The sequence below is a fragment of the Prosopis cineraria genome, unplaced genomic scaffold (genome assembly GCF_029017545.1).
Source record: "Prosopis cineraria cultivar Desert tree isolate PC_DT_omini unplaced genomic scaffold, ASM2901754v1 PC6, whole genome shotgun sequence".
Classification (NCBI taxonomy): domain Eukaryota; kingdom Viridiplantae; phylum Streptophyta; class Magnoliopsida; order Fabales; family Fabaceae; genus Prosopis; species Prosopis cineraria.
The window spans coordinates 41,065,761-41,120,137 of NW_026555337.1; the positions used below are offsets into that span (position 1 = coordinate 41,065,761).

General features: G+C 32.9%; 3 protein-coding genes, 1 non-coding gene and 1 pseudogene across 9 annotated transcripts; 2 read left to right on the forward strand and 3 right to left on the reverse strand.

The window, feature by feature from the left end:
• Positions 1–12,648: 12,648 nt before the first annotated feature.
• Positions 12,649–14,137, forward strand: LOC129314182 (aspartic proteinase CDR1-like). Its single transcript, XM_054957547.1, has 3 exons — positions 12,649–13,211; positions 13,242–13,556; positions 13,704–14,137. Exons 1-3 carry the CDS (start codon positions 12,782–12,784, stop codon positions 14,135–14,137), a joined length of 1,179 nt encoding a protein of 392 aa, XP_054813522.1. The 5' UTR covers positions 12,649–12,781.
• Positions 14,138–21,674: 7,537 nt separating this feature from the next.
• On the reverse strand, positions 21,675–25,286 carry LOC129314183 (aspartic proteinase CDR1-like; annotated as a pseudogene).
• TRNAR-CCG (transfer RNA arginine (anticodon CCG)) lies at positions 25,228–25,300 on the reverse strand. Its single transcript has one exon. It is a non-coding gene; the product is annotated as a tRNA-Arg (tRNA).
• A 1,130-nt stretch (positions 25,301–26,430) lies between these two features.
• LOC129313404 (transcription factor bHLH52-like) lies at positions 26,431–28,360 on the forward strand. The gene is made up of 2 exons (XM_054956461.1): positions 26,431–27,090; positions 28,154–28,360. Exons 1-2 carry the CDS (start codon positions 26,473–26,475, stop codon positions 28,358–28,360), a joined length of 825 nt encoding a protein of 274 aa, XP_054812436.1. The 5' UTR covers positions 26,431–26,472.
• Positions 28,185–35,864, reverse strand: LOC129313403 (thiosulfate/3-mercaptopyruvate sulfurtransferase 1, mitochondrial-like). 6 transcript variants are annotated; one of them, XR_008593932.1, is made up of 14 exons: positions 35,680–35,851; positions 34,967–35,125; positions 34,406–34,465; positions 34,207–34,269; positions 33,584–33,708; positions 33,293–33,455; positions 32,668–32,727; positions 31,715–31,773; positions 30,535–30,616; positions 30,030–30,093; positions 29,878–29,945; positions 28,971–29,084; positions 28,374–28,449; positions 28,185–28,269 (listed from the first exon to the last, which is right to left on the reverse strand). XR_008593932.1 is itself a non-coding variant. In XM_054956455.1 (13 exons), exons 2-13 carry the CDS (start codon positions 35,054–35,056, stop codon positions 28,344–28,346), a joined length of 1,050 nt encoding a protein of 349 aa, XP_054812430.1. In that variant the 5' UTR covers positions 35,057–35,125; positions 35,680–35,864; the 3' UTR covers positions 28,185–28,343. The 6 variants fall into 6 exon arrangements, 5 of the variants coding, with proteins under 5 accessions (XP_054812430.1, XP_054812432.1, XP_054812431.1 ...); XM_054956455.1 differs by having other exon boundaries at positions 28,185–28,449; positions 29,882–29,945; positions 35,680–35,864; XM_054956457.1 differs by having other exon boundaries at positions 28,185–28,449.
• Between the last annotated feature and the right edge of the window lie 18,513 nt (positions 35,865–54,377).

Here is a 54,377-nt window from a genome sequence, read left to right on the forward strand (position 1 = left end):
AATATCACTTTTAACATTGGCTATGACTTAAAAGCCTTTTAAAAAAAATCATCTGTTTCTTTTTATGCCCCCAATTTTTACAAATGAAAATATTATATACATTTATTGCTAACCAACTAGTTCAAGTATATATAAATAATCCAAAATTCAATACTGAATTTTATAAAAGTTGCATAAAACTCAAATAGTTTATACAATTTTTTAGAAAACTATCTAAACCTCACATACGATCCGTAAAAAATTGTGCCCAGCAAATGAGGATGTCGTCAACTTCTTCCTTAAATAATGGATTTGCAATGTCAAACATCCAAACTAAAGTTTAAATTGCAATTAAAACATTCAATTTTTTTAAAAAAATTAAACACTTTCAACATAGGGTGGCTAGGCACCCGATGTTGAAAGTTGCTTGAATTTTTTTTTTTTTAATGCCTTCAACATTGGGTTATAGGCCACCTAATGTTAAAAGTGTTTTTTACATCAAGTGAGGTGGCACCCAATGTTAAAAATCCAATAGCTTGGCAAATATTATAAAAATATCACTGTCTTAACTTTTTACATCATTTGCCTTTCAATCAATGTAAACCTCTATAGAAGTCAAATTCTATGTGATCCTTTTGATGCACACAAAATGTTCCACCTCAAGTGTACAGATTAATACTTAATATGTAATATATTAATGCATCAAGATCGATCTTATAAGGAATCAAACACAATAGCTATTGGGCAATAAAGTTCCCATTTTGGTTTATGTCAAGCAAAACCAATTAGAATAGATTGATTAACCAAGATTAAAAATTTAAAATGAATGAAATGCAATGAGAATCTCAATTCAACAACCACATAAGTCCAAGGCAACCTAGAGTCACTAATTTCTTGCTAGCTTTATACATCTTGCTTTTACCCAATTAATTAATTTTAAAGCCAATTTTGTTAATTTAGAGTATTGATAGTTATAAGGGCCTTTTGAACCTCAAATAACCCTCTCCCAAATTAATTATGTTATTTCTAAAAAAATTATCTAAGAGGTAAATGCAATTCCAACTCAATTTAATTTGATTATATTGGGTACTTAGACATATTTCTATCCTAATTACAAATTAGATAATAATATAATATCATATTACTCAATCTACGGGTCCAAATGAGATTTCCCTTTATCAAGGAAAAACCCCAATACCCTAATTCATATTAATGATGGCCAAATATCAAATGGACAATTAAATGCAAGATTGAGCAATCAAAATCAACATCAAGCATAACCAATGGGTAAAAATAAGCTCTAATCCACTAACAGATTCATAGTTACTCTAGGTCAAGTAAAATCAGCCACTAGCAACCATGAAAATATCAAAACTCAACAGAATATATATCCAAATGAAGAGAAAAGGGAGAAGAAATCTTAGGAAGGATGATTTATATCATAAATTGTAATGCTCAAGTGTTTACTAAGCTTCTCCAGCTTTTTCTCCACCTTAAAATGTTTCTTGGACATATAGCTACTGGTTGAAGATGATCTGGAACAAAAAATGCTCTTCAAAAACCTTAAAACTGAAATTAAGTGAAGTTGTGTGTTTTGTTGAAAATGGGTTTGATGCTTCAACATTTAAAATTGGTGCTGTAGAATCACCGAGCAAATTTAATTTGTTGTAGGCTTCAAAGTTGTCAGCTTTGGGCCCATGGATTGCGCCACCCTATATGAATAAAACCTAGATGTAATGCCATAATTGATCTGATAACTTCTACAATTATCTTAAAACTTATCCACTCCCATTCTCACAAATATTCATCTATTAAATCATATATTTGCTAATTAATTCTACAAAATGACTTTCAATTTCATTAAAAACTCCATTAAGTTCATTAAAATATTGGAATTCATCACCCTTAGAAACATGCAAAAATACTTAATATGTAATAAATCATAGGCCAAACATTTGTTAATTAAGTGTTGTAGATCCCATGTGCTGTGTCAGGTGTAAATGAGTCAAGGGCAAAAATGTCAATAAAGTATTATGGAAGAAGCTACTAACACCCTAAACTGCACTATGGTACAATTTTGCTCATCGACACTAGAAAATAGTGTAAAATTCCAAATTCATAATAGAGGTACCAGTAAGCAAACATTAAACGTGAATGTTACAAAGATTGAAATATTATTTGACCTACAGTGTAAAATGTGAAAATATATATGTTCAATTATCCTAACTGGCACAAACGCTATTTTATTTGTCACACATGCATCACAACGATATAAACATAGTTTGATGCAGAACCCATTTAGATCGAAGTTGTACCGACTACTCCCAACTCTCTCTCTTGCTACCAGGTTAGTTCGAACCCCTCCCCCTCCCCCCAACTCTCTCTGTGTCTCTCTAGTCGCCAAGCTCGCCACCTCCCTCTAACTCTCTTCTCTGATGGGTTGAACCCCTCAAAAGGGTCACAGAAGGAAAGGGTGAGGCAATCAAGAGTCAGTGTAGGGTGTAGCTTTCAAATACGTTATATACCGAATTGTGTTTTTGTGGCCATGAAATGTAACAAAAATAAAATGCTGTGCCTAGGGTTTCTACCAATTAGGATAAATTTAAACATATGTATTTTCACATCTGCACTTCATGACAAATAAAATGATCCAATAATTCTTACATTCACAGTCAATATTTGCCAACATGCGCCTCTGTTATGGGTTCAAGATTTTTCACATATTCACCCTACAAGAAGTTCTTGTTCCAACGTGTTAACAGATGTTTTCAGTGAGAAACTTAGAAAATGCATTTTTTTTTAGTTATTTGCAATGGCTGTGTAGGTTTTTTTGGTGAGAATTATGCAAAATAACTATTGACTTTCTTAACATTCTGACGAAAAAAAAATTCAAGAAAATACTGCAAATTTTTTGCCTTGCACATCTCATTTTGCTCCCAACAACTATTTAAATAGTTAACTAATTTAAACAGTCCAAAAATTCAATCAGCCCATTAATTCTATAGAGTAATATCACCAAAACATCTAATTTAAACAACTAATCAACAAACAATATTGTTTCAAGGGATCGTGAAATCAATTAGAAAATTTAAGTAATGTCATCTAATTAAATATATATATATATATATATATCTTTATTCAATGAAAAAATTAAGGATTAAATCATAATTTAGATCCTAAACTATAAGCACAGGACAATTTGAACCCTAAACTCATATTGATATATTTTGAAACTTAAACAATTTAATTTGGGATAATTTGATCCCTAACATTAATTTTAAGGAAACATTAATTTGCTAACCTCTCTCTCCCTCTCCTCTTGCTCTGCTCCTTCTTCGTCAGCTCCCTCAACTGATGGCTCCATAAGATTCGCCTGCCTCGCTGCCACCACTCCTCTTTCCCTCCTATGCGACTGTGGCTTCCCCTTCGCTGGCAACATGTGGTCGTGCCTTTGAATCTCTCCTGATTAGCAAATCGGCCTGACCTCCCTAATTCCAACCACAAATAAACCAAAGAACCTCTTCGAACATGGCTTCGTCGTAGAGAATCGCCAGGAGGCCGTGATTAAAGAACCCGTACTATTCCTTGGCTAGAACCAGAAGCTTCTTGAAGACGGGATGGTTCAAGTAGGAAGCACGCACCACAAATCGCCTGGAGTTGTTGTGAGAGGAGAGCAAAGAGGTTCCAAATTTGGCCCTATTGGTAGATCCATTTTTGTATAGCTGGAGTTCTATAACATTGTGCCGGTAGAACTTAAAACTTCTGACAAACTGTTCACATCCTTCATATATGGATTCGAAAGTGTCTTTATATTTTGAGGATGCTTAGATGTTTTTTACCTTGTCTTTGAGTCTATGAAACTATAAAAGGTTTACTGATATGCGCTGCTCTGAAGTGGTTCTGAAAATAATATGAAATAGCAACCCTCTCGCATCCCTAAAAATATTTTCCTGAATGAAGAGGGAGGAAAAATTTATATTATCTTTCCCAGAATTGAGAGGAATCAGTTGTTAAGCTGCGTCAAGATGGAATTGCTAGGAGCAAAGCGAGAGGAATGCGAAACGAAGAGGAGAGAGGGAAAGTGATAGGAGACGCGAAAGCAGAATCGTGCTAGTTTAGGGACAAAACCCTGAAATAACAAAAACACAAGAACAAAAGGAAAGGGACAAAATTTATGACGGAAATAAAGAAAGGTATGAAGTAAACAATAGGACAATGATCAAGGCGAAGATCCTCTAGAGCACCTGCCTCTAGTAACCTCAACCTTCGAAGACACCACAAGAGTTGATCACGCTCTTGATCACGTTTCTTTCTCACACGGGATGCCACCACAAAGCACTAAGGCTCACACAAGAGTTATAAACTCTAAAATGAATAATTTCATTCAACTTCTATGTCTTTTACAAGAGAGAGCATGCCTAATTTATATAGGCTCATAGAAAAGAATATTTCTAAAATTAAAACCCTAATTTCTTAATACTAAAAGGAAAAATAATATAAAATAATGATAGAATATTCAGCCACATAATTTAGAAGATGTGATCCTAAAATTATGGGATTACAAAATTTAGAAATTAATACTATAATTAATTCTAACCTTTGACTAGACTTAAAATAGAAAATTAAATCAAAAGACCATTAAAGTTAGAAAAAATTTAGGAGACAATCAAGGGATCATAAAAGATTTAAAATCACTCAACCCTTGACTTCTTTACTAGGGTTTCATGCCTCCTTACTTGCAAGAGGCTCAACTTGTAGTCTTCCTTGCATTGGGCTAAGGTCTGCATCTCTTGGACTTGACTCTTCATGAGTTTGGATCTTAAATACATTATACACATATCGATGCTCTCCTTTGGGCTTGAGAGGAGTGCCCCAATGCTTTCCAAGCTCTTGAACTTCTTGCACAAGACTGAATAAGGCTTGCTTCATGGCTTTAGTTCGGGCTCTTGTCATTGGACCTTCAATATGTTGTAATGGGTCTTTAGGTACGTTGGATTGGAAGTATTGGCTCCTTCTATGTCACCATGCTCATGATTACCATTCTCAAGCTTCGTTGCCATTAATGCTATGTCACCCGTGCCATGGGGTCCATCAGAAAGAGAAAATTCCTGGTTAACGGGGGTTTGCTTAAAATTAATGATAAGTCAAATTGTTTTAAGTTTAATTGTTCAAGATTCAAAATGTATCAAATATAAATTTAGAGTTTAAATGGCCTTTGGACCTTATAGCTTAGGATTCCTATTGCAATTTAACCCAAAAATTAAATACAAATATTTAAGAACACATTAAAACATTCGGAGACACATTTTCATTATAATTTTCCTTATCTTTCAACTTTTTTATTAGTCCTGAGTCAACACAAAATTTTGAAAGAGAAGGCATCCCTAAATTGGAATTTACACTCAGGCCATCCAACAAATGGAGTTCCGGGACCAGTAATGTGTGGAAATTTAATAAGCTTAATTTGGAACGACTCGCAATGGTGAAGATTCATCTTGCATGCAGACAAGTATGAAATAATTTGAAATGTAAAATATCATAACAAAGGATCCATTTTTATAGGATTGGTCGGGTTCATTATGATATTTAAGACTCGTTTGGTATCGCTAAGATTTTTTTTTTAAAAAAAAAAGGAGTCTAGTAGTTTGTGAAGCAAAGAAATTAAATTTTTGAAAGTTTCATATATAATCAATAAAACAAATATGTCTGTATTTAAAACACCAATTTATAAATACTTCTTAATCACGGCAATTAATAATTTTGAGTGAAGTTAGTTTCATCTTAAAAATAGCCATAAAAGTGTTAAATCAAGAGTGACAAGTGACAACTTTCATGCAACCTCATACATTCCCTCTAATCCTATTTATAAATCATGTTCAATTGTTTAACTATAATAAAAAAAATCTTAAAATATAATAACTCTATCAAAAAATTTAATAAATTTTCAAATTTTTCTTTTATTAAATATGCATATTTTAATAAATTACTTTATCTCACTAATATTTAATGAGAAGTAAATGAGAAAACTTATAATAAAAATTTAATGAAATGATTTATAAATAGAATAGAAAATCTATTTTATAACTAAGACAGAAAAGAGCATATTAATCACATTTATGAGAGAAGTAATTTGGATCACTAGTTCGCTACAGATTGCTGTAGTGCTGTCTCAGATAGTTACAGGTCAAGAAATTAATCAACTGATGCGCTTCTTTTGTGAATATTTAGGGAGGATATCAAAGTAACTCTCTCTGTAGGTGTTCTAGTAATTACAAATATATTAATCACTATTCACTAATCGGAGGATGAAATAACCTATTCATGTAGCTATGTCTTAATAACCGATTATTTTAATCCTTTATTTCGTCACCTAAAAACATAATTACATTATGGAGTCAAATACTCAAATGGATTCAATTAATATATAACGATAGAATTTGAGTGAAACAAATGTTTAGCTCCTAATCAAAGCTGTTCCATTAAACCTCGTGAAAAAAAATAAAATAAAATCATGTTAAGCCTATTTAAGCCCAATAATTGCATAAATTTAAACTGATAATATTGTAAATCAGGTAGTTGTAGCGGAAAATTTGAAAATGTTATTTTCTTGTGGCCGGTTTTTTTTTTTAGAAATTATTTTCTTCATTTGATATTTGTTAAGGTGTATTATCCTCAAAAGAAAGATGTTTTTCTCCCCAACAAGAAAACAAAATGGTTTTTAATGGATGCTGGATGCACACCATTCATGTATCTATCATATCTATCTCTAAGAACCAAATTAAAGAACAGATTTTAAATGAATTGATTCTATCTTATTCATCTTGTGAATCTATACAAGGCTGTATATAATACAAGGCAGAACCATACAATTTGTTATATAACTAACTAGAGCTGACACATGTATACACATGGTTACAACTGAATAACTTATCTAACTGAATACTTATCCTAACATGCCCCCTCAAATTGAATGTTGTCTAGGAACAACATTGAGTTTGTCTCGAAACTGATGAAACAAATTTGCACCCAAAGGTTTTGTAAAAACATCGGCAACTTGGTCACGTGCAAGAACATGAGCAACATAAATTTATTTGCATTGAGCCTTCTCTCTAACGAAGTGAATGTCGAGCTTGACATGCTTAGTTCAAGCATGAAGAATAGGATTAGCTGTGAGATGTACGACACTTTGGTTGTCACAAAGAACCAATAGAGGACGAACAATAAGGACCCTTAATTCACATAGAAGAGATTGAACCCAAGCAAGTTTAGCAACAACATGCGCCAGACTATGGTATTCTACTTCAGTGGTCGAATAAGAGACAACATGTTGTTTCTTGGAAAACCAAGTAATAGGATTGCTACCAAGAGAAATACAACTACCAGAAGTAGAAAGAAGGTCATCAGGATCACACCCTTAGTTAGCATCACTATATGTTGTTAAAGAAAGAGTAGAATCTCTAGTAAGATATAAACCATAATCCACAATACCTCAAAGATAATGAAGAATTCTTTTGACAGCAACCCAATGCAATAATAACGATCGAGCCATAAATGGCAAGCTTTATTTACAATATAGGATAAGTTAGGGTGAGTAATAGTCAAATATTGAAGAGCACCCATAGTAAAGCGATAGAGATGAGGATCTTTAAATAGATCAGCGCCTTGTTTAGAAAGCTTAAGACTAGTTGCCATTGGAGTTTTCATAGCCTTAGCTTTATGCATGTCAGCTTTACAAAGAAGATCATAAGAATATTTAGTTTGAGCGAGATGAATAACATTTGCAGAGGGTTGAGTCACTTGAATACCAAGAAAATAATTCATTGGCCAAGATCCTTAAGAGCAAATTCTTTATTAAGACCAAAAATGAGAGAAGTAATAGATAAGCTATTACTACATGTAATTAAGATATCATCAACATACACAAGGACCCAAGTAGTCTTACTAAAAGAAGTTTGAATAAATAAAGAAGAGTCACATCGAGCAGACTTGAAACCAAAATGATGAAGAGTTGTAGTGAGTTTCTCAAACCAGGCACTTGGCACCTATTTAAGACCATAGAGTGCCTTACATAGTTGATAGACAAGTGAGTAATCAGTATTCTCAAAGCTAGGTGGCTGAGACATGTAAACCTCCTCATGAAGTTGACCATTTAAAAATGTATTATTCACATCGAGTTAATGAATAGGCCATCCTTGGGTTAAAGCATAAGTAAGTACAACTCAAATTGTTACAGGTTTTACAACTAGATTGAAAGTCTTAGTATAATCACACCCTTCACATTACTGGAATCCTTTCGTGACAAGATGTGCTTTGCATTTAGCCAAACAACTATCAGAATTATATTTATTATGGAAGACCCACATATAACCAATAGGAAGATGACTAGTGGGTAAAGGGATAAGCTCCCAAGTACCTTTACCAATCAAAGCATCATACTCATTATGCATGGCTTGCTTCCAGTGACGATCCATAAGAGTAACTCAAACTATTCAAGGTTCGTGAGAAGCAACAAGAGCTTTAGGTTTAAAAATACCCACCTTAGCCTTAGTAACCATAGGATGTCCAGATGGTTGTGATGGTGTAGCCATAGGAGATGAAGAATTAAAACATAATGATGTGTTAGATGTATCAGTAGGCAATGATGAGTCAATAGCAGCAGTAGTAGAGGAGTTGCCAGGAGACGGGTATGTGACAAGTCGAAAAGTGGGAGGAGGTGGACAAAAAGAATAAACAATAGGAATTAAAGGTGGAGGAGAAGTAGATGGTGGAGATAGAAAGGAATAAATAAAAGAGGGAGCAAAATGTGAGCTATAAGGAAAAAGAGACTCATTAAAAATAACATGACGGGAGATAAAAATTTTGCTAGAGGAAGAAAGACAGCAATACCCTTTATGAGATGGGCTATAACCAAGATATAGACAAAGAGAAGACTAAAGCTCAAGCTTGTTAGTGTTATAAGGGCATATATGAGGAAAATATGCACAACCAAATGGCTGAAGAAAGAGGTAGTCAGGTTTGCTAAGAAAAGGAACCTCCAATGGGACTTTCTACTAAGAGATGGTGTCAGTGGCCGATTGATAGTATAGCAGGAAATCATAAATGCCTCATCCCAATAAGTCATAGGCATTTGAGCATGAGCATGAGTTAATAAGGTAAGACCCATTTCAGTGAGATGATGATGCTTATATTTAGTGGTACCATTTTTTTCATGGGTGTATAGATAACTGTATTGATGAATTATCCCATTTTGGTAAAGGTAAGGATCAAGAGCCTTATATTCAAGCCCACCATTAGTTTGTAGAGCTTTGAGTTTAGTGCCAAGTTGAAGTTCAACCAATGCTTTAAATTCATAGAAAACAAAGACAGCTTGACCCTTGGTTTGTAAAGGATATAACCATGTATATTGAGAAAAAGCATCAATAAAATGTATGAAGTAATGAAAGCCATTAGAGGAGAGATTAGGAGATGGATCCCAAATATAAAAAAAACAAGTTGTAAGGGTTCAGTATAGGAAGAGGTAGGATCAGGGAAAGGAAGTTTATGAGATTTGCCAAGACAGCAAGAGGTGCAAGAAGAAAGGGATTGAGAAGTATTATTATTATTGAAATGAAAATTACAATCATTGAGTACTTTGCATACAATTGGAAATGAAGCATGGCCTAATCTATGATACCATAAAATAACATTGGCAAGAGAAATAGAGGACGAAACAAAAGTAGACAAAGCTTAAAGGTGAATAAGATGAGAAGTTGGCTGTTCAAAGGTCAATGGCTTGAAACGATACATGCCTGCTCTAGGCTTTCCTTATAAAAGAACAGAATTGGATGTTTCATCTTTAACAACACATCAATCAACATGAAACTCAAAATAATCATCATTATCATTGGCAAAATGATAAATGCTAATAAGATTTTTAGTAACATGAGGCACATGTAAAGTATTCTTGAGAGCAAGATGTTTGGAAGATGATGACAGAAAATAGGAGTGACCCGTACGATAAATAGGCAAACTTTTACCATTAGCTATTTCTAGTTGATCAGGACCATCATATTTATACTTGGTAGTGAGATTATCACCATTTGTAGTAACATGATTTATTACACTCGAATCAGTATACCAGCCATCATCCTATTGAAACTCAAGAACTGAACCATATATTGCCTTAGGGGCTTGGGCTTTAGGATGCTATGATTGAGAAGACTATATACTGAAAGGATTAACAAAATCCTTATTGAAATGATTATAGCATTCCTAAGCCATGTGATCATATTTACAATAAACTTGGCATTGAAGTCAATCACTAGAAGTACAACCACGACCCTACTGTCCTTGACCACGTGACACAGGGCCTCCTCGAGAATTTTGATTCTAAGAAGAATTATTGTGTCATGGGCAGCGATCACAAGAAGATGATACCTGAGCAACATGAGCTTGAGGAGGAAGAGCCTTATAAAGCTTCTTGTGACACTTAATACAATTAGACTGAGCCATAAGTAGAGCTTCTATCTCAAAGATAATGTAGGGATCAATCCAAGATGAAAGACTGGCAATAAACAAATCATATTCAAAGTCTATTAGAAATAGCATCAATATGTTGTTCAATTGTGAGAGGATCACTAACAGTAGCTAGTGAATCAACAATCTTCTTGACTTGAAGAAGATAGTCAAAGATTGATGTATCTCCTTTCTTGAGATTCTTGAGTTGAGTACGGAGTTGCTTAGCTTTAGCACGTGTCTGAGACGTAAAGAATTGAGTAAGATTCTCCCAAATTTGAAAGCTATATTCATAGCCAACCATTCTAGCTTACATACCTTCTCATAAATGACAAGAACCAGGCCATGATCAACTGGTCCTGTTGTTCCCAATTGAGAAACTCTTCATTGAGATTACTAGAAGCCTCGTCTGCTTCGGTGAAAACATCAACGAAATTGCATACTTACTAATGAGAAACTTTTGCAGTATGTAACCTTTGATCGTGGAAAGAGCTTGTTGCTTCCAAATCAAAAGAGAAAGTTTGTGCAGTATATTTGATAGAATTCATAGAGAAACCATTTGCAGTAATGCTAGAAGCCTCTATTAGATCAATATGCTCTAATACCATCTAAGAATCAAAAAATAGATTTTGAGTAAATTGATTCTATCTTATTCATCTTGTGAATCTATACAAGGCTTTATATAATACAAGGCAGAACCATACAATCTATTACATAATTAAGTAGAGCTGACACGTGTATACACATGGTAACAACTGAATAACTAATCTAACTAAATACTTATCCTAACACTATCCCTTTCTTTTTCATACTTCATGTTTCATTCTTTCTTCCATTGATTATGCAACTGATGTTCTTTTTTTTTAAAAAAAAAAAGACTTTCTCCCTATATCAAATCTCCTATTGGATATAACTTCTCTACTGTTCCTGAAAGGAGCCAATTGTGTTACTTTCTTTAACTCTATGATCAGTTGAAGGGGTAGGGGTTTGGAAAATTTTAATGAATTTTCTTTCCCTTTATTTGATTGGAAAAATGGAGGAGATATATCATTATTTTAAGAATTAGACTAGATGGATGGATTGTCAACCTAACTTGCTAACAACTCAGTTTAGACTAAAAAATTGTGTTCATGATAAAGTCAGGTGGGACAAAAGTTGAGTTGTCAAAGATTGTTTTCACAATAGAGTCAAGTTGGACAAGAGTTGGGTTGTCATATGCATCGGGCAAAACTTAGAGAAGAGTTGTACACCAAAATGGTTTTTGTGGTTATATTATGTTATTTTATTAACAACTAGACGTGTTGCTAATTGATTTTATATATATATATATATATATATTATAATATTATTTTTTAAAATTATTATGTCACCAATCTAATCAATTAGACTGTAAAAATTGTGACCCACTAACTTTTCTAGTTTAATGTCGTCCAGTCCAACTTTTGAAACATTCAAAGGTACCTCCCTTCCCTTCTTCGGTTAAAACAAAATGGAGGGAAGGGGAGGAAATTCCTCTAAATTGGTGGAATTTGTAGGGATTATGAAAATCCCTCCATCCCATCTCCCCTCAATCGCTCCCTTCCCCTACCCCTCCATTGAACCAAAGAGACGGTAGAGGTCACACATAATCTAATTAGATAAGTCGAATTTCATTTTTTGTTAATTATTTGTAATAGTAATTATGATTTTTTTAATTAGATATAGTTTAAACTATAATATATATTTTTCACCCAAAAAAAACTATAATATATACCTTATTACTATATTTTAAGGAGATATTTAAAATTTATTTAAAAAATACAAAAAAAGAATAATAACAATAATAATAATAATAATAATAATAAAGTGTAGGATGATCATACTTCTCTGCCAATAGAAACACCTCCCTATATGGTCCATATTCCTCACTTATCCATTCATATTTCTATTTCTATTTCGATGATGTGGCCTTCACAGAATCTATAACCATAATTATTCTGGAGAACGTGGCTCTGAACTTTATGAAAAAAGAAAATATTGCAAAATATGAGTACGTGCAACACGTTGAGTATAGTATACTTGTAACCCAAAAGCCGCGAAGACCTCTGTATAAATAGACCCATCTCAAGCTCCTTCACTCATCTATTCCTACTTTTCCTTTGTGTTTTCCTACAATTCTTCAATCATGCAAGCTCTTTCACTCTTCTTGCCTCTCCTTTTCCTTTTTTCAACTTCTTCCATCAGTTCTGCCACTAATAAACACCCAAAAGGTTTCAGCATTGACCTCATTCATCGTAACTCACCATTATCACCCTTCTATAACTCCTCCATGACCCACTCGGAGCGCGTCCAAAACGCTGCGTTAAGCTCCATTTCTCGAGCTAATCGCTTTCGCCAGTCTCATGTGGCTGAAACAAGTGAGTTAGTAGAAACTGATATGATCCCAATCCTCGATGGAGCCTACCTCATGAAGATCTTCATTGGTACTCCGCCTGTAGAGAGATGGGCTATTGCAGACACAGGAAGCGACCTTATTTGGTACCAATGCTTACCTTGTGCTCGGTGCTATCGTCAAAACACACCGTTGTTTGATCCTAAAAATTCATCCAGTTATATGCCTCTGTCATGTGGCTCTGACCTTTGTAAAGCTCTACCCAAATATCTTGTGCAAGTTCAAGTGTATCCTAGATGTGGAACGTCGAATGAGTGTACGTATTTTTATGCGTATTTGGGTCGCTCATACGCTATGGGAGAACTGGGCATGGAATGAATTAGTTTTGGAAAGAGCAGTGATGGTGGCCAAGCTGTTTCGTTTCCTAAGACGGTGTTTGGATGTGGACACAACAACCAATTGCAAGGAACTTCTAGCGTGTCCATCGCAGGGCTTGTCGGGCTTGCTCAAGGGGGTTTGTCATTAGTTTCTCAAATGGGTAGCATAGGTCGCAAATTCTCGTACTGTCTGCCTCCTTTCAGTGAAAATACCATAACTAAACAAAGATTTGGGGAAGAAACCACCATATCAGGAAATGGGGTTGTCTATTCGTCCACTCCTTTGATAACCAAACCTGGTACCTTGTCGTCGTCTTACTTCCTCAACCTTGAAGGTATTTTGTTTTACGTTGAGATGTTGTTCGTTTATTTTCATTTCAAGTTTTAACTTTTGAGTTCGAATGGTGGAAAATTAGTAGTTAAATTTTGCACGACTCTTTGTTTCATGGTCTAAATTATCTATGTGAAATGGTCGTTGATAGGTATCACCGTCGGACAACAAAAAGTGTCGTTGACAAGTCAAAGCGATGGAAACATATTCATTGATTCTGGAACGACATTGACAATGCTCCCACCAAGCTTTTATGACCAGGTTGAAGCTTTGGTGAAGCAAGCCATCGGAGCCGACCAATTCATAGTACAAAACAATCAGTTCAAATTGTGTTACACAAATGCTAACTCCATCCAGAATTACCCAAATTTTGAGGTTCATTTTACGGGAGCCAACCTTTCCTTAAAAACACAGAACTTCTTCCTTTTCATAAACGACGATGTTATGTGCTTTGCGATGCTTCCCACTGATTCAAATGGAATATCCATTTATGGAAACGTGGCTCAGATATATTTTGAAGTCGAGCATAATCTTGATCAGAAAAAAATTTCTTTTGCGCCTGTCGACTGTGCTAATAAACAGTAAAGATCAGCTGAAGAGTACTAGAAATGCAGTTATGTATGTTTTATGAATAACGTACTTTGGCTGGTGTAGCTCAAGTACTTGTAAACCCTACAGTTTTACACTGCCTCACACACATGCACATGCACACCGTTATGTATGTTTTTGGCTTTTGGAATTATCAGAACATATTTATGAATGAGCTTTTTTAAATAGAAATTAATACTTCAGAAAAAATAATGCTATGTTAAATGCATGACAACTAGTAGAATAGCTGATATCTCGTGCTTCTTATGTTTTAATTAATGCCAATTAGTTGTGAAGTTAATTACATGTTGGCATTAGAGATATTTTATCTCATCGGTTATCTTTTTTAACTGCATGAATCTTCATACTAAAGTTATCATGATTTTCGTTTTTAAATCATATTAAAGTTAAAACAAGAAATAAAATTACATGTAACTTATAAACAGAATTTTTGCGGATAATTTTTTTTTTCATAAAATGCATAATTGATAGACTCTCTAAATTTTATAAATTTTGGATGGTTTTATTAGAAATTTATATATAGTCATCGCTTACATTTTTTTTTTTCTCTTTTGGTTTTTCCACGTCTTGTAAATATTTTGTTTTCTTTTAACATTTACAATTTGTTAGCACTTTGAGTCTTAATTAGAGGGTTACTTTAATTACGGGGAAGCCCTGGCACAAGGATAAAATGATTTGAAAGGGAAAAAAGGTAAAGACTATAAGAGAAAAATAAAGCAACATTTTAAAGTACCCGTCGTGACGTTTGTTAAAAAAAAAAAATTAAAGCAACATTTTAAAGTACCCGTTTTGACACCTGCCATGGCAGGAGCGTGCTGTAAGACCGGTATAAAAGATAGAAAACGTAATTCATAATTTCATTTTCTGATATGCATTGGACGTGTGGGAGGCTAGGTTTTGAGGGAGTTTGGCATTTTCACTCTTCTCTGAGGTCCAAAGGGCGATTTTAAACAGCTAGTAAGAATTTGGAGACTACATTAAAGATTGAAGAGTCATCAGAAGCTTCTTTAGAAGCTTTTCCAACTCTTCTTCCTCTTCCATGTGCTTGTTGCTGAACTTTTCCATAAATTTAGAATCATGTCTAGCTAGACTTGCGTAAATTATTATCATGGGATAGACTTTTCATATCGATTCTAGAGCATTTTTACCTCGGATTATAGAGGGATGCAGAAAGAAGCATAGTAAAAAGTCTATTTTTTATGTCTTTCGTAAAAACCTAATAGAAAATAAACTTTCCAATCAAAACTATACATCTCTTTGTTTAAAGAACAAATTATAACTAACAAAATAAAAATAAAGTATTTAATATATAATGTATTCAATAAAGAATTGGTGAAAAGATTTTTAATCTAATCTTCCATACATTACATTATGTTAAAAAAAAGATTATCTAAAACAAAAAAAAATTGCCTAATACAATCATGTCAACCTGAAAAAGATAACAAATATCTTCTATCACATAAAAAAAAAAAGTTAGAAACAACAAAAAATAATATAAAAAAGTAGTATATAAAAAACATACCCACAGCAAATTAAATAGGGAAAATTGGTAATAAAGACATGTTTAAAACTTAAATTGTGCCAAGGGACGAATTGGACTTGAAAGACTAAAGTTAATATTTTATTCATTAAACAATTTAAACAAATAACTGAAATGTCCTTCTGTATTTAAAAATTAAAAAAGAAGGCACAAAATTGGAGCTCCAATTGGACCTCCAACAGGTGACAGTGCACCTACCAAAGCTCCAACTGATCAATGAAAGGTCATAGGAAAAAGTCAATATCTCTTGATTACATGTAATTATTAAAGATTACATGCAAACTCAAGAACTAGAGGATGCAACAACTTTGGCATGGAATACAAGGGTTATAACTTAAATGCAGAGAGTCTCACTTAGAGTGTAAGAGTTTTGACTTGGGTACTATCACACCTTAAAAACTTAAAGGTGTGATCGACATAAGATATGCATAAAAATCCACATCCTTAAAGCTAAATATAGGAAACATCTGATTTTAATCATGAACCTATTTATGATACAAAATAGAATTCTTTGAACACATGTATTTCAAATGAAGTGGACTTACATAAAAATTTTGGTTAAAACCCCTATAAAAATAAGACTTTCTGAAAATTCTACAACAATTTTTTTTTTAATATAACACAAGATAACAATTGGGATCTTTGATGCTCACCAACCAATATATGATCTTACAAAAAAGACGAGTATCCTGTTATCACAAAGAAAAAGAAAAAAGAAAAAAAAAGATGAGGATTCTACTTACGACATACGTGGAACATCTAGAACCAAACCAAGAAATTATTACAAAGCTCAAACTTACATCAAATTAGATTTTCCTGAAATAACTCTTCCACTACTCCATTTTAGCAACAAATTACCTCAATAAACACCTTGAGATATAGGTTCGGCTATACCATCTAAAGCCAAAAATATCTTTTTTTAGTGACTAATGTCTCAAATTTAAAATTATGAGAAATAAAAAAAGAAATATAAATGATGTAAATATGAATTTCACTAAAACAGTCATTCAGAATAGCACAAATGCATAACTCAAATTATAAAATTTTAATCTAAACAATTGATCCAATAACATCATTATCATATGATAATGCAACAATCAAATTCCATTTTCTAATTACTAAGCTCATATCAAATAGGTAAGAGATGTGTCACTCATTATAAAGAAATTCATACATAAAAATCAATTTGTTTAATAAGATTATATTAAAAATATAAAGTTTTATATATTCTTTAGCCAAATTTTATTAGAATGGATAACAAGCGTAAACATAGTGTATAAGGGTAAATAACTGATCAAGTATGGTCAAAAGCCACAAAACAAGTGTCAACACATAATCCATGAGAGTAAATAACTAACAAGAATGAATACACAATCCATGAGGGTAAGAAACTAACAAGCATAACATAAACTCATGAAATGATCTAGCAAGGTTGAAGCCATGAAACAGGCATAGGCGCAAAATCTACAAATGACAAGCTTGAATACTAAGCTCACGAATAACAAGTGTGAGTACAAAACTCACGAATATCCAACTAGTTAGGATTTAACCATGACGTCCCAAAGGTTAACAGGACTATCATTAACAACGAACATTCTAATTCAGTCCACGATTTAAATCAAGCATGTATAGGTTTGTAAAATCAACATTTTTATCTCTTCTCGATATAAAAAAATGTCATCTATATTCTCCAACACATGAATTATAATGATAAATCATTTATCAACACGTAAATCAAAAGTTATCAATATGTTAAATATTTAAAAAATACTCATTCAAAGAATAGTTCTATCTTTCTTCAAAGACGTAGCATTAACATGTATTTTCATTAATAATAATAATAATAATCAACACAGGGATCAAAATTATAACAATATAATTATTGAATATACTTAATAATAATTTGTAAATAAGAACTTGCTAATATTTCCTTTGGCACATATCTACTTACTTGAGACATTTTCAAATATATAATTTACTCCTAATTAATCACTTTTGAAATATTGTCCTCACCTTACTTCCTAATACCAAAAGGAACATTGTTGTTATTTCTTTCATACACTTTATAAATGCAAAATATTCAATCCAAGATAATTTAAAGGAAAAGAAAAGAAAATCTCACCTTTAACCAATCACAATAAAATCACTTGGGGAGTTTAATCAAATCTCTAAAATTCCTATATAAACAATACTCAAAGTTTCCAAATCATCTAATAGAAAATAGACAACTTTTACTATAACTTATTCAACACTATCAATCATCTGTATAAAGTTCTATGCTTCCCAATTCATTTCTTCAACAAAAATAACAAGTTTGTATATAGAATATATGCAATCTACACAGAGGCAATTAAAAGCATTACACAAATAAATAGCAACAACACATATAAGACATTAATAAGGTTACACCAAGACACAAGAAATAACTCCTACAAATATTCCACAGCAAGAAGTGTTGGAAGAACGTTGCAACATAATCGTTTTCACCCAACTCAACTAAGAAGTTTCAGGAGATACCTTTTATTGTCCTTGTTTTACACCCCTCCAATGCAACTAAGTTTTTCTTCCCAACCCATATATATCATGGTGATTGAAAGACTTGAAGCACAGCAGTATCCGTAACATCTTCAAGGCCAATTTTTTTTTTTTTTGTGGTATAAGTAATTGATGATCGATGACAATGCTGAAGTATTAAAAGGGAAAAAATCACAAATAAACAACATCTAAATTCCATTATATTTTTCATAACACTCAATAGAAACTAATATAAGAATTAATAGGAGAAAGTCCCCAATTTTCCTTTGCCTCTTTAAACACCCAGCTGCACAAAGGAAACCTTCAATCTCACACTCCGAAACTTGACATTGAACAAAATGGGGGAAAAATCCAAGGCCCCTTAGCGAAATTCAAACAAACATAGCAGAAGAGAGGGGAGAGATTCTGAGCTTACATAATCCACATGCCAGAGCAGAAAAGGAAGAATGACCTTTCACACCACCCTTGCAGAGCAGCGACAAGATTGAGAAAAAAAAAAAAGAAAAACCAGAAACATCCAAAGCAACGGTGCAAACAAAGGAGGAAGAAGAAAGAAGAACAACTCTGCCACACCAGCACTAGGATGACACGAACAGGAAGGGAAAGATTCTAGTGACGCTGAAACAGAGGAGAAGAAGATTCTAGTGATGGCCACGGCGACCACATGAACGGAGGAGACGATTCGGTGACCTCCAGCGGCATCCAGTGACCTGTAGCGGCAACGACCCAAAAACCACTCACTCTCGCCGGCGACGGAGGGGAAGGGAAGCAGGGAAGGGTTTTGCACAAAGCCCTCTTCTCTCGATTTACACACACGGTCAAATGAAAATGGGGAGTGGAGGGTGATAACAGGGGAAACTAACAACTAAGGCCCTCTATCAATATTAACCTCAATTAAAAATTATAAAATTATAAAATTTTAATTAAAAATCATGAAATAAAAAAAATATAATTTATCTTAAATGTTCTTCAAAAAAAATTAATTATATTTTCATAATATATGTTAGTAATTTTTTCACGTCGAGTTAATGAATTCTCAAGTGACGTTAGTGAATCCTACCTCACATTAGTGGATCTCAATTTACACAAATCACTTTTTATTAAACAATTAATTTTTAAATGGGTTTCATTTTTTCATAATATACATTAAAAAAATTTCAAATTTGATTAGTGAATTTTCAAGTTATACTTTTTATTAAATAATCGATTTTCAGGTAGAGTTTCATATTTTCACAATACACGTTAAAAATTTTTATAAATTAGGTTAGTGAATTTTCAAATGACACTTTTGGTTAAACAATCAATCTCCAAGTAGAGTTTTATATTTTCACAATATATGATAACAATTTTTTCAAGTTGGATTAGTGAATCTCACCTCACGTTAGTGAATCTCAGGGGCATTTAAGACAAATTATATTATTTTATCTCAATTAAGGACCATGGTCCTTAACTTTAATTTCAAAATTTTACAGTTTTTAATTGAGATTAATGTTCTTGAGAGTCCTTAATTGTCATTTTCCCTAAATCTAATGGTTTTTTTAAAGGCACTTTCATAATTTCACAAGACTAAATAAAAATAAAAATATCTCTCGATACTCACAGGATCTAAACTGGTGACCAAACAAATAAGGACCAAGGGAATTTCCATTAAGCTACAATATTTCTTATCTCTCCCCACAAATTAATAAAGTGCCTTATCATCATTTTTAACTTAACTTAAATTTCTTAATCATTGCAAGTACAAGAGATCTGACTGAAATGCAGGGGATCTAGCTTATAATACAAAGGGTCTAGCTTAAAGTACAAGGATTCTAGCTTGAGTGTAAAGGACCTGATTTTGGTGTAAGGATCCAACTTGGGTATAAGGTATTTAGCTCATGTGCAAGGTTTGGTTTAGAGTGCAAAGTGCAAGGGTTCTAACATAGGTTTAAGGGGTCTAGCCTAAGGTGCAAGGTGTAAGGATTATGGCTTGAGTATAAAGGATCTAGTTTAGGGTGCAAAGATTCTAGTTTGGATGAAAGGGATCTAGCTTAGGGTGTAAGAGGTCTAACTTGGGTGCAAGATGCGGAACATGTGTTATACCAACATAAATTACATGTAATCTGTTAGATATTATATGCAATTTTTCCTCAAGCATGTTCACAAATCTCTTCATATATTGAATTAGATGTAATTCATAATCAATTACATATAATTCAGAAGCACTAATAATGACATGCTCTCTGTCTATTTTTTTTCAACATATAATCCATTAAATATTACATGTAAATTATCCTCAAGCATGCTCGTGAATCTCTTCATATATTGAACTACATGTAATCCATAATCATTTATATGTAATTTAGGAGCACTAACAGCAACATGCTCAAAAGGGCACTCACAATAGAGGTCTCTCTCTCTCTCTCTCTCTCTCTCTTTCTCTCTCTCTCTCTCTCTCTCTCTCTCTCTCTCTTGTGTGTGTGTGTTTTTTTTTTTCCCTTACATGTAATCCATTAAATATTATATGTAAATTTTCATACATGCCCTTTGTATGTTCAAATTATATGTAATTGTTTATAATTATTATGAAATCTTGTTTGTTAAAATTACATGTAATTGTTTATAATTATCATTGTTTGCATTATCACAAAAGATTGGAAACACTCACGTAGGTTCCCTTTTGTTTCAGTACTATATATTGTATAATAAGCCATATTAATCTATAAAATGATACGAATTCAACAATGTAATATAGAAGACAATTGAATTGTCCTTGAAAAAACAAGTAAATATGAAGAGGGAGAATGAACAATAATTTCAATGAAAAAGAATATTATTAGCTTTGGTTTATCTTTTTGTCAAGTATAATCAAAATGATAAATAAAGATCATTGGGCACCTTATATTAAAAAATAAATCATAAGAGGTTTAAGAACAATATCATAACCATGTTAAACTACATCCTACCTTATATAAAAAAATATACCAAACATTGTTGAAGTCAACTACAATATTTGATAAAAAAAAAATGAAGGAACAATTTATAAGTCCACAGAAGTTGACAACTTTAATTCGATTATGACCAAGCCAGAGCTCCATTAGATTTTCAAGGTCTACAAATTCTCCATTATCTAAATTAGAAGTGTAAATAAATTAGAATCCATGCCATGCTACAATGTGTGAACATGAAAGCGGGTGTTCCTGGTTTAATGATCAAGAAAAATGAAAGATTCAGCTTGTGTAATTGATAGATGAAAAGACGGATGTAAATTTCAGCAACAATATGAAAATATTTATGACAACGTAAAACATTAATGACAACCTAAGATTCAATAGGTTAATTTTAAGCTTGTAACATACTTAAAGCTTACATATGCCTATTTGGCAAGGCTAAAATACCCATACCTTAATTTTAAGCGTGTAACAGGCTAATTTTTTTTTTTTTCTTTTGGTCGAAGATCTCATGTGATTGATTACATTAGGATAAAACAGAAGATAATAATTCTAGAGCTTTTGCACAATCAGAAGGAGCAAAGGAAACAAATTTAGCTGGGAGATCAAACTCCACCTGAAAATTAACCCGAGCCACATTTCCAAGCTCAGCTAATGGTCCATGTATGGGAACTATGGCAAAGCAAAACAAATTGGGAATGTGAAAGAGCACATTCTGAACGAACAAGTTTTGATCGGGCCTCAGGGAAAGATCAGCACCTTTGAAATGAACCACAAAACTAGGGAAGCTTTTCCTGATATATGAGCCAAACTCATGATGAGCATAACATAATCTGTACGGCTCAGGAGGATTTCTCACATGTTTCATTCCCATGGCTTCCTTCACCTCAGCTTCTACCTCCGTGTAAAAAGCTTTTGGAAGATATGTCAATGTGGAACCTGAGTCTATCACTATCTTTCGTTCACTCACCATTACAGTCTTTTCTCCAATGCTAATGCCTATTTCACATCAAAGCATATCATATAAATAACCATAATATTGAATACCAAATCAAACTAGCTAGTTGAACATAAGTAAATTATTGAACCAATGTCTTGACCAAATTTGATGAAATGTTTTATTCATTATTAATTAACCATAATTCAACTACGGTTTTAATCATTAACTCTTAAACTAGTGACTTGACTAGTTTAATAACCAGTTTGGTTTTTAGTATTTTGTGAATAATTATTAGCTATAAATGAACCTAGACTTAATAATTTAATACTCCCTATATCTCAAATTATAAGACACTTTTAGACAAAATCTCACATATCAATAAACTTTATTAAATACACTTAACAACCTTATCTTTTCAAAATAAAAATATAAACTTTCAATAATATTCATAATTTAATATATTGAGTAGAGATGGAAATTAATTGTAAACAGAGAAAGGGTAATTTTAGAATTAACACATTTAATGAAACCTTAATCTACTCAAAATATTTTATATTTTGAGATAATTCTTTTAAAAGTTTCTTATAATTTGGGACAGAGGTAGTATATTTTTTCAACTTCCAAGCACAGTAAATAGGCACGTGTCAAAGTAAAGCATGTTAACTATTTATAATAAAATAAGTTTTAAAATGTAATAAAATTATTTATCTCTTTAACACATATTTACTTATGTATTCTAATTGTATGAGCCATCATTAAGATAATGTCTAATGATGGTTAAAATAATAGTTACTGGAATATGTCTTGACTTTTATACTAAAGTTAATATAATATACAATATCTATAAAAATAAAACACACTATTTATATTTTATAGCATGTTTGGAATCGATGTTGCATAACCATGTTTCAGTATCCCCTCCAAGCACACCATAGAAATGATGAATAATTAATAAACTGAAGTTATTAAATCAATCAAAACACTAGTTCAAATGTTAATTGTTAATATTATAGTTGAACTGTTATCAAACCAATCATGAGTATAACATTTAATTGAACGAGTTGAAACACTCATTTAATGATGACCGGTTTACAACACTAAATGAGTAATGCAATTTTTGGTGAAAAAAACGAAGAAATATGACTCATCGTTTCTTATACTCCATATATATTGTGTAGAACCTACACCGTATCATCTAAATAGTTGATAGAAACATTAGGAAATATATAGGGAAAATGGACAGAAGGTAATACCTTCAAGATTCAGAACATAACCAGATGACCCTTCAGGTGCAGCAACCAATGGACTGGTCACGGCCGCATATGATCCTGAAATATTTGCTTCTTCACCCAGTGTCAGCTTCCCAGTGGAATTTGAGATATAAGGTACCAGACAGTATGAGAATCTGTGACATATTTGGGGGCCCAACTATGAAACTAAAGACAAAGGCCCATTTCCAAGCCCAACAAGCCCAGTACCTTCGCTTGAGAATTCTCCCCCAGTCTTGTGTGCACATCCAAACACTGCCTTATGCTCGTGAAACCAAGCACTCCCGCCTCCAAAGCCAATGAAATCTTCTGCTAATTCCCCAGAGCTTCCCGAATCGTCCGCATACACGTAAACATACAAGCACGACAGCGTTTTGTCGGTGGAAGACCTTTTGGGATCAAAAAACGGTGCGTTTTGAGGGTAACATGTTTAACAGGGCAAGCATTGGAGCCATACGAGGTCGCTTCCCGTGTCGGCACTAACCCACGTCTCGATCGGAGGAGTGCCGACGGAGATTCGTACGAGGTAGTCGCCGCCGGTGCTGTTGGAGATGATGTTGGATGATGGGAAGTGATGACGATGGAAGCGTTTTGATCTGGATATGGATCGCGACGCAGCGTTTTGAAGTTGTGATGGAGTGTTGGAAGAGTTGTAGAGTGGTGACAGTGGCGAATCGCGATGAATAAGGTGGACGGTGAAAGAATTTGTTAGAGTCGGAAGAGAAAAAAATAGTAATGATAATGGTGAGAAAAAGAGTAGCAGAGAGTGCACGTTTTGATGAGGATCAGAAGAGATACATGGTACATATGCTGATGTGCATATATATATATATATATATATATTGATAATTGCATTTTTTTTAACTTTTTCTTGGATATTATGTTTTGAAAAATACAGAATATGGCTTCAAGCCCTATACGTGCGGAAGATCGTCAATTGCCACATATTTTATGTCATGATCTGCGTTTTGGTCTTCAAGAAAATAATTTAAGTATCATTGAAGCCACGCTGGCTACCACTTATTAATTGAAGTCTGATGAATCATTTTTCTGTTAATGATTTAACGGAGTTATCAACAGAAGGTGGTTTTATGTTCAAAAATAAAAGGCTTAGGGAAGTTATACGTATGATAGCCAAAACTTTTTATATATTCACATGCATGCACTTAATTTACTTTTTATAAACTCGAGATTTCATGATTAACCTGTTGGTTTTCAAGGTAACTTTTATCATGTATGGTTTGTTTTTTTTTTTTTTGTTTTATGACATAATTTACTTTTATATACATTTTCAAAGTCCATACCAAGTTATTGTGAGTTTTAATTGACGTACAAGTATTCATACTTTTAATATGTGTGTGTGTATAAATGCTATATCAAAAAACGTGTAATAAATACGTCAAAATTGTGTGAGATTAGGGTGAAAACTTAGCGGCTAATTAAAATTATTATTAACAAAAGTATACCAAATATAATTATACAAAAATATTAATTAAAGCTCTAATACGTCAATTTAAATAACCAACTTGCTTGCTCCAATTTATATCTTGCCTTTTCCCTTGTGACCTCTCCAAAGTTTCATGGATTTGGTCTCATAATATGAATACTTGTGATGATTTTCTTTTGCTAGTTTTATATCGTAAAAGTTTTTCTGGTAAAAAAATATCGTAACAGAAAAGTTAGATTTGTGACTAAGGTTTTCAATGGGGAAAAAATCTCTAAATACTCTAGTGCTTTTGTGTGTGATTTTATTTATTTCTCTCCTCTCTGCTGTGGGCTTGCAGCGAGTAAAAAGATGGCTACTTTTTAATTTGAAATTTGAAATTTGAAATTTGATCACTCTGCTTGGAGAACGATCGCGATGGGACTCGAACCCACAATCTCCCGCTCCGGAGGCGAGCGCCTTATCCATTAGGCCACGCGATCACTTACCGTCGCTTGTGACTTAATTAATTTCATCAATGTTAGCTAAATTATTTTTTAAAACATCTCCTTGTTTCTTTGCTTTGGCATATCAAATTTACAAATAGCCCCAAACGGTTTGTTTTTTGGGCTAACCTTCAATAGTTGAAAATTTTAACTTGGAAATTAGCAGTATTAGGAATAAGAAAAACTAACATAACTATGTTATGCTATATATTATATATGCTTATAATACGTTTGATTTTTAAAATTCTATTTATGCTTGTTATTACAACAATTATCAAATTCAAGAATTTCAGTTACACTAGACTACTCATTTTACAAATGACATATTTTTGGGATGGTCATAAAAATCTCAAGTAAGTTAATTCACATCTTACAGTCATGAGTCTAAATACGGTTTCGGGGGGGGGGGGTTTGATATGGGAGGGAGGGGGGGAACAATATTTAAAAATATAATGTATCCATCACAAGATCGTGGAATAGAAAATAATTTAAATATTTTGGATTGAAACAAAAAAGAAAAAAAGAAGAATAATATTTTTTTTGTTGAAATTAAGTAATAAGTAATTAAATGAAAGTTACGAAATTGCCCAGTCCCACATCGTCCGTAACTGCCTCCAACCTCCCCTGAATTATCTCGACCCACAAAGGAACAGGAGGCTCTAAGAGCAAAGTCGGTTTATATAGTTTTTTCCCCGTAATTAAATTAATTCATTAGCTCCAATATTAACTATGTCTCACTCTAGTCTCCTTCAGTCTTTCTCTTCACTCTCAAAATTAACACATCCTCTCTCTCACTCAGCTTCTTCTTGCACGCCAATAATCTCTCAGTATCTTTACCTAAGATTCTTCTTCTGTACATTTCCTGGGTGAGTATCCCTTTTCTTACACATACGTACACTACTTCTTTAAGCTTCACTGACTTCTCTTTAGAATCTGCTTCATATATATATATATATGTGTGTTCTATTTCTTCATACTGACAGTTTTTAGTTCTGTGTTATGTCTAACAGACATCAGATACGACATTTTGAAGTAGAGGTGATTGAATCATAGGTTTCTGCTAAAACTATATATATGTCGTTTCTTTGCAGGTTTGTTTCGTTTCGAGCAAATTAATTAAGATGGCTCTGACTTCTTACTTCAACTGGGATAGTAGTTTTCAAGCTGACATGAACCTAGAAGCGAGTATCTTCCATGAAGCAACACCAGAAGAAGAACAAGTACCTGTCGCACCAGATTATAACTACAATAACCACCATCTTCTCCTTCCTTCTCATTATTGTCACTCACTCAAACCATACAGTAACTTTGTTTACCCTCATGAACTTCTTCCCTATGATCCCTTCATGTACGAGAATAACGATCGGTATGAAAGCCTGCTTCCATGTCCAAAACGACAGAAGTACTTGTCGTATGATCAGAGTTTGATGATGATGGACTTGATTGCACCAACAACGGATCATGGTTTCATGGATGGGAACAATATTGTTGTGCCGAGTGTTCCAGAGTTCTATTATGATGAGGTTGCGGTGGTGGGTAATAATGCAGAGAGTTTGGCGGTGGCGGAAGGAGGAGGGAGGAAGAAGAATGAGAAGATGACGGTGTCTGCGCAGAGCGTGGCGGCGAGGGAGAGGAGGAGAAGGATAACGGAGAAGACACAAGAGCTAGGAAGGCTGGTCCCTGGTGGCTCCAAGATGAACACAGCTGAGATGCTTCAGGCTGCTGCTAAGTATGTCAATTACTTGAATGCTCAAGTTGGGATGCTTCAACTCATCAACACACTTCAGGTATATTCATGATTCATCATCTAACACTCATAAATCACTTGACAGAATAATGGTACAAAGTTTTTATATAACATTGTCGGGTCTAAAGGTTAGGTTTTGGTGCTTGATAAGCTTTGGAGTAGTTACGCGCGATCTCTCTCTTATGTATGTAAATTGCTTGTTCAGTTAACTTCAACAAGAATTCTTTAGCATAATATAATATTCAGTTGATGATTGAATTTGATTAACTATAATGTACTGCATGCATGATACTTCAAAACTGTTTCTTGTAATATTCTTAATTAATCACTGGTGGTTATTGGCATGCTTCAATTTTCAATTTGACTATTGATATTGTTCTATTGTTGTAATTATTTTTTCATGCTATTACTATGATGTTAATTTTCTGTGTTGTTACCGGAATTAGGTTAACTAAGAATGAATAATGCAGAGTCATTGTTTGTTTGAGCTTGTTTTAGTTATTAAAATCCGGTTTTAAGGTTGTCTTGCTACCATTTAAGAATATATGATCTGATCATATTTCGTCCATAGCTCGCCTCAGCAAATATTTAAAGCCAAAAAATTGTTATTGAAAAGAATAAAATTATAACTGAATGTTTTTATGTTTCAAGATTCTATGTTATATTTTCGGGGATAACATGTTTCAATTGCTTGCTGCTCACAAATAAAAACTGACGATAATAAGTTTTACAAAAAAAAAATTAAAAATAAAATATTACTAGCAATTGAATCAGGGAGGATATTGAAAGAGTAATTCGAGGAAACAGTTAAATGGGATGTGAGAACAAGACCAACAATATCTGATTAAGTTAATCCGAGACTTTAGGAACAAGAGTGTAATTATTTTAATTTTTTTTAAAAAGGATATATGCATAAATCACTCCAACTGTATTTCTTCGGTAGGGAATATTCTCTTTATCTTCGGCAGGTAATAGATATTTTTGTTTCAGGAAACAAAAAATTGACTTGTTACTATTGTTAACTGATTTACATTTTATATGAACTTGTTATTATTTTTTTTTTTTTTGGACTTGTTAAATTTAAGATTGGTATAATTTTGTAGGAAGACAAGGTATTCAGTGGGAGTGAAGAAATGCGGAAGCTGATTGGCTCTACAGTAGTAGAAGAGAAGATGTACATGGAAGAGAAGTGCTTTGTTCCAAAAGAGTTCATCATGGCCTTGAAAAATCATAAAGACATTCAATCAACACCTTCTATCCTTAACGATCTTAATCAATTCATTCCGACAGGCATTAAGAAAGAACAGTGACTATAGGACCTACCTCTTTCTGTTTCATCTGTCCCATGTTTCTCTTGCTGTTGTTGTTCATCTTATTTTCCCCTCTTTTTTCATGTATTCTGTAGAATACATGGTAGTTCTTTTTGGTTAGGAATGAAAATGAACGTCCCTTTTCTTGCTTGAACATGGAAAATAATCATTCATTCTTGTTCAACATGTTAGATTTGACCACAACCATATTTGAATATTAAACATTTCGTACAGGAAAATATGATTGGAAGAATAACAGTTAAATTCTATAATAACTAATTAATAGGAAAATAATAGTTAAATCCCAAAATAACTAATTAATGACAGTTTAATTCTTGATAAACTTTCTTGAAAAATAAATTGCAAATGTCAATTTAAATAATTACTAATTCAAAAATTCCAATCGTGAATAAGGCATTTAAGCTATAAACAGTTTGCATATAAGACACCAACTTATTTATTAAAAACATAACTGTCATTCATTCAATTTTTTGGCGCTTTACAATTATTTTTGTTTTTTTTTTAATAGTATAAGGAGCAGACTCCATCAATAGCAAAAATTATCTCCTCGAAAGTACAAAAAAAAAATAAAAGGTAAACTTCTCCTAACTGAATTGTGATATTGCAATCATGAAGTTTCTTTGACTGTGTCAGATTGTAATGCCCATTCAGTCCAAGATCCATCATAGACTGCAATGTCAGATTTCCCAAGACGATGGAGGCCCTGCAAATAACAGATTGCAGGGAAAAGTGAAATGAACAAGTTAATTCTGTGAGAGTAGAAAAAATAATATAAACTGTTAAACAACGATTACAACAATAAAACAGACATTACAAAATATTGAAGAAAATCTCATTTTTTGCTTAATCCATTCATGGGGCCTGAGCATTGTCTGGTAGTTGGAACAGTAAATAAAAGGAAGAAAATCAATGGAAAATTCATGTTTAGACAATGATGAAGGTTGACGTAAAGAGATTGACTAGATATATTACACACCCGACCTTTTGTTGAAGTGATTAATCATAAGGAGCCGGTTTCTTGATGTTAAAACTTATGAAGACAATAGCATTTAACAGTACAATAACAACAACATATAACCCGATCCCACTAAATGAGGTTGGTTATATGAATTAAACGATGCTATTGTGCTCTATCAACAACTAAATCCTTGGATATATTATTAATCAAAAAATATCTTTCAATAATTTTATTAAATGGTTTTCCCCCTCTATCCCTCTTCACATGATTCAAAATTGTCTATTACACCCTCACCAGCACCACTAATAGCATTTAATAGTAAATTATTTACCAGTTTCTCCAAGAAGATTCAGAAATCAGTAAAATTTAAGAACATATAGATTAGAGTGTCCAGCCTGCAAAAACTACCCTCTTCAAATTCATGACATACAATACAAGAAGCCACAAAGGAGGCAACTTTCGCCGTCCTTTTACCCTTTCATTTCCCACAGCAAACAATTTCATTTCACTCGACAAATTTAGAGAGAGAGGGAGATACCAACACAAGAATGCAAGCAGTTACGCCAGTGCCGCATGAAGTCATGATGGGGCCGTCCAATGAGATGCCTGCATTTCAGTAAGGATGTAAGGTAACTAGAATTAACACCAAAATATATCAGCAGGTATATGCATGTCACAGGAGTTTCATACCTTCTTCATCAAGTCGCTTCTTAATTTCATCTGCGGGTAACAATGACTGTGAAGCATCCAACAGCTGCATGTAGAACAACCAGCATGGGCACGCACGAAATGCACATTGTTGTCAGATACAACAAAACGTACTAATGATCGGAGGAAGCAGGAAGAAGATTCAAGTCCCTTTGGCTTAAGCCAATCTAGTAACAAGACCTTAATAATAGTAGGTATCATGAAAAATAGACTTTAATAATTCCAAGCATGAATGTCCCCTCAAGTTTCTCTATTCTAGAGCGCCATACTCAGACCGAAACTCAAAATGTGATGCCGGCTAGGATGTTCATTTGCTACCTCTTCATTTATTAAAGTAAAATGAATGATAAAGTGACAAATGTATGACTCTCAACAATATTCTCTCATAACATTGAATTTAAGAGGTCCAGAGAGAAGTGTTTTGAGGCTGCGTAAACCTGGAAGTAGCTAGCAAGAGACAGTGACTAATATGCTGTAGTACAAAGACCTGGAAAAAAGGAATGCACTTGCTTCCGGGTACATGACCGCTTTGGATCCCCTTTCGGGGTTCTGGAGCCACCCCATCAAACCTGCCATAGGATAAAATCTCCACAATAAATATGAGTGTCGTCACCACAACTATTTGCAGTAGTGAAGGAATTAAACACGATCATTTGTATTAGAGAATAAGAGAAAGGACCAGACAACAAAAATCGATTTGCAAAGCCCTCCAATCTCTTTGGATAGCCATAAGTAAGATTTTCCAATCAAGTTCTTGCATCAAACAACCGACTAAAGCTAAAAGGACAATTCCTATATCACAGTATCGGTGGAACTAAAACATAACTCAGTGCGCTTATCAAATGCTTCCTCGATAACTTGCATTCCTAAAGGGGAATGATCAGCAACCAAAGACAAACTGAAGAAATGCATACCCCTCAGAAAAACTTCATGTCAAGTAATTTCTCAAATTGAGCCACAAGAATAATCGTCAAGCCCTTTTACTCCATTTATTCAAAATTAACTAATACCAATTTCAAGAGACAATATAAATGTTTTTGGTCCATGATATACTGAAAAATCATGCTCAAGTACCATTTATGTATTACTTTTTGAGAACAGACAAAAGGCACAAGAATCCATGTCTCCCATTGACATTGCGCAATCAATTGGTAGGTTTTAAACCAAGAGCAAGAGTGAAGGAATAGTGCATATTTGATCAGATATCGAGTATAGATTTGAGTGAATGAGAAGGAAACCAATTAGCTAAAATCTAGGAAAAGGTAAAATCACATAAAGAGTAGCGTATAGAGCAGTGACTGGGCATTGACGAAATGGAGGATTTTGAACAAGACAATACCATCCAAGAGAAAACAAAATTCAAAGTAGTCATCTACAATTCAATACAAAATGTGCTAGGCCTGGCTTTTGATCATAATAAATAACTGTCTCCAGTCTGATCCTAATAAATAAGAGTGAAATCAGACTTCAGACCCATACACCATGGGCATGCAAGAGACAAAGCTTGGCTTGGTCAGGTTGGCTCCTTTTCTAAAGAACCCAACCCACTGTCAAGTAACCAGCAGCTAAAATATCAAACAGATTAACGAAAACAGAAGGGCCCTTGTCACCATATAGAGGGACATTGTGTTCAAATGTTCAAGCAACCTAAAGAGAATGTAAAATACCTAGGCTTTGATCTTGCATCTATGTGCTGGTAGCTTTTTTCCTCAATGTTTCTCTTGACCTAAAAAGAGGGGAAATCCAATAAATATGGAAATATCTGGCATGTAAAATATGAATAGTATACAAGTTACATAAGGTACTCCTTGATATTCATGGGCCAGAATTTTCAAGAGACTACTATAGTGCCCAATGATACCACGAAGCATTTTTAAAACTCAAAAGTTGGTTCAACTTTTCAAAAAAGACTACCACTTGACTCATGGATGTCTCTAGCATATTAATACTTCATAATTTCAAATTCTCAATCAAATTATTATCATTATACTCGTGTTACACAACAATGCCAAACTAATAAACACAGCACAATCATTTTGAGCACAAAGCCTAATAAAGGTATTCCCAATGAGCTTATAAGGACACTGGTTATATTCAGCACCTGAACTCTCGTATGATTTCTCAAATGCATCATGGATCAGGGGAGACGGATAAGTTTGTGATTATTTTCTCTTTATTGATTGCTAAGCTTCTAGACATATTTATGCTTTAGACACGAGCATAAGGATGTAACAATACATCAATAGTTACTAATAATGCTTCTTAGACTCTTAGATGGTACCAAATAGCACAAAAGCAGGGGAAAAGTTCTTGATTTAACAATTGTATTCAGAGAACCAAATTACAATTTCCTAATACTACAAAACCAGTCTTCATTATATTTAACAAATTTGGCCTCCACTATGAGCAGCCTGTTGATGTTAAATAACCACTGATCACTATATACAATATTTAATATCACTATACACTATATCAGTGCTTGAAGGCACGTAACAGCATCAACACCCCATATAAAGAATGGAACCCTTTCTTATGTACCTTTCCTTGAAAATTCTTGAGCAAGCAGCATTTTGAGCATTTAATTTGAAAGAGAACACATCATTTAAAGAATGCAACCCACCTGTTCCAGGGACCAAACAAGATGTGGCTGAAATTTAGTTTGAAATGTGATTGGGCCAACCTGAACAGAAATGTAACTTAGACGAGCAATGCATTAAACTTTTGTTCTCAAATTATGAAGGGCATATATTTCTTCATCAAAACCTGTGGATGCTGACTGCATTTAGTATTCAACATTCAGGATTTATAAATCAATTTCCCATTGCTTTTCACTTACTGTTTGACAATTCAAAAGTGCAGAACAAAATTAATTCAGAAAGTTCAGTTTTAGCACTGAATTTGGGCATTTAATGAAGCCCTTAGGCAGAAAAAATAGTTCTGGGTCAGATAAGTCTGAACCTCCGAATCAGACTGGCAGATTTGTAACTCAAGGTTCAAATAGTACCTTCTATCATTTCTCATCTTAATTAATACACTCAATAGGTAACAATTAACCAAGAAATGAGAAAGGAAAGCACTTAGAGAAAGTCAATGCCCATGAAAAGAGAGAAAGTCAGAAACCATCAATAATCTTGCAAGAAACCAAAACAATTCAATAAGTACAAGCCTCCAAGGTGGTTTGCATCCAAAACATGGGGCAAAAAAGAGATAGCATATCAAACTAGGTTGACTAATTGAGAACTTACAGACTGTCCCTGATATACTTTCTCTACTGCCAGGGTAGCAGTACTGGATTTTAATATAGCATCACAAGGAGCAGTAGTTTCAATGTCATATCCTAAAGCACGCCATCTTGGCAGCCCACCATCTAATACCCAAACTTTGTCATGCCCAAACACTTGGAACATCCTTTTAATCATCAGCAGAGGAGAGTGATATTAATTGTAGGTTTATAGGCATAGCAACAAAGAAAAGCCTTGTTCCACATTTGGGGCAAGCCAATAGAAAAAGGACCTTCTTGAAACATTATGGCTTACCACCAGACTCGAGCTGCACTAAATATTCCTTTGCCATCATAAACAACCACTCTGTCTTTGTTTTCTATGTTAAGAGCAGATGCAGCAGCAGCAAAAGCTTCCTCTGATGGCAACATATGCGGTAACTAATACATGTAAAAATTCTTTTATCAGCTACAATTGCAACAAAGATTAATCAGATGACAGAAGAAAAAACTAATTTCTGTAAACATGAAAGTACAATGTAGCCAATGCCACCTAGTAAGATACAACTTCTTGCTATTTTTATAAACATGAAAGTACTTCCTACCATGGATTTTCAATAATTACATAACCCTCTGTTGCAGAAAAGGTATACTTAAAATAAAATTTAACTGGAGGAGAGGTTGATAACAAAAACATCCCTACTAACCTGTTGAAATAATATTTATTTATCATACACAGAGCTCAAGTTTTGATGAAGAAAGCCTTTACTTATAATTTCTCAACAATATAAAGGCATAGACAAATCGTAAGATGGAAGTATTCACTTTTAGTTTACAGTTCCTTTCTTTGTTTCCCTTACTTACAATTCTAGTAGGCAGGAACAATTTTGTTTTATAATACCAAAATTATACTTCATAAGAAGAGAAAGACTAACTCACATCTGTAGTTTGATCTGCTATTCTGTCTATGTCAAATAAAAGGGCCCCAGGAATGTGAGCAGCCTGTTGCAATTGGTAGTGCACAATAAAAATAGTAATAAGGTAGATAGGTGAAATAATTGCAAAACAGTAACAAGAAAGTATACCCAATTTACACTATACACCATCATTTGTTGAGAATTTTAAATCACGTACAGACCTGATATTCTTGAATGGGGTTCCTCTGCTCATCTGGCATGTACCAGGATGCATCCAGCACCTAAGCAGGATAGACAAGCATTAGCACGGATAAAGACCATATGAACTAGTGCCATTTCTATGATTCTATCATAAATATAGTATTAATAGTTCAAAGAAGGATTGTAAAAAGATCATCGCGTAATATGACAATAATAACATTTTAGTATTCTCCTATAATTTTATCATAAAGATAGTCACTTATTTACGTACAGATTGCTTTGTAACTTGTTGTATGGGAGTTTATTAATAGTTCAATGCATTATAAATAAAGGAAATGTAAAGAGGGTTGGAGTGCATTCTTCTCCTGTTCTTCAGCCATAAGTTCTGTTCTGCCAACAACTAAAATTCAACAATTTTGAATATCTCTTGATATAGAGTTTGCTATAAACACAAATCCGAGAGATTGTATTGAAGCAGCAAAAATTCAAAAAATGGCAGAAGCAGCAAAAACCACCACCACAACAAAAAAGTAGATTATTAAAAGTAAGGGCTCGAATAGGTTATCAATAAATGCAAGTACCTTCAAATTAGGGTCCTTAAGGTTAGCATAAAGCCAATCCACAGTAACAACCGGCTCATCCGTAGAAACAGACTGTATTGAAGAAGCCATAGAACACAAGGAGCTCAACCAATTCTCCCTGTTAATTGTTTAGTGCTGCATATACAAAAATGATCTTTTCTGCAGGTAAAAGGAAAATTATAAAGTACAAATTTAGCCCCCAGCACAAACCAATACCACAGAACAGCTATAGCCTCCAGGTGAATAAGAAAGTGCTAAAAGAAAATAATGAGTCATGTTCAATGCCTTTAATCAAAAGGGGAAAACGAAACGCATAAAATGAGTTGCTGACCTTGCTGATCTCACTTCAGAGAAGAAGTTGAAATGTTCAGATCAGGCAATGATAAACTATAAGGGTAAGTCATGCAAGTTCATATTCATCACTCGATTGATAAGAATAATCTAGAAGATATGTAACCGCCCGAAGATAAAATATCCAGGAGACAAAAGGAACTCAGGAACACCACTTCACATTTCACACCCTCATATGATAGTTGAGGAATGAAGAGTTAACAGTAGATTACATAATCCAGATATGAGGGACTAGAAGATGAAAGACCCACAGAACGAAACAACCCGAAGATGCACAAAAGCAGACATGCAGAGAGAAAGAATATATACTGAACATGAAAAAGAAAATCTAGATGAAGTTTAACGAAGTAGAGGAGACTCACATTGAAGAAAAAGGTTAAATTTTGAGGCTTGCGAGCAAGGAACGACGACGATTGAAGTAGTCGATGAAATTAGCGACCCAGCCTGTCAAATGTAAGCAATGAGGTCTGTGGCTACCATTTTCCTTGTCTCAGATAGTGTTTGGGAGTTGTTGATTAAAAAATAATAATGGTTAGGAGTTTCTCTGGATCAAAGAAATGTAATGGGGCGGGATGACTTGACATATTATCCTTTTTTATTTTTCGTTTTTTGCCTAAATATTATATCATTATCTAAAAGAATTTTTTTAAAGAGGATGGAATGGTTTAGGTGATCTTAGCCATTTTAAATTTATTTTTTTTCCAGCCTTAAATTTGGGAGTTGAAATAGAATGATATGATATTAACAAGATTATTATAAAATCACTCCTATCTTTCACTATTTCATTTCACCTCATCCTAAAACTAAAAAACATAATTATATATAAATTAAATTTATCAATTTTATAAGTACTCTTAAATAATCATTGAATAAAATTATTTATTCCTTTAATAAAACTCTAAAATCATATAATATTTCATTTCATTTTATTCTGTTATATCTTATCCACTCTATTTTATTGATGATCATTTCATTACATCCCATCCTATCCCATTTTATTTCACTAATCACTTTTTCTTTTCATTTCATCCTATACTCTCAAGCATACCTGAACAAAACTCAAAACCAGTCTTCTGGTTAGTGACACAAGATAACAAATGACGGCGATCCTCTACGTGTCTATGGTAGTCAATTCTTGCTGGACCAAAAATACATTTTTTTAAGGGAATTAGTGGTTTATTTTCTCTTTTATTAATTTCTTTGTATTATGATTCATTTGCAGTTCAAAATCCAGAAGATAAAAGAGTTTATTTTTAAGAGTAAACATAAAATATATTTTTTACCAATATCTTCCAATTAGAGTGAATCATATACCTTCCTTGATTGAGGTTTTATATTTTTATACTATATACCAACGGCCGAAAAAAAAAATATGAGGTTTCATGCCATCTTCTTAAAATACACACCCTTTCCATTTAAAAATATGAGATATTTTTAATTGAATTTTTATGATAAGTTAGTTAATAGTTTTAAAACTAACACCATTTTTTATATTTCTTATTTAATAGAATATTTCACTTAAAAATAAATATAAAATAATTTATTTATTAAGGATATTTAAAAAAAAACATATTATTTATAGCTTGAGATGCAAGCCTTACGTTTTTAAATATCTAACATTTTAAAAAATACATTACATTTCTTAACAAAGGAGTATTTGGTCTAAAATCTAATTTTGGCCCTAAGCGCAACTATTTAGGTTTAAAAAAAAAAGTCATTTTGGCCAAAGCCAACCTAAAGCTTCTAAAAAAAAAAAAAAGTGGTTGAGGAGGAGATCTCATCAAGCAATGCAACATTTCAAGAAAGCAACAGTAGAGGAAGTCAAGGAGAAAACTAAAGCTGGTGTCCTAAAAATGAAGTATGGAGTCATGGGATAAATTGTCACTTTATGCCTATAAAAGGATAAGCCATGAAACGCACAAGGCCTCTTCAACCCTACACACATATCTTCAAATAGTCTTTTTGAACAACACAAAATCTACTTGTCTAGTGCAAAAACAGTGACCATGTATCATCCTTTACTTCATTCAACACAACTCACTTTATTCTTCAAATAATTCAACACAGAGCCCTTAGCGTGCCACACATCTAATAGCGAGTGTCAAAGTTCTTGAGCAATTAATAGAGTGCTAATTCCTAGTAAAACAATAGTAACAACATGCCAACTTTTTTCCTTTCAGTTTTCCATTTTTTATTTTGCTATAATTTCCTTTTTATTAGTATTATCAATGTTTTGTTAACTCTTATTATGCAATTCTTGTATGTTTCTCTATTTTTAATTCCTCCATTCCCTTCACTTTCAAGAACTTGTATTTTGAGGAAATTATGGTAAAAGACCTTGGAAACTCACTATTTGATTTAAAAGTTAGGACCATCTCACCTTTTAAGGACATACTCCTCTGGCATGCCCAAGGACCAAAAACAACATATATAAGTTTTAGCATGCACTCATGTGTAACATCCTAAAAACCTTATTAAGTACTAACATGTGCATAACATGATCATTGGTGGGAGTTTCACCTAAGAAGAGGAGTAGATTAGTAAATCCATGTGGTAGAGGAAGCTTATCGTTGGAATCAGAAACTTGCCTTTGCACCAACCATTGGAATCGAGAGGTAGTTTTTGTCTCATAGATGATTAAGGACTGTCTTGCTTGTTCTTTGAAGGATTCAAACCTATCTAGTTTCATCTAGTTTATGAGGAGGCTAGATTAATGGTAAGATACCCCATGGTTGTTAGTATGGGAGAAACTATGAATCATGAGTGAATGGGTTTGCCTTAGCTCGGCAGCTCTTTACGAGTGAAAAGCTAGGTTAGTCTAGGTTATAGACGTAACTATTCAATAACCACTGGTTTCATGTTAGAGGTATCAAGAGGATATAGGATTGGTATTAATCATGCATTCTATTTCCAGCCACATGGTTGTTATTATTGTTGTCTGGCATATTTTCATTAGGGGCATATGATTGTTATTATTGCAACCTCAAGATGTGTATTTTTAAATTAAATGTAATAATATACATTAGTTCCTAGTCACATGGTTAGTAGTTGTGTGGCCAAGGCCATAATTGTGATTTATGAATGTGATGCATGTGAAGTTATTTATTTGTTTTTTGCATTTATAATTGATTGATATGCAATTATATATGCTAGAATGACTTTAGTTACTAAGTAGTTGTACTCACATCTTATTCTTCAATATTATAGGGCCTAGTTCATTAGATTAGGATTGGAAAAAATGACCAGAGGCCTAGAACTGTGTGTAAATCCTATCAGTATGCCTTTAAATTTTTCTTCTATGTGTATTTTTATGGTTAATTTGCCAATTAGGTTAGCATAATCTATTTTTGACTACGTGTACTCATATTTGATGTTTTGAATGTATTTTATGCCCTAAGTTGTTTTTGTTAGAATTGTAAAGCTTAATAGGGATGAAATACTAATGCAAGTAGGATATTGTATAATTAGTTGGCATGGTTGAATGTTGGATTTATGAGGAACCTCATGTTTTTGTTAATTAAGGAGTTGAGAATTGAAATTGTGATATATATGTGAATGATTGGTTGTGGTGTGTTGTATGAGTCTATATTGGTCCATTGAGTGTGCTTTAAGGATTGGTGTAAGTTTTTGGCACTTGTGTTATGGTTTGGGCACCATAGTTGTGTGGTATGGTGAACAAATAGTAAGATTTGTAATGGGTATCTAAATTTTGATAGCAAAATAATTTGATTATGAAATATGTGCCATTAGCTAGAGCTAACAGAAAGCTATCTGTAAACACCTAAATCACCTCAATCGGACGTCGAACGAAGATTTAGGATGCATCAAAAGTTCATCCTGGATGTTGTCATTTAACAACAAAATGCTATTAAATTCGTGTAGTGCGCCACAACACATAGCACAGAAACAGCACACTATGGCACATGTGTTGTTTTTGCCAAAAATAATGTTTTCTCTCATATTTTGCAAATGCTACATGGTATTTGGATTCCCATTTTGCACATGGTTTAAACTCTGATTTGTAAATGTTGACAGTGTATAGAAGTATTTTATAATGTGAAAACTTAAGATCTCCTTTATGTAGTTTTTACAAACTTGACAATCTCATTGGATTAGCTTTGTATTAACTTGATTATGGGAGTTCAAGGTAGATTAGTAATGGTGACCTTACTTATCAACTCATAGTTTTATAATGGTTTATGATATTTAAAACTTCCCTTTCTGTTTTGATATTAAGGGATTGAACACTGAAAATGTGATAGATGTGCATGTTTATGTGTTGGGGTGCATTATACAAGTTTGTTATAATTTATTGTGTAACATCCCAATTCTTAATTCCTTAATTTAATAAGATTAATAAGGATAATTAAGTAAGTTGATGTGGTATGTGGTCAGAGGAGAGTAATAAGTGTTTTTAATTGGAATTGCAGGTATAAATTAGGTCCAAAGTGAAATTAGGTCACTTAGGGACCAAAAAGTAGAGAAAAACAAGCTAAAAAGCCTCTGTGCCACATGCTACAGTGCACGGGACCATCATACAAGAATTTCCTTCTCTGTACCACATGTCGTAGTGCGTGGGGACAGGCGCCGAAGCCCACGGTGTGAATTTTGAAAAATTTAGACGCGAATTGATGTGAAAAACAGAAAGGAAAGGAAAGGGAAACGGAGGAGCTCACATTTGCTCTGTTAGGGCACGACTTAAATGAGAATTTGAGAAGGGTTGAAGCTCTAAATCATTCAAGGTAAGATTCCTAAACTCTTTTTCTCCTGTCCTCTTCCATTTTCTCAAGGATTTTAGTTAGGGTTTAGATGATGATAGTGATTTCGATCCATAAGGGCATGGGTCCAAACTTATTGACTCAAATAGAGTTAAAAAGAGTTATTTAGAATATTTAAACCTAGTATAAATAATTTTGGTGGTTGTTGGATGATGGGCTCCATTAATGTCTGAAAATGGACCTTAAATTTGGCATTATTGTGGTTATTGAGGTATTAATGGCAATATGGCTGTTCAATGATGTTATAGATAGATAATGAACCCAATAAATAGGCTCCAATTCATATAGAGTGAACATTGGGCAATTTAAAAGTAAAGGACTAAGGGTGTAAATGCTTGAAATGGTAATGTTGATGAAATTCAACTTGGTTGATTGTAGTTTTGGCTCTTGGTCACCTATTAGATTGAAAAAATCAAGCTTGGAAGCTAATAGATTGAGGGATAAACATTTGACCTCTCAAAAGTTTAAAGTAATCGGGGGAAATTCTACTTTGGGTAGTTATATAATAATTGATTATAAATTGATTTCTATTGTGAGTGTGACATATATGGGTTAATTTTTAATATTAAAAGCATATACTAATTTCGATGAGCATATGAAAAATTGAATGTGCATAAAGTTATTTTAAATTAAAATGCAAATGCCTAAATTAAGATATTTTTGAATATGAACATGCACATGTCTTTTGAAAAATGAATGTGATGATTATATGAGATAGATGTGTGTTAATGAAAAGTGAATTTTGAGAAAATGATGAGAATACACACTTGGGTAATGCATGGTCATAAGCCCAACGTGATTGTTGTGATGATGAGTAAACGAAAATAAAAATGTTAAAATAAGTCAGTATTGATTATGGTATGATCAATGATAGGAGTTCGCCTAGGGATTGGCAATAGAGAAAATTCATATGGTATTTAGGCTGCCCTTCGATGCACGGGGATATAGCCTTGTTTCACAGTTTGTCAAGGGACTGTTTCATAGTTTGTCAAGGGACTGGAACCTAGTTATCTCCACCGGTTCAATAAGGAGAATAGCTTAAGGTATAAGACACCTCAGGGATTTGAGAATAGGAGAAGCCGTGGTCTAAAAGTGAGTCCTGTAATCTTTAGCCAGGTCACACCTCACGATCGGTGAGCTTAAGTAGTCCAATCACATGGATGGAACCCTAATCAGTGTTATAGCCCACGGTTTTGGTTTGAGAAAATAAGGAGGATATAATGTTAGTTGATCATTGTCTAAGTAAATATACGATGTGTCACACACGGTAAGTGGTGGTGGCAAGTCATGTGAATAATAAGTCATGTCACATGTTTGAGAATATGATGATAATGCACCTAGCTTATAAGAGATTAAGAAGTTATCTATTGATAAATGACAAGTTATGATATATGTGAGCTTGATGGTTCCTTATGCATGTACTTGGTTTATAATTAATATATATAACTGCATAGGGTAGGTTTAACCTTAGTTACTGAGTGGCTAGACTCACCTCTCTTATTTAATACTTTTCAGGCTCTAGCTCTGTGGCAGAGAGGGAGAAGATTCAAGAGGCTAGGAATTAGCATATTCCCACTATAAGCCTCTGGCTTAGATTTATTTTGTGTAATAGTATATATTTGCCAATTCTAGATTGTATGTTATCACACTTATACTATTTTGTTGTTGTAAATGTCTGATTTGTATTTCAGACCTTGAGTATTTGTGTATGTTAAGATATATATATTTATAGAGCTAAAATACTAGTGCAAGTGTAAAAATGAAGATTTAAACATGTTTTAAATGATTTGAGCGACATGCAATGATAATTTACCTCCTCCTCTGTTTTTGGCAAAATGGATTTGAGGAGTGAATTTTTATTATAGTGTTGTTTTAGTACTTGTGACATGTTGTACTAGTTGTTCTAGGTCCAATGGACATGGTTCAGGTGATAGGAAAGGTTTTTGGCATATGTTGAGTGTTTTGGACACCCATCTTGTGTGAAAATTGTGAAAAGTAGCTAAAATGTGCTTGGGTATCCAACTTCTTGGTGTGACTTGTTTTAAAAGTGAAACCTATGCCATTAGCTAATTCATGTAAAGAGCTTTTCGTAGACACCTAGATCACGTCATTCGGATGTTGGACAAAAAATTGAGGCGCATTGGAAGTTTCTCGATTTTGCTGTCAAATGACAGTAGAATCAATTGAATTTTCATGCAACACACTATGGCGCATAGCACCTGAGCGCAAAGTGTGGCACAGAGAGCAACACGTTGTGGCGTAGCGTGCACGAGCCGCAGCGCACTGCTCTATCACATATTAAGAGAGTTGTTTTTCACTTATTTTTAACTTCTTTCATTCCTCTAAGGTATCCCATACTTTCGTAACTTATTTTTACTCTAATATAAAGGATTTTAATTCATTTAAACTCATTTTTATTTAGAAAACTTGGGATCCCTTACTTTTATATTAAACCTTGGTAATCCTCCTTTCGAGATAAGTCTCTGATTACCAGGTGTTCTATTAGTTAATTGTATTTAGTAGAGTAAGAATATTTCATATTGGGTATGGTCTAAGGTGAAAATGAAACTTTTACACTTAGATTGAAATTGGCACACTCGGTTTGTGTTTTGATTAAAAAAGGAGTGAATTAAGAAATAAGTGTTTAATTAGCTAGAGTTGGGAAAAAGCACTCTATAAACACCTAGATTGTCTCAATCAGACATTAGATAAAAAAATGAAGCACGCTTGAAGTTCGCTCTAAGAGCTGTCATTTGATAGCTCTGTTACTATAAAAAATGCACAATGCGCCGTGGCGTATGGTGCCTACACCGTGGCACATAGTACAAAAGGGAACATGCCGTGGTGTATAGTACATTTTAACATGATAAATTGTTTTTTCAACTAAATTGCAAATGCTTTGTTACAAAATTATAGCCCATGCTTCTATAAACTTGTCTTAATCTGATTACTGATTTATAGACATGTATTAAAATGTTTAGAAAGTTTGAAACCTTAGGATCCTATTTGAGTAAATTCTACTGATAGTCTATTAGGTTAATCTCTTGATTACCTTAATACTTAGAGTTAAATGGAGAATAGTAAGGGAGACCTTATACATATATGTGTACCAATGGCACCAACATGAGTCGAATACTTTGAATATGATGATGACTTCTTCGAACTTGATGACTTAAAAGATTGTCCTAAGTGCTAGGCTCTCTAAGTGCTAGTGGTCTAGGAACCAAAACACCTAAAGATCCACTCACAGATCACCACTTATGGAGATCTCGTAATCAATACTCTAGTAGAGTCATGGATTGAAAAGCCCTCAAAATTAAAGTACTGGGCTCCTTAAGAGTCAGCAATCTAGGAACTAGAGTACCTAGAGAACCACTCACAGATCACGACCTATGGAGATCCAGTGATCGGTGCTCTAATAGAGTCATGGATTGTGTAATATCCGAGAAAATTTAATCCTAATTTATTAACCTAATAAGGGTGATTAGTGAGGCAATGAGGTGTGTGACCAGAGGAGCTTAACTTAGCGTAATTGTTGTGATTTCAGCCTAAAAAGTGGGCCTGGATCGATGGCGGGCCACCTAGGCAAGGAAAGAGGAAGAAAAAGTAAACAATTGTCCTCTACACCACATGCCGTGGCGCGTGGTTAGTCCGTCATAACGCACAAAGATAAATTTGAAAGTAATGAGCTCCTCTGTGTAATGCGCCATGGTGGAGGGCAGCATGTGCTGCAACGTACGGCCAAAAATCAAATATATCTGGTTCGTATCTGCGCGAGGAAATAAAAGAACGGAAAGGAAGAAAACAAAGAGTTCGACCTTTGCTCTGCTAGGGCATGTTGTAAGATCACATAGAGGCTAGATTGAAGCTCCCTAACCTAAGGTAAGTTTATAGTGCCTCTTTCTTCCTTTCTATCCCTCATTTATGATGTGTTATGGTAGGGTTTGAGTCAGAAGATGGATTTTCAGTCCATAGGATTATGGGTCCGATTCCATTAGTTAAAATGAGTATAATAGGAGTTTTTTAAGGTATTGGAACACCACATTGATGATTTTAAAAGTGGTTGGTCCATGGAAGTATTTAATATCCAAAAATTGATATTTGTGAGGTAGTTAGGAGAGGTTTATGTGCATTAATAATGGTTTGAGGTGTTGTTAATGATAACGTGTATTAATGAAACTTAATGAGCCCATTGAATATAAATGGGTAGTGACTATGAGTTGATAAAATAGAGTGTGTAGAGTTATATGTCAATAAATTTTCAAGATTTAAAAAATAATGATATTCTTGTGGTATGGATATAGTGAGGTTCGTTTTTGGCACCATTCAAACTTGGGAAGTTGGTATAGTGAGGGGTAAACCTTTGACCGCTCAAAGGTTTAAGATAATTAGGGGAAACTTAATCTTTATAGTTGAATGTTAATTTTGTTTGTGAAAGGTGAATTATGATTTAAATTAATGATGCATATTAGTAAAGTGTTTGATTTGCGAAGTGGTTTTTGGAAAGAAAATCTTTTATACCACCCTTTGTATTTTACAAAATTAATTGTGATTTGTTATTATGGGTGGAGAATTGTGATGTATTATGTGAATTATGTAGAGAAATTAAATATGGTTGTCACACCCGAAAATGTGACATAGACGGCGCGAGAGTGGACGTTCTGGCCTTCGTAGCGAAGATCGAAGAAATGGGAGTTACCACCAAAATTTTGAGAAAAATCTTGAAAAACCGTTTAAAGGATGATAAGAATGGTCTGCAAAATCAGAAAATTGGTTTGTGAGTCGGTTGAATGTGGGGAAGGTGTTAGGCACCCACAATACCTGTTCGTGAGAACGGTTACCTAAAGTTTATTGTGCCATATTAATATGGTTTTAAAATTATTTTAATTATTCCTTTTATATTCATGTGTTTAAAAAATAATAAGAATTAAGTGAGAAATATTTATTTATTTACGAGGAAGGACTTAACTCAAAATCTGACTCTAAAGCCTACGTATCCTGTGATAAGAATCAAAGTCCACGTAGTTCGGGCTTGAAAATTGTTGGTGAAAATATTTTTTTTGAAGAGAAATTAATTAAAAATAATTCACCATTTTGTAAATAAAATAATTTTTAAAATTTTAATATGTGCATTTTAAATTGCAAAAAGTGATTTAATTTTAACTATTTTCTCAATTTTTTAAAATTTTTGGAATAAAAAAAAGAAAAGAGTTCAGAAATTATTTTTATTTTTATTTTTATATTTTATGATGAGAATTTAATTGTAATACCTACAGAACCTTATTGGCTCATACGGTAATACAATTATTCTTTATATCTGTGGAGAATTCAAACTCTCACATGATAAAAGAGTTTAATAACTTAGATTATTTACTTAAATTTTTAAATATTAATAATATCATTTTTTTAGTGCATTCATACATATATAATTTTTTTTAAAAGACTCGTAATCATCATACCTGCAAAGTCTTATTGACTTTTATGGTAATATGATTATCCTAAATATCTGCAGAGTTTCTAAGTCTCTCACGATAAAAGGATTAGATAATATTCGCTTTAAATATATTTTAATGCATAATTATATAACGCATATTTTTAAATATAGAAATCTTAATTGTTATACATGTGAAGCCTTATTGACTCTCACGATAGTATGATTATCCTAAAGGTCTACAGAGTTTCAAAAATCTCATATGACCAAAGGATCTAATTAGACAATATGATTATAATTTAAATTTATTAATTTAATTAATTAATAGTATAAGAAATGTTTTTTTTACAAAAATTTGTTTATTTATTTACCATATAAATTGCAAATCATGATATCTGCGAGGATTTATTATCCTACACGATAAAGCAATTAATTTAATTCTCTATGAAGATTCTTAAAATCTCACATGAGGTTTAAATATTTTATTAATTTAAATTATAAAAAGATAGTTAATTTTAATGATGAGTTTTTGGAACCCATATTATTATATACAAAATTGATCTCATATCTACAAAATCTTATTAATCTTCATGATATAGAATCATTTTAATTGTTTACGCAAATTCTTAAAATCTCACACGATAAATAAATCAAATGCCAGAGATTTAAACATGCATTAATCACTGAGTCAAAAAAAACATTCATTCAATATATGCCCATATAAAATTAAACCAAATTTCACCCAACCCTTCTGCAATATATATGTACATAAAATTTGTCACAACCATAATCACTCTAATCCAAAATACTTGGTGACCTTCACTGTTGGCTATGATCAGGAAAAGAATATTAAAGCACCAGTGAAAAAAGCTTCATAGAACTTCACTCTCAAAAAAATGCATTGAACTTGCAATAACACAGGTTTGGATAAAATATTTTTCTTAAAAATTTGCTAGTATGATTATGGTTGTGACAAATTTTATGTGCATATATGTTGTAGAAGGGTTGGGTGAAATTTGGTTTAATTTTATATGGGCATATATTGAATGAATGTTTGTTTTAACTTGGTGATTAATGCATGTTTAAATCTCTGGCCTTTGATTTATTTGTTGTGTGAGATTTTAAGAATCTATGTAGACAATTGAAATGATTCTATATCATAAAGATCAATAAAATTTTGCAGATATGAGGATCAATTTTGTATATAATAATATGAGTTTCAAAGACTCATTATTAAAATTAACTCTCTTTTTATAATTTAAATCAATAAAATATTTAAGCCTCACGTAAAATTTTAGGAATCTTCATAGAGAATTAAATTAATTACCTTATCGTGTAGGATAATAAATCATTACAGATATCGTGATTCACAATTTATATGGTAAATAAATAAACAATTTTTTGTAAAAAATAATAAAAATTTCTTATACTATTAATTAATTAAATTAATAAATTTAAATTATAATCATATTGTCTAATTAGATCCTTTGGTGATATGAAATTTTTAAAATTCCATAGACCTTTAGTATAATCGTACTATCGTGAGAGTCAATAAAATTTCACAGGTATAATGATTAAGATTTTCATATTTAAAAATATACATTATATAATTACTTATTAAAATATATTTAAAATAAATATTATTTAATCTTTTTATTGTGAGAGATTTATAAATTCTGCAGATATTTAGGATAATCGTATTACCGTAAAAGTTAATAAGGCTTTGCAGGTATGATGATTAAAAATCTTTTAAAAAAAGTATATATGTATGAATGCACTAAAAAAATAATGATATTATTAATATTTAAAAATTTAAGTAAATAAACTAAGTTATTAAACTCTTTTATCATGTGAGAGTTTGAATTCTTTACAGATATAAAGAATAATTATATTACCGTATGAGCCAATAAGACTCTATAGGTATTACAATTAAATTCTCATCATAAAAAATAAAAATAAAATAAAAATAATTTTTGAACTCTTTTATTTTTTTTATTCCAAAAATTTAAAAAAATTTGAGAAAATAGTTAAAATTAAATCACTTTTTACAATTTAAAATGCATATATCAAAATTTTAGAAATTATTTTATTTACAAAATGGTAAATTATTTCTAATTAATTTCTCTTCAAAAAAAATATTTTTACCAACAATTTTCAAGCCTGAACTACGTGGACTTTGATCCCCATCACAGGGTATGTAGGCCTCAGAATTAGATTCTGAGTCAAGTGCTCCCTCGTAAATAAATAAATATTTCTCACTTAATTCTTATCATTTTTTAAACACATGAATATAAAAGAGATAATTAAAATAATTTTAAAACCATATTAATATAACATAACAAACTTAAAGTAACCATTCTTATAAACAGGTGTTGTGGGGTGCCTAACACCTTCCCCACACTCAACTGACTCCTAAACCTATTTTTTAATTTTGTAGACCATCCTTATCCTCCTTTAAACGGTTTCTTAAAATTTTTCTCAAAATTTTGGTGGCGACTCCCATTTCTTCGATCTTCTTTTCGAAGGTCGGAACCTCTGCTCTCGCGCTGTCTGTGTCGCATTTTTCGGGTGCAACAATGGTTATATGAGATTAATTGCCATGAATTAATTATTGAAATACATAGTATGTGATAAATGTGTATAACATGATCATTAGTAGGAGTTCACCTGGAGAGAAGAGTAGATTGATTTAAATTCATGTAATAGTGGCAATGACCGTTGAAATTGGGAACTAACCTTGGCATCAATCGTTGAAATTGAGAGGTAGCCTTGATCATATTATTGATTCAAGACTGTCCCACTTGTTCTGTGAGAGACTCAAACTTAACTAGTCTCCACCGATTTATGAGGAGGCTAGATTAGGGTATGACACCCCATGGTTGTTAGTATTGAAGGAAACTGAATTACATAAGTGAATGAGTTAACCTTAACCTGGTAGCTCCTCGCAAGTGGAAGGTTGGGTTAGTCTATGAAGGACGTAGCCATATGATAGCCACCAATTTTATGTCAGAGATAACAAGAGGATATAAGGTTGACATATGATCATGCATATAAGTTTGGCTGCACGGTTGTTAGTTTTGTGGTTTGGTATGTGTTGAGGGTGCATGGTTGTTATTTTTACGACCTATGTTATGTTTTGTGAACTAACATGATAAAGTGTATTGTGATAAGCTCGGTCATATGGTTGTTAGTTTTTGTGAATTGTGTCTGAGTATTATGTGTTATCTATGCTTATTTTCTTAATTTCATCTATTTACAATTAATATGCAACTGTACAAGTTAAGTGAAACTTGGTTATTGAGTGGTTGTACTCACCCCTCAATTCTCAATATTTTCAGGACCTAGCCCAGTGAATTTGAGTCAGGGAAAACATACAGAGGCCTAAGATTGTGGAGTAATCCTTTATATGCCTCTCTTTTGTTACTTTCATGTGTATTTATTAATGTAATTGCTAATTAGGATTATTTGACATGATTTATGCACTACTTGCATGATTTTGTATATAACTAACGTATTTTGTGCCCTAGGTTAAAGAGTTTTGGTTGTAAACCAATGAATAGAGCCAAAATACTTATACAAGTAGAAACATATATATTTTGAAGGATTTGGGATGAAACTGATGATTTTGGGTAACATTTTCTTCCTCTTTATGTTTTGTGAAAATTGAGGTTGCGTGGTGATTTTATGACATTAGTGTTTTTGATTGAGCATAGTGCATTGCATGAGTCTGTTAGTGTTTATTAGTTGATGTGAGCTATTGACACAAGTGGTTGAGTTGGGACACTCATTTGTGAAATTTTGTGAAAAAGTGATCAAAATATATTTTGGTGTCCAACTTTTTACAGAAAATGAGTTTGAGTTTGAAATTGGTGCCATTAGCTAGAGTTAGGAGAAAACTCCATGTAAATACCAAAACCACCTTAATCGAACGTCAAATGAAAATTTGGGATGCGTTAGAAATTCGCTTCATGTGCTATTAAATGACAACACTGATGCTGTCAAATTCATGCAATGTGCCGCGGTTCATGACACCTCACATCATCTCGTATGGCACAAAGAAAACAAGCTACATTGCACATGTCGTAAGCCGCAACTCACGTGTCATTTTTTGCACACCAAATTTGTTTTTGAGTTTTAAAACTCATTATTTTAGGTCCTAATTGATTTTTCAGCTTTCACTTTACTTTTAAAACTTTGATATGGACTTATTAAATAATGTTTGAGATTTAAATTGTTGAAATTGGGATTTCTTTGAAAGAATTTGAGAAATTCCCTTTATAAAACTTTACAATTTAGTAATCTTTTGAGGGTTAAACCTTATATTACCATAATTTGAAGTTAAACGTGGTTCAGTAAGGGAGACCTTATAGTTTGGTCTTTGGGTCTTTATAGATTGACTCACCCCCAAAATAAAAGTACTGAGCTCTCCAAAAACTAGCGATTTGGGAACTAAAATACCCAAAGATCCACTCAATGATTACCACCCATAGAGAGCCAAAGATCCATGCTCCAGTAAAGTTATAGGTCAACACCCCTTAAGAGCTAGTGATCTAAGAACTAAAGTACCTAAAGATCTACTCATAGATCACCACCTGTAGAGAGCCAAAGATCCGTACTCTAGAAGATTCATGGATCCAACTAGAATGAAAGCACATCCTCATGGAATCGACATGTCACACCTCGATACTAAGGATATGACCGGTACGGAATATGAGATAACCTCACATTCCATAAGCCTTAATTAGTTAGAAATTAAGCTATATTATTGATATATAGTTTTTATATATATTTATAAATTTTGTAAAGTCTTAAATATTTTGTAAAAATTTTGATAAAATCCCCCCTATAATTTAGACCTCCCCAAATTCCTACAATAGTGAAACTAGCCAATCACAAAGGAGACTGGTTTCACACTAGCGGATTACATATCAGCAAAATAAAACTAGGACCTAACTACGGTATACGTGAAGCACTAAGTTACAAATTTATAATATAAAATATATTTACATTAAAAGTAACTACCACATATTTCCACGGTTCCAAAAAAACAATTGTGTCCCCCAGTGATCAATAGGAGGTGCAAGGTCAATTTTAAAATCTAAGACCAAAGAAAATTTTTCGAAGAGTAGTGTCCCAATTGATAGTTGAAAGAAATAATGGAAAGCAATCAATGAGCCAATTATAAACTTACTAAAATAATCAATTGAAAATAATATGAACCAAAAGTACGTAAATACAAATGAAATTATTAAAGTTTTAAATTCCAAATTATTAAATTTCTACACATGTTTAAACGTCTTGGGATATATATATATATATATATATAAGGTATCCTCCAGATAATTCGAATCGAACCAATTAGATGTTCGACTCGGGCCTATATGACATGACCGATCAATAAAAATACTCTAACACTCCACCTTTGTCATATATTCCATACATCACACTAGATAGATATCATATTCATGGAATACGATTTACTTTCAAGAATATATATATATATATATAATAGTTAAAAAATAGCAGTTCGCATCCTGAGATCACATTTAAAGAAAATAGTTTCAAAATTTCATCTTTAGCGAGACTTGATTAGAACAATTAACAGGCATGGACACACAGTCCATGAGGGTAAGTAATATATCCGGTGTGGCAAGAAGCCACGAGAAAAAGCACAAGTATAAAACTCACGAATAACAGGTGTGGATTATATCCACGAAACTATATCCTCCATTCTGTGTGTGTTAGTTGGAACATAGGGCTAGCACTTCCAATGCATCCTACTAGTTAGGTGTACCATGGTATGTTAAGGGCTAACAGAACTGCCGTTAGCATCCAGCGTTCTGAACTCAGTCTCCCTAATTAAATCAAGTGTGCATGGGGTTGAAACATTCATTGAAAACCATTCTTTTCAAAATATAATATTCAACCATCAAATTTTCTTTTCATTATTTTCCATGCACGAATCACCATATTAACAACTATTATATAAATTATAAAATTTAAACAAAAGAAATGTTTAAAATAAATAACCAGTCAATAATGTACTGAATCCAAATATTCCTTAATAATAAAATAATTCTAAATGAAAAAAAGCAAATTATGTAATGAACCAGTTAATATAAAAGTGACATAAGGAAGAAGAATGATACAAATCATAAAAATAGAATTAATAAGAATATTTACACAACTTATGAAGGAATAATATAAAATTTTAAATAAAAATTTTTTTATAAACACTTTGCAGGAAATTATTTGGGACACTACTGACTCACCTAAAAGTTTCTAAGGAATTCTAAAGCTTGCTCCTTTTTAACTTTTCACTTTTATTCTAATAATGCCGTTAATTTCCTGGCAAATAAATTATAATTCTAGAATCATTTATTAAGTGATTTTCTAAACACTTAATGGGCATTTAAATTCAATTCAAATAATATTAAAAATAATACTCTAACCAATTATGTTCCAAATATGCAAACCTCAATTTATTCTCATACTTTTTTGTGGCTCATTCTCAATTATAAATCATAATAAATTCTATCAACATTTTTTAAGCTTCCTCTAAATTAAAAAATATAATACAAGCATCCTATATAATTCTTTCTCCCGCTTTGTATTTTAAAAATTTTAATTAATAACTTGGGCCAAAACTTACATATATTTCTCCAAACTATAATATAAAACTTAATAACATTTCATCTATAAAATTCTTCTTTCATACAACTTTACAAATACCTTGAGTGCACTTATCATTGACAAAATTATGAGATGAGCAACCCAACAATTTCAATAACTTTCAATCTTTTACTTTCATTAACCAAATTTTGTTCAACAATATAGTGGAACAACATCCAACATGAACCAAAACTATACCTCCAATTCACTTTAAAACTTCATGACAGCAACAATAAGGATTAGAATGTCATAATTCAGCAAGAGGAGGGAAAAGATTATTTGGTGTTGCTATAAAAACCAAAGAGGAAGGAAAAACAACAAATCACCTCAACAAACTCAGTGGCAGTAGCTACAAATCAGTACGTAGCTTGTGTTGAAGAAGGAGAAGAGAAGAGCTTTCAGTCTTACAACTCTTCGGTCACGAAACAGAGCAGCAACAGGGAAGGAAATTCAACCTCTCAGCCATGCAAGAATGGACGAGCAACAGAAGGACAAGGAAAGAATGGGTTTCTAGTGGTGTGGAAACAACCACACACCTGGCGAGACTGAAACCAATGCGATAGAGAGGAGGAAAGACAAAGAACGCACGCCTCCCTCTCTCACTCACTCTGTTCTGTGTTGTCACCGACATGAAAGAAGGAGAAATATAGGACACATAAGTCGGTGGGAACATTACAAGAAAAAACCCCATCAGATTTTTTTATTATTATTATCTTTTTATAATATGAGGCTATGGTACTTTAGTACCTCTCCGTACAAAATAAACTAACCTTTGACTTAAATAAAATTTAAACTTTGAGTCTTCACATAAATAACTAATATAAATTTTATTAGACCAATAGTCCTCATGTGTTGTAATTAAAATAATTAAATAAAATCTCAATAAGAAAAGAAAATAATTTGATTTAAATTTTTGGGTCATTACACGGCATGGAAGCCTACCTTTGAATTAGAGATATAATGGTAAAAATTATCACAAATTTCAAGATTTGGAATGTAATACTATAGGTGTAATACACCAGTCAATTCCATTACAATCCAGGAACGAGTATGGCGAGTAGAACTATAAGGTACAAGCTAACTTTCTAAGTACACATTGTAACATCCTAAATTCAATCCAAGAAACTAGTTGCTAATTAAGGATAGATTAGTAATTAGTAGATTGAGTATGGTATTGGATGAGGATTAATGTGTAATGCTGGTTGGTTGGTGTGATTACATGATGGGATGGTAGAATGATGATTTGGGACATAACGTATAAGCAACAAGAAGAATTGTATCACAATGTCACGTGCTACGGCATGTGCTACATACATCATGGCACATGACACAAAATTTGAATAAATTAGGTCATACCAGCTTATGAAATTATAAGAAGAAAGGGAAAGAAGCATGCATGAAAGGCAAAGAAGAAGACCTCAACGCTAGGGTATCGAATATTTATAGTTTAGAAGTTTCTTCGACTAGTGACTTGTCAAGTAAGTTTCAAATCTCCCTATGCTATGTTTCTACCCTAATTTCTTTAAGTTTGGTCGATAGAGAAATCGAATAAGGGAATTTTAAGGAGTTGAAATCTAAAAGAAAGGTTTAAAAAGGTCTTTTGAGTGTGAAACTAAGGTTTTGCGGCTGATCTAAAGTTTAATGGTTGAATTATGAGAATATAAGCATAACTAACCCAAATGAGTTAAGAGGGTGTTTTGGTCATTTGAGTAAGCTAAGGGAAAGTGACTGTAGAAAAAAATTATGTGAACACAAAAGGTCTTAATTAAGTTATTTTATGCATTTAGGGGTTCAGTTTAGCTAGATTAGTGTGTGTTCTAAGTGTAGAAAATTAAGCAAGGGTGTTTATTTTATAGGTTGAACATTCAAGGATTCTCAGAGGAAGCTAACGCAAGTTAGAAAGTGTAACACTTGCCCCGAGTGTTATCCAAAATAACACAATTCAAATAAACTAAGTGTGGTTAAAGAATTAATCCTAAAACTAACTTAGGAAACAAACCATTTAAATCACTAAGCAAATACACAATTGAAAATTAAACATTTAAAGCCTTTAAAAAATTTTATAGGTTCTACCTATAGCGCACGGAAGCAAGTTAGACGAAAGAAGGGTAAAAATATGCTATCATGATAGCATTAAATTGCTGTCATGACAGCCCTCCCGAGTCAACTTCAAGGAGGC

What these genes read in the sequence shown, in the direction of transcription:
- LOC129314182 (XM_054957547.1), top strand. Translation starts at nt 12,782, where the DNA reads ATGACCCACTCGGAGCGCGTCCAAAACGCTGCGTTAAGCTCCATTTCT. An exon ending in ATACGCTATGGGAGAACTGG is followed by an intron (nt 13,212 to 13,241) that starts GCATGGAATGAA and finishes TTGGAAAGAGCA; the next exon opens with GTGATGGTGGCCAAGCTGTT. An exon ending in TTACTTCCTCAACCTTGAAG is followed by an intron (nt 13,557 to 13,703) that starts GTATTTTGTTTT and finishes GGTCGTTGATAG; the next exon opens with GTATCACCGTCGGACAACAA.
- LOC129313404 (XM_054956461.1), top strand. Translation starts at nt 26,473, where the DNA reads ATGAACCTAGAAGCGAGTATCTTCCATGAAGCAACACCAGAAGAAGAA. An exon ending in AACTCATCAACACACTTCAG is followed by an intron (nt 27,091 to 28,153) that starts GTATATTCATGA and finishes ATAATTTTGTAG; the next exon opens with GAAGACAAGGTATTCAGTGG.
- LOC129313403 (XM_054956455.1), bottom strand. Translation starts at nt 35,056, where the DNA reads ATGGCTTCTTCAATACAGTCTGTTTCTACGGATGAGCCGGTTGTTACT. An exon ending in ACCCCATTCAAGAATATCAG is followed by an intron (nt 34,270 to 34,405) that starts GTCTGTACGTGA and finishes CAATTGCAACAG; the next exon opens with GCTGCTCACATTCCTGGGGC. An exon ending in GATGCAAGATCAAAGCCTAG is followed by an intron (nt 30,617 to 31,714) that starts GTATTTTACATT and finishes ATCCTATGGCAG; the next exon opens with GTTTGATGGGGTGGCTCCAG.